Raw genomic sequence first — 72,089 nt, forward strand, 5'->3', positions numbered from 1 at the left:
TGGAAGAAACTCAGGAATATACAAAAAATCAGATGAAAGAAATCAAAAAATCAGTTCAAGATCTGAAAATGAAAATGGATTCAATGATAAACACACAGACTGAAGAAAAACGAGAATGTGAGACCTCAGAGAAGAAGGCGAGCAACACAGAGGTGAGCTTTTCTAACAGAATCCAAGAGATGGAAGAACGAATCTCAGGGCTAGAAGATACAATCACAGATATTGAATCAACCATTAAAGAAAATGCCAAATCTGGAAAACTCCTGACACAAAACATCCAAGAAATTAAGGACACCATGAAAAGAAGAAATTTGAGGATAATAGGCATTGAAGAAAGAGAAGACATCAGACTCCAGGGCCCAGAAACTATTCTCAACAAAATCATAGAAGAAAATTTCCCCAATCTAAAGAAAGAAATGCCTATAAACATACAAGAGGCCTACAGAACACCAAATAGAATTGACCAGAAAAGAAAAACTGCCTGCCACATAATAATCAAAACACAAAACATGCAGAACAAAGAAAAAATATTAAAAGCTGAAAGGGAAAAGGGCCAAATAACATTCAATGGTAAACCTATCAGAATTACACCCGACTTCTAAGCAGAGACCATAAAAGCCAGAAGGGCCTGGACAGAGATCCTGCAAACCCTAAGAGACCACAGATGCCAGGCCAGACTACTTTACCCAGCAAAATTATCAATAACCATTGATGGAGAAAACAAAATATTCCATGACAAAAACAAATTCAAACAGTACCTATCCACAAATCCAGCTTTACAGAAGGTACTAGAAGGAAAACTCCATCCCAAAGGGTCAAGCTACAACCAAAACTACCCAGGAAATAGATAACTATCCCATGGCAAAAACACAACTACACAAACGCTCGACTGGAAACAAGATCAAAATTAAGACTCTTAACAGTCACTGGTCATTAATATCTCTCAACATCAATGGCCTCAATTCTCCAATAAAAAGACACAGACTAACCGAATGGGTACATAAACAAGATCCAACATTCTTCTGCATCCAAGAAACACATCTCACCCATAATGAAAGGCATTACCTCAGGGTAAAAGGTTGGAAAAAAATATTCCAAGCAAATGGTCACAAGAAGCAAACAGGCATAGCCATTTTAGTATCGAACAAAATAGACTTTCAACCAAAATTAATCAAAAGGGATGAGGGAGGACACTTCATACTCATCAAAGGTAAAGTCAACCAAGATGACATCACAATTCTGAACATCTATGCTCCCAATACAAGGGCACCCACATTTGTAAAAGATCTCCTAAAAAAGCTTAAACCACACATCGATCCCCACACAATAATAGTGGGAGACTTCAACACCCCACTCTCACTGAAGGATAAGTCATTGAAACAGAAACTAAGCCGAGAAATAACATCATTAACCAATGCCATGGGTCAAATGGATCTAACAGATATCTATAGAACCTTTCGCCCAAACAAGAAAGAATACACCTTCTTCTCTGCACCCCATGGAACCTTCTCCAAAATTGATCACATCGTAGGTCACAAAGCAAGCCTCAATAGATACAAGAGGATTGAAATAATACCTTGTATCCTATCAGATCACCATGCTCTTAGGCTTCAATTCAACAACAACAGAAATAACAAAAAGCCTACACGTAGGTGGAAACTAAACAACTCTCAGCTAAATGACACCTGGGTCAGGGAAGAAATAAAGAAAGAAATCAAGGAGTTTCTGAAATTCAATGAAAATGAAGAAACAACATACCCAAATTTGTGGGATACATTGAAAGCAGTGCTAAGAGGAAAATTCATAGCACTAAGTGCCTTTAAAAAGAAATTGGAAACATCGCACATAAGCATCTTAACAACACAACTGGAAGCCCTAGAAAAAAAAGAAGCAGAAACACCCAAGAGGAATAGAAACCTGGAAATAATCAAACTCAGGGCTGAAATTAACAAATTAGAAACTAAGAAAACAGTCCAAAGAATCAACAAAACCAAAAGCTGGTTCTTTGAGAAAATCAACAAGATAGACAGACTGTTAGCCAAACTAACTAAAAGGCAGAGAGACAGTATTGAAATCAACAAAATCAGAAATGAAAAGGGAGACATAACAACAGACATTGAAGAAATTAAAAGAATCATAAGATCCTACTTTGAAGGCATATATGCCACAAAATTTGAAAATCTAAGGGAAAGGATGATTTTCTTGATCAATTTCACTTGCCAAAGTTGAATGAAGAACAGATAAACAAGCTAAATAGTCCCATTTCCCCTACAGAAATAGAAGCAATCATCGATGGTCTCCCAACCAAAAAAAGCCCAGGGCCAGATGGTTTCAGTGCAGAATTCTACCAGACCTTCAAGGGCGAGCTAATACCGATACTCTTCACGCTACTCCAAAAGATAGAAATGGATGGAAAATTACCAAATTCATTCTATGAGGCCATAGTCTCATTGATACCTAAACCTCACAAAGATTCAACAAAGAAAGAGAATTTCAGACCAATTTCTCTTATGAACATAGATGCAAAAATACTAAATAAAATACTTGCAAAACGAATACAGGAACACATCAAAGATATCATTCACCATGACCAAGTAGGCTTCATTCCAGGCATGCAGGAATGGTTTAATATACAGAAATTCATCAATGTAATCCACCATATAAACAAACTGAAAATAAAAAACCACATGATCATCTCCTTGGATGCAGAGAAGGCATTTGATAAAATTCAACACCCATTTATGTTTAAAGTTTTAGAGAGATCGGGGATACAAGGCACTTTCCTCAACATAATAAAGGCTATATACAGCAAGCCAATAGCCAAAATCAAAGTAAATGGTGAGATACTCAAGGAAATTCCTCTAAAATCAGGAACAAGGCAAGGCTGCCCACTCTCTCCATATCTCTTCAATATAGTACTCGAAGTTCTAGCCAGAGCAATAAGACAACAAAAGGAGATCAAGGGTATCCAAATGGGAAAGGAGGAAGTCAAATTATCCCTCTTTGCAGATGATATGATAGTGTACATAAGTGACCCTCAAAATTCCACCAGAGAACTCCTAAAGCTGATAAATACCTTCAGCAAATTGGCTGGATACAAAATTAACTCAAAAAAGTCTGTAGCCTTCCTATACACAAATGACAACCTTGCAGAGGAAGAAATTAGGAAAAGCACACCCTTCACATTAGCCACAAGCAATATAAAATATCTAGGAGTTACCCTAACTAAGCAAGTGAATGACTTGTATGAAAAAAATTTCAAAACTCTGAAGAAAGAGATTGAAGATGACCTGAGAAGATGGCATGATCTTCCTTGCTCATGGATTGGGAGAATTAACATAGTAAAAATGGCCATCCTACCAAAAGCAATCTACAGATTTAATGCAATCCCTATCAAAATACCTACACAATTTTTTAAAGACATTGAAAGTTCAATTCTGAACTTCATATGGAAAAACAAAAAACCCAGAATAGCTAAAACAATCTTGTACAATAAAAGGTGCTCCGGAGGAATCTCCATACCTGATCTCAAACTGTACTAGAAAGCAATAGTAATTAAAACAGCATGGTACTGGCACAGCAACAGGCTGGTTGATCAGTGGAATCGAATCGAAGACCCAGATATGAATCCACACACATATGGTCACTTGATTTTTGACAAAGAAGCCAAATCCATCCAATGGAAAAAGGATAGCATCTCCAACAAATGGTGCTGGTCTAACTGGAGGTCTATGTGTAAAAAAATGAAACTGGACCCATATTTGTCACCTTGCACAAAACTCAAATCCAAGTGGATTAAAGACCTCAACATAAAACCAGAGACACTAAGCCACTTAGAGGAAAAAGTGGGAAAGAGCCTGGAACATATTGGCACAGGAGACAACTTCCTGAACAGAACACCAACGGCCCAGGCCTTAATGTCAACCATTAATAAATGGGACCTCATGAGGCTGAGAAGCTTCTGTAAGGCTGGAGACACTGTCAAGAGAACAAAGCGACAGCCTACAGACTGGGAAAAAATCTTCACCAACCCTACATCTGACAAAGGTCTAATATCCAAAATATATAAAGAACTCAAGAAATTAAACACCACCAAACCAAATAACCCAATTGAGAAATGGGGCTTGGAACTAAACAGAGAATTCTCAACAGAGGAGTATTAAATGGCTGAGAAACACTTAAAGAAATGCTCAACCTCCTTAGTCATCAGGGAAATGCAAATCAAAACAACTCTGAGATTCCATCTTACACCCATCAGAACTGCTAAGATTAAAAACTCAAATGACACCACATGCTGGCGAGGATGTGGGGAGAGAGGAACACTCCTTCATTGCTGGTGGGAATGCAAACTAGTACAGCCACTTTGGAAATCTATCTGGTGCTATCTCAGAAAAATGGGAATAGGGCTTCCTCAAGACCCAGCTATTCCACTCCTTGGAATATACCCAGAAGATGCTCCAGCACACAACAAGAAAATTTGCTCAACCATGTTCATAGCAGCCTTATTCATAATAGCCAGAACATGGAAACAGCCTAAGTGTCCCTCAGTAGAAGAGTGGATAAAGAAACTGTGGTACATATACACTATGGAATACTACTCAGCTATTAAAAACAAGGAATTCCCAAAATTTGTGGCTAAATGGATTGAGCTAGAAATGATCATAATGAGTGAGTTAACCCAGAAGCAGAAAGAATCAAATGGTATATACTCACTTATATCTGCATACTAGCCCAAGGGGCATGTCCCATGAAAGCCTTCACTTAGCAGGAAACTGGGACAGAGGGGAAGGCATCCTATTGGGACTCTAAATGAGAGACGCATGGGAGAATAGCAAAACAAAAGGATACAGAGGGTCCTAGAAACCTACAAGTAGAACAATATGATAGGCTGATTTGGGCCCAGGGGTCCCGCTCAAACTAAGGCATCAGCCAAGGACAATACAGGAGGTAAACTTTAAACCCTTTCCCAGATCTAGCCAATGGTCAGAATATTCTCCACAGTTGAGTGGAGAGTGGGATATGACTTTCTCACGTACTCTGGTGCCTCACATTTGACCATGTCCCCTGGAGGGGGAGACCTGGTGGCACTCAGAGGAAGGACAGCAGGTAGCCAAGAAGAGACTTGATACCCTATGAGCATATACAGGGGGAGGTAATCCCCCTCAGGAACAGTCATAGTGGAGGGGAATAATGGGAAAATGGGGGAGGGGGAGGAATGGGAGGATACAAGGGATGGGATAAACATTGAGATGTAACAAGAATAAATTAATAATAATAAAAAAGAAATGAGAAAAATACATTAAATACACATATGAATGTCTCAGAATACCTAAAAATATTTTATATAACAGATGGGCTGGTGAGACTGATTATGGGTAAAGGTGCTTGCTGTCAACCCTGATGACCTAAGTTTGATGACATTAGTATTGAAAGAGATGATCACTGAGAGGAGAAAGGATGTAAAAGATCTCAGTCGTGTGTTTTTTTCCCAGGTAAAAGTCTCATTTTAAAGAAGGTTGGTTAAATGAAACATGTTGCTGACAAAAAATAAGTGTTGGTGTAAGTCTTAAAATGGCCACTCTCAGGCATGAATGCCAATGTCCAAAACACTAAATGCTAGTAGAAAATTATTCATGATTTTATTTTGTGTGTGTGTGTGTGTGTGTGTGTGTGTGTGTGTGTGTGTGTGTGTGTGTATGCCTGATTGCATGTCCATGTCACACATGTTTGCAGGAACAGGAGCCAGAAGAAGGAGCTCTATGTGGTTGTGAGCTGCCATGTGAGTGTTGGGAATTGACCCTGGGTCCTCTGAAGGAGCAGTAAGTGATCCTAACAGAGGAGCCATCACTCCAGCCCCAAAAGTCAAAATTCAGAAATGTTCCTATGTGCTTCCTCGCCTGTGTGCTCTTTCCTGTTACTCGCATGGCCATGTCTTTGGGTAAAGAAAGGTGAACGTAACCCGTATCTAACCCGAGGACACAGTTGATGAGCTGCACTGAGATCTGACTTCATCAAGCACCTCCTGCAAGTCCACTGACAGTCCCTCTCTACTGAGCACGTCTGTGGAGCTGTGCCCTTATGGTCACCCTGTTGTCCAATAGCAAATCACAATCCCTGGGAAATTCTCTGCTTCTATGACAGTAACAGCCTCACAACACTTTACAGAAACACCAAACTTATAGGCTGAACTGAGGGAAACAGGACAATGTGGCATTCTTGAGCTGCACTGAGGCTGAGGGTGACTAGCGGGCTCTGGAGGAGGGATGAGCAACCCTGGAAGTGCTGGATCTGAACTGGAGGTGTCCTTTACGTTTCTACCTACAGAGAGGCACATCGGACTTCATCCTTTGTGCTGCACAAGTGCCCAGGACATATTAGTACATATTTTACTCCAGTATCCTGTTTGTGGTATTTGGTGAGTTAGCACATTCTGATGTGGTTTGTGCCCCTCAGAGACAACACACAAATAAGAAGTGTGATCACATAGATAATTAAACCCACTAAGCTGCAATAAATACATCACCTTGAATAAAGATGTCACCAGCCACTCCAACTACATCTAACACGGAGGAACTGTGAGACAGTGAGTTCACTGCACAGTGATAACTGACTATGAGCAATTATCTCTTACAAATTATTCAGAGCCACTAAGTAGACACAAGACAAGTGTGTCTGTAAAGAGCATGGCAGGAGGCCCTACAAGTGAGGCATGAAGAAGCTTGTTTCAGTGGATGGACACTCTTGTGTCTGAGCAGATGTCATGTATTGGGCAGGTAGCCAGACTATCACCAGGAATCATCTGGGAGGTTCAGGATTTGGATCAGGAGGTGAGAAACTTCTGTGAGGATGTAATATAAATTCCCAGCCCCCCAGACAAGAGCTGGGCATGGCTGGATGTGCCTGACATGACATCCACACACGAGGTAGAAGCAGGAGGGTCAAGGGGCTTAGAGGTGCCAGTCTAGCTCTGGTTCAGTGATAGACCTTGTCTCACAGGGAATATCAAACATATCAAACAAAACTGAAAGAAAACAAAGCCTGTTTGCATTCAAGGATTGATCTCACACTGTTGCTTCTCGTGGTCTAGGCAGACACAGCAGAGGGTGGGCAGCATCTGTGATGTTAAGGAGAATTACTAGCTGCATCCTGTCATCCTCAGAAAGCAAACAGGTTGTAATCACAGCCTTGGGGAACCTTGTGTTGGGCTATGAGGAAGGAGCGCCTCATTTCAATTCCTTGTACCTTATCTGGATCCTTGGTCCTTGGACTCTCTGTCACCTCAGGAGGACTTCCCTGTTACATCCTCCCCTGACTGTGCTATGATGACTCTTGTAGCCTCCTGTGCCCAACAACAGTCATCGCCACATCACTGTGGAGTGTGGGCTCACGCCTGTTGGGAGCCAGCCCGGGGTCATTCAAGGCTAAAAGAGTCTACTGGCTATGGAAAGATACTGATGCCTGTTCCAAAGCTAACTTCCTCCTTTCAGCCTCTGCATAACTTCCTCCCTTCACCCCCTGCAGATGTTATTTAGCAGGTTAGCTCGGGACTTTCTGAGAGATAGATAGCTAAGATAAGATAGAAATTGCTCCGAGAAAAACCACAGGATGTTCCCCTGATGGTATTATCTGGAGACATTCTCGTGGCCCCCCCCCCCCACTGCTTAGTTCCTGCCTCCACCTCATATAAGCTTCTGTTTTTGATTCAATAAACGGACCTTGATAGGAACGAAACTTGGTCTCGCCTCTTTCTTTCTTGTCCCATCTCTCAGGTATGGCTCCCCTCGAGACCACGTAATTCCTGGTCCTGCTGGATGGGACACACGCCTAAGAAGGAGCATTGCTCTAGGGGACAGATAGCCTCTGGGATGGGCAGTGGATTGGATGAGACCACAGGGCCCCCTCTCCTATGTCCTTACCAGACAAAGCATCCCAACACCAAGAATGAGAAGCCAGCATGTTCCTTCGGCATCTGGAAACACAATAGACTGCTGCAATGGCGACTCCAAGGACTGTGGCTACTCCTATAGGCAGACCAATCTTCCAGGTGCTCCATGGACGCTGGGTGCTATTCACTGTAGGTGGACTCTGGATGGCTGAGGTAAGCTGGGTGGTATCTGCGATCTTTATTGTTGTTGATCCTTCAAAATAATGAGAAAAATATAGATAAAGCTAAAAAATACACCTCCATCAGCACCTTCTCACGTAAAGAGATGAATAAGATGTGTGTGTAAGATGTCCTTACAGAGTTGATTTCATTACCAAAGAAAGCAAATGTCTATTGAGCCATCAAACAATGTGACATATTTACTGTGTTTAGAAGTTTGTGGATGTTGGCACATTGGTGGTGTTTGGTTGTGTGAAAGAAAGATAGTGAAGACTTCAAAATAGTGCTTGAGCTGGTGGAAGGGCAGCTATAGCAGAGGAAGAAAAAGCTGGAAGCTGGCAGCGATGTATACAGACGAAGGGCTCATTAGCAGGCCATGGAGAGCCTGGGACACTGGTTAATAGCAACTGAGAAAGACTGAGAGGTGAGGTGGAAGAAAGAAAACCTTGTGGTCATCACTGGCTCCACAGACAGGAAGATAACCATGAAACCACTCCCTCAGTCTATCTAATTTTCTGGTACACTTATTGACATCCACATAGGGCAGTCATCAGACTTTTCAAGAGAACCGCCATGCCCTTCCCACCTGTGGACGTTTCCTTGTGGTGATCTACCTAACTACTTACTTGGCTTTTCTTTCAAGTGTGTTGGCAATATCCTGAGACACTTTCTGAAATCTCCATTGGAGAGTGTTGAGAGACCTTGTGTTAGGTCGCTGTTAGCCTCCCATTGCTTCATGGTACTCCTGGCATCAGGGTGACTCGGTCTCCAGGTCTTGTTACTTGGATAAAAGTAAATGGGAGGCCGCCCATCAATGGCGATGGCCCAGCAGGGATCAATGAGTTCTCTTTTATGATATCGAGAATGCATGGTGACATTTATTGTGTGATCTCCTGCAAATGGCACAGGGAACAGTCATCATCTACCCTTTACAGAGCCATCACCCCCTCAATGGCCAAGTCTGTCTCTGCACACTTAGTGACCAGTGTTCTTTCCTCCTTGGCTCAACATGTACTTCCAGGTTGGGTCAATATTCAGTTCTTTTATGAAGCTGCATCCACGGCCCCCTTCCTACATTTGCTCAGCTCTCCCTGGTTCTTATTGATAGCCCCTAGCTTTACATTCGGTCCCATACTTACCAGTGATCTTGGAAGACTCTTCTAAAATGCTTTTCATTCTGGGGGGCAAATCTCTGCATGCCTTGGCGGCATTTTCCTCCTTCATGAGTTGATGCAGAAGTGTGTCTTGACTTTCATTATCAAGCTGAAAGAGAGTGTATCCATTCACCGAGCACTTCCCAGCTGTCCTACGATGCTTGACACTGACGTTGCAACTGAGATCTGGACCTGTGAGAGAAATATGCTGGTGAGGTCCAATGTGGGAGCAGAGTCCATAGACTCATAGTTTTTTTAACACTCAGAATCCATCTGAAGGGCAAAAGGTCATTCATTCAAGAGGTCCACCAGGTCTGGATCCTTATGTTTGTGCCATTTTTGACTCTCTTATGTTGGTAGGACTCCTCAAGTACACATAGTGTCACCAGGTAGATTTGTCTCACAAGTTCTTTTATTGTCAGAAAGAATGAAAGAAATGGTTAAATAATGAAGGAAACTATCAAAATGAGAAATTTGATGAAACTGTATTTGAACAAGCCAGCTATGTCCCAGCCTCACCAAGCAGAAAACCTTGTCAGCTTTGTCCATGTGGTTCTGGCTTTAGAGTCAAGGATACAAGACAGGTTTCCTCTCTGGGCTATGTAAAGCTGCTGAGGCAAGGCGTATGTCAGGGGTATCTCTGCATGGAGGCTCAGAGATGCCCTTGTGTGAAGTTATGAAGGTGGAGCCTGGATTACATTGCATAGCAAGATTTTGGAGATGCCAGAGTCATGGGAAACCTGCCAAGGAGAGCTGATAACAGGGTGTGGGGCACAGAACCAGCCAAAGGGAGGGTAGTGTGTTGCAGTCAGCAGAGCTGACAGGGTTTAGGGAGCTGAAGAGCACTATGATGTCACACATGGGGATGCAGGGTTTTGAGCTGCTGGTTTTTGTAGGCTCAATTTTCTTAACAAATATATTTTATTACAAACTTATTAACTGAGTGTATGTCACTTATAACCCGACTAACCAAAACAATAAGAAAAGAGGATTAAAAAATACAATAACAAAACCATAAGGATATCAGTTCCGAGGAATGATTCTCCTGGTGTAATCAGCAGGATTTCTTCTGCTGGAACCTGGAGTAACCAGAACATGGAACCTCAGCAGTAGCCAGAGTCCTGAAGCCTTCCCTTAAGCTGTTCTCTCTAGGAGTGTCTCAAAGTGGAGCAATGAACAGCCAAAACTATGCCAAGTCTCCAAAGGCCCCGCCTCCAGTTTGGGGCTCATTTACATATCTCCTCCCAGAGTCTGTTCATGGATCTTTTCAGCTGGCAACAATCAAGCTCCCGCACAAGGCAGTTTGTCTTCTAGTGGATTAACATCACCTGTTCTCTCACAAGACCATTCCCCATTCCACACTTGGGATCATAACAAAAACAGGTTTATCTCTTCTTCAGGGTTTCATCTTGCTTTAGTGCACTGTTTCTTCACTGTGCTCCCTTCCCTCCCTTTCAGAATGGCAATGCATATTCTGTGCCACATAATGTTGGAAGTATATGATCTGCTTTTTTATTTTAATTTTACAGGAGGTTCCAGCTAAGAGGATGCCCTGAGTCTCAAAAGAGACTTTGAACTTTGGGCTCTCTAATGGGGTTGTGACTGTGACAGAATATGAGGATTTCTGAAATTGGACTGAATTCATTTTTGCATTTCTATAAGCCTGCTGGGGGCAGGGAGTGCACAGTGGTTGTTTGAATCAAAATGCCCCCCATAAGCTCAAATATTTGAATGCTTGATCATTAGGGCATGCCAGTACCTGAGAGGGATCAGGAGTATGGCCTATTTGGACTAGCTGTGGTCTTATTGGAGGGATTGCATCATCAGGGATGGACTTTGAGGTTTCCAAGAGCCCATTCCAAGGCCAGAGCCTCTTATTTCTTACTGGATTTGGATCCAGATGTAGAACTGTCAGCTAGCATGTCTGCCTGTGTACCACCCTGCCCCCCACCATGAGGATAATGGACTAAACCTCTAGAACCATCCTCACGCTTCACATAAATGTTTACTTTGAGAAGAGATGCCATGGTCATGGTGTCTCTTCACAGCAACAGAGCACTGACAAAGACAATTTCTTTCTCCCTTCAGTTGCTTTTGGCCTGAGTATTTTTATCACAGCAGCAGAATGAAACTAGAACAGCACAATGACAAGTCCCCAGATGTAATGCAGCATTCCTGTGGTGGCTTCCTGGAACCGCTCAGAGGATGGCCCACACTCCCAGACAAGGAAAACCTAGGATGGTCAAGTCTGGGAGTAGAAGAGTGGTGATGAGAAAGCCCAGAGAAGCTCATGTGCCAGAGTGGATGGAACAGCAAACAGTTCTGGGAAATGTGCAGTGTCCCAGGTGCCTTGTGGGATGCAGGAGCAGCCATGTTGGGAAGCATCCTGAGAATGGCCAAGGAGAAGGGCACCAGCAGTGTTGGGAGCTCAGAGGTGATGATGGCTCAAGGGGTGATGATGGCTCAAGGCTGGGGTGGTGCTAGGAGACTGTATTCCTGAATCCCAGCAAACATGGCACAGAAAACTCCCATCAGGACTGCCTGTCAGCAGGCAGTAGCATGAAGGACCATGGTCCACTGAAGACTAAGGAAGACACAGCCTGAGGCCTGACTGCTAAGGGGCCATGAGGAATAGAACACAGAGATCCTGAAGCAGATAGATGGTTGCCAACCTAGATGTGGCTGGACTTTAATAATTAAAGGCAAAACAGATGAACGGAGGTCTGAAAGCGGCCACCCCAAGGCTCCTGTGCCCATTGTGTAAAACTGATCCACTGGGGCTAGAGAGATGGCACAGCATTAAGAGTACCTGTTGCTCTTGCAGAAAATTCAGGTTCATTCCTAGCAACCACATATTAGCTCAAACTGCCTGTAACTCCAGCTTTAGGGGATCCTATGTCCTGTTTTAGTTTCCAAGGACACCAAGAATACACATGGACATAAGTCAGTCAAGATCTTATGCACATAAAATGAAAATATATCTAAAACAATTTAAAAGCAAACTGCCTCAAAGACAGACCCACAGACCAGGTCCCAACAAGGAGGGACCACTCATCTCCTCAGCAAGTGCAGTGGTTCTGTCTGTCTCCTCCATCCCTGCCCTGTCACTCAGGAGTGAACCCCCAGATGCTACTGTGTATGTCTGCTGTGGTGGTTTAAATGAGATGGTCCTCCATAGGCTCAGGTATTTGAGTAGTTGGTCCTAAGTTGGTGGCAGCTGTTTGGGTAAGTTTAGGAGGCATGACTTTGCTTAGGAAGTATGTCACTGGATGTGGCTTTGACCAAAACCCCTGGGCCAATTCCCATTTCTGCATCTCTACATCTTGTTTGAGGTTTAGGGTGTGGGCCCTGGGAGAGAGTGTCCTCACTTCCTGGCCTATCAGAAAGGGCTTCAGGCCTCAGGGAGACTCATGAGGTGAGCAAGCCACAGTCAGACAAGATATCCAGAAGTGAGGCATTGCTGCAGGGACACAGCAAGTCACTGTGTGCTGAGAGCTGCTTAGCAGGGAGACAAGGACATCTGTCTGACAGAGCATCTCCTGTTACTGGAAGCTTGTGGGAATCTTATCTCATCTAGAGGAAGTGACTGAGGTCTGTTCTCAAGTCAGCTGCCACTTCTCCCTCAGCAAGCACCTCAGACCTCAGGAGTGTCCCCTATGTTCTATGAGATTCAAGGAATCAATTGGACAAATGGATTGAGCATGAAGCTGTGAACCCAGGACCTTCTCCTGTCATATTTAGATGACCCAGAGTTCAGAGGCAGCATAGAACCCAGTGCTGCCTGGGAAACATGCAGCTGTCACAGGACTTTTGAAGGCACTCTGGGGGGATGGGCACAACACTAGCACATGGAATAAACTCTAATCTAGCTTAGAGCACAAACCTTCTGTCTCATTCATCAGCTTGTTGCCTTCTGCTGCTATCTCAGGAAATGCAGACTTGAGTGTTTGATGCAGAGAGAGAAAAGATGAAGCTTGCCAGCTTTATTTTTGAGGGGGGGGGGAGAAGAGTGTTGTCCATTTACAGAACCAAAACCCTACTCCTGCCTCATGGACACTATTATCTGATCCACCTACCCAGGAGGAAGACTACAGAGGCCTGGGAGCAAGGGCAGAAGCTTCCATAGGTCCCCACCCAGGTCCATTGCCAGGTTCCTCCATAGAGAACCAAGTGTTCCAGCCCCTGACTTAGCTCAGGTGTCTTCAGGAGAGCACAGATTGCCACCTGGTGGATGAGCAGCAAAAGGCATTTTGTAGATGATAAAGTGGGGAAGGAGGGGTGGGCTGGGTTGAAAAGTCATGGAAGCTGAGCCTGGTGACCCAAACCTGCAATCCCAGCACTTGTAGACCAAGGGAGAGAAGAGATTGTTTCACATTCTAGAGTGTGAAGCCTTACCTTAAAACAAAGCAGCAACCCAAGGAGTGAAGGGAGAGAGAGAGAGAGAGAGAGAGAGAGAGAGAGAGAGAGAGAGAGAGAGAGAGAGAGAAAAGAAGAAGAAGAAGAAGAAGAAGAAGAAGGAGGAGGAGGAGGAGGAGAAGGAGAGATAGGGAAAGGGGGAAGGGGGAGGAGGGAAGTGGGGAGGGAGGGAAGGGTGGCAGGGAGAGGGGGACGGGGAATGGAGGAGAGATGGGGAGAGAGGGGGAGGAGGAAGGGGGAACAAGGGAAAGTAGGAGAGGGAGGGGGAAGGGGGAGGAAGGGGGGAAAAAGGGAGGGGAAGGGAGGGGAAGGAGAGAGAGGGGGAGGTAGGATGGAGGGAGAGGGGTGGAGGGGAAGAAGGGAGGGGAAGGGAGGGGGATGGAGTGGGAAGGGGTGGGAGAAGGAGGAGGGAGGAAAGGAGGAATGGGGATAAGGAAGGAGGGAGGGGGAAGAAGGAGGGAGGGTGGCTGGGGAGGGAGGAAGGAGGAGAGGGGGAGAGGGGAAGAGGGAGATGGAAGGGGAGGAGAAAAAGAGTAAGGATGTGGGTGGTTGTAGCTGCCTTGTCCCAGGAAGCATCCATTGTGATCTGCTGGAGAGGTTCCATGAGAAGATCAGAAAGAAAGCTCAAGGGCAAAGCGGTCCCACGATGGTGGAGGGCTTACTAGGAATCCCAGGGACCGCAGTCTTCAGAGCACAGCATGCCAGGGGAGCTGTGAGAGGGGTCCTGGTGCCTGGGTTCTAGGCTCCTACAGACACCAGTGGTGCTGAGGGGACCAAGGTCACCAGGTCATCTCTTCTGCCCCATGAGCTTTTCACTCATTTAGCCTTGCCCCGTCCTTCCACCATAACAGTTCCCCTAACTCCTTCAATCCCCTGAAGTCTGGGTCTGGTAGAGCCGGGGACAGCCTGGCATCTGTCTCTGAGATGGTCCAGGGGAAGGGGAAGGCCAGGGGCTTCCTGCTAGCTTAGGACTGTGAACTTCCTGGCTTAGAGCCAAGTCATTCCTCCATGCCCCAACCCCTGCTCCCCCCCACCCCCCACCCCAGGAACTCACCAACCAGCGACTTGGTGGTCCCCAGACAGCTCAGCAGAACTAAAAGCCTCAGATACCAGGGGCCATGCTTGATGGTTGGTCCTTCTATCATGGTTCCTTCCTGAGACCTGGCTTCCTACAGGGCAAGAGATTCCGAGAATCAGAGAGAATCAGGGAGTCCTCAGTACTGCCCAGCAGAGGATCCAGCACACAGATTCTCGAAAGTTCTAAGGCTCCTGGGCTGTGAACTCAGGCACTTCCATACTCCAGCCATGCCAGTTCCTAATCCACCTTTTTGTACACGTCTCCTCCACAAATCCCTCCGGATCCTGGTGGCTCTGGTAGTCCTCCCTAGAGGACCAAGGTTCCTGACACCCTCAGGCTCACATGGCGCACAGAGGCGACAACTGTGAACTGAGTGGCCAAGACATTGTGGCTCAGGGCTCCCACACCACCTAGGTCCCTTCATCTCACTCACCAGCAGCTGCGCCTTCAAAGTCCTTTGGCAACAGAGTCAGGAAACACAGAGAATAAATCAGAGCAGTCAGCTGGATCCTCTGTAGATTGCCGCCAGAATCAGAGAAATTTATACCCGCCCAGTCCAGATCCCGCCCTGGTGCGGTGACATGTCCAGGCGCACAGCATGCTGGGCCTTGCTTCTAGGCCTTCTGTCCTGCCCTCATCAAAGTAGGTGCCCCTGAGTCATTTTTTGTTCTAGCAGGTTCTGCTGCCTCTCCTCGAGCGTCACACACACCCTTGGTCTCCCTCAGAGCTCCAGCCTGAGCTTTCTAGCTTCCCCTATCTCTTTTCTTCTCCACACAAGACTCATTTGCCCCTCCTGGTCCCTTTCCCCATCACCTCCTGGTGCTGCTCAAGTTCTCTGTTTTCCAGCTGCTTGCTGCCCTGGCCCTTCCCCACTGCTCCTAGCCACGCCCCCTTCCCACCCCCATTTCCTTTCTTGTATTTTCTACCCACTGAAGACAATGACTAGTGGCAACGGAAGGCTCCCTGTCACCGGAACCTAAGTCCCAGTAGAAAGTTTTGCAATCAAAATCTTCTTCCAATAGAAGCAGTTTCCGGAGCCTGAAGGGTGACTCAGTGGTTGAGAGAGAAATCATCTGCTCTTTTGGAGGACCCAGGTTGGATTCCCTGCTGTCACATAGCAGCTCTCCTCCTAAAGTTTTTGTCTGTTTGTTTTTGAGACAAGATTTCACTGTGTAGCGCTGGCTGTTCTGGAACTAGCTCCATAGACCAGGCTGGCTTCAAACTCAGATCTGCTGCCTCTGCCTCCATAGTGCTGGGATTAAAGGCCTGTGCCACCATGCCAGTCTGCTTGCTACCTTCTGTAACTGTGGTTCCAGGGGATCTGATGCAGGCTTCTGGCCTCCGTGGGCACTGCAAAACCATGGCACAGACACACAAACACACAGACAAAACACTCATACACATGGGATAAAAATGAATGAACTTTTTTCTTTCTGTCTTAGACCTCTGCAGAAGAAATGTCCAGATCCTTGATAGAAAGTGTGAATCATCTTTTAAAAGTGTTTTTGAAGCTGTATTGTATGTCTGTAAAGGGGTGTGTGTGTGTGTGTGTGTGTGTGTGTGTGTGTGTGTGTGGGCACTTACAGGACAGAGATTAACTTTGTGTGTGAATTGACATATAACTATATCCACCTTGCTTTAGGACACAGGGTCTTTCATAGTCTCAGCTCTCTGAGTTGGCTATTAAGTCTGACCAGAGCACCCCAGCCCTGCCCAGCTCTGAATCCTAAATATCCTTAAACTCACTCTGGAGCCATTTCCCAAGAAGTTTCTTTTCCCTTAGGAGTTTCCCTTTGGTGACTTTCAAAATCATTGGCCCACGTTTGCCCACTCCTCTCGCATTAGGCCCATGCATTTGTCCACCACTATTACACCATGACCTTGGGAGCAAATTGGTGAATATGCTGTTACTTTTTTGGGGGGGGGGAGGGTATGCTTTTGCAGGTGTATCGTGTGTTTGTGAAGGTACTGCTGTGTGTGGGAGGGTGTCAGGTGAGCGTATATATAGGACAGAGGTTAACTTCGGGTGAAGATTCACTGATGTCACCCAACTCGTCGGTTATTCCAAGTAAATAACGAGATGCTCAGTGCTGGCCTGTGTGGGATGGGACACAGTTAATGACACCAATTATTGAGTCTGAGAGACCCGCCCCCCCCCCCACTGCCACCTACGGAGTACACTTTCCTCACACAGTGACTTGGGAACTTCCTGCAGGGACCTAAGATCAGCTGTCTCTCCTAGGTGCTTAGGCTGAGATAGGGATGTCGTTCCTATGGGACACAGTGATTCACCTTCTCTGCCCTTTGAGATTCTTGCTCGAGTGCTCACAATTGTTTTCATGTACTTGCTTATGTACTATTTTGCCTGTGTGTCCAGCTGTTAGCTCACAACCATCCACAACACCATGGTGCACAGACATATGAGCAAAACACTCATTAACATACAGTAAAATACACAAATCTGAAAATTAAGAAACACTTAGACTCCTTGAAGGCTTTGACATTTCTGTATGAACTTGGGTTTTCCACTCTGTGGAGAATACTCTTAGGAATTTAATAGCGATTATCTCTAGTCTATAAGTCACTTTGATTAGTGTTTGTTCACAGGTAATCCAGTAGCCTGCCTCTAGGTTGCCTAGCAACCTGATGTCATCACTTACAGCTGCCAGGTGTGTGCCAGATGTGCTTCAGCTGCACACCAGATAGAAAAGGATGAACCTGCCACCTCTCTCTCTTGCATCCTGTCTGCCTCAGTTTCTCTCCTCCTCCCTGAGTCTGGGCACGCCATCCCCTCCCTCCATTTCTCTCTCTTTCCCACTGTCTCTCTGTCTCTGTCTCTCTCTACCCTCATGGCCCTAACTCCTCTCCCCTTCCCTTTCCTCAACAAATCTCTCCATATCAGATCAGTTGCATCTCTATATATTTTAAATGATAACAATTAGTATGAACATTATAACAATATTTCTTCCAAACAGTGAACACCAGATGTGTCTCCTTCAATTTCTTTGTTCTGTGGGCAGTTTTCCATACCCAGACCTTTTACTCCTTTGTCTCATTATTTGTAAGTATTTAATTCTTTTTGATGTTACTGAGAATGAAGCGGTTCTCTTAATTTAATTTTCAGAGCATATGTTGCGCTCTCTCTCTCTCTCTCTCTCTCTCTCTCTCTCTCTCTCTATATATATATATATATATATATATATATATATATATATATATATATATTTATGGTTTTTCTTTGCTGATTTTACAACTTTATACTTGATTTGATTTATTACCTCTAATTTCACTTTGCTAGACTCTAGATTCTTCAGTGTTTTCTAAGTATACTCTCATGCCATATGCAGGTAGAGACTCTTTAATCTCTTCATTTCCAGTCTAGAACCATATCATTTATTTTTCTTGGCCAATTACTCTAGCTAGGACTCTGTTGGGTTCTGGGTGGAAGCCAAGAAAACTCACTTCAGAGAAAGAAACTTAAAATGAAATCATTATTTTCTGAGCTCAGATAAGCAGCCAGTCTGGGATCTGAACCGCATCCTTAAGGGGAAGTTGCATTGCACATTTAAAAGGTGAAAATTGCAACAAGCTCATACAAGGGGCAGGTGGTGAGATAGGGTGGTCAGCTCTGACTTACTTATTTTGCTAACAAACAGTTCTAGCTGACCTTGAAAGTGGGGGCAACTGGGCTTATGGTTGGGGAATTTTGCTGATTAATTAGGCCATAGGATAGGTCTATTGATCATAAACATATCTAGTCTTGTGGTCAGCTTGACCTTTTCTAAGGAATTTTCCCAGAGTGGGTGGTCTTAGGAATGGAGTTAGGTTGTTTCTAACAAATGGAGTTTGACAGCTTTTTAACATGATCTCTTCATTCCCCCCTGTTCTTATGTTCCTGAATCAAATCTTTAATGGCATATCTCCTGTCCTTTATATAAGGGATAATATCTTTAACATCATGTTTGACTGTGTTAATAAGCTCTTAATTCGAATGAAGCATGAAATAAAGTTTATTGTGCAGTGAGCATAAAGCATAACCGTGGTGAGCAGGACTAAGGGCCCATTTTGGGTGTGTCAGTTGGCATTATAGCAACCCATTTGTCCCCTATGCCAGGGAATTCCTTTTGATGTAACATTTCAGCCTGTTAGGTGGGGAATCGGATGACATATTGTCTGAATTAGGACATTGTTGTCAGGGGCCCAGGAAGGCTGGGATGCTAATCAAAGCACAGGCAATGGGGCAATTATCTGTGACTGCAGGAGGAACTCAGGGCTTGGAGACTGGCCTAACTTGGATGAGTCATCTGCTGACTGGGGAAGTGGGGAATGGCATCCTGCAGAGCAGCACTTCAGCAAGCATGGGGGCACAAAAGATGGCAGAAGCAATCTGGCCTGACTTGCTGGTGATTAGGAGAAGCTTGCAGCTGCTGGGTGAGCTCCAGCAGTGAGGGTGGTGGTTTTGCAGCAACTGCCTACCCTGCAGTCAAGTCCAGGATTCCAGTGATGAATTCTTCAGCGAGAAGGGGAGCCTTTCATTCTTGAAGTGAGTTATCAGCCTGTCTAAGTAGATGATGCTCACTGGTTTATTTGATGTGAATCAGGGACACATAAAACCTTGGGCAGTGGGAGGGGCTTGAGGGGGTTCAAGCCTTTGACTTTTGGATCTAAGGTGCATCAATGCCCTATTTGCATGGGGAGGATAAGAGATGACAGTTTATGTGACTCATCACCTGTAGCCACCTTGAGGTTGTGTCACTTGCTACTGGGGTAGGCAAGGAAACAAGGAGAGAGATTTGTCTCACACCTTCTGTTCTCAGGATGAGATTTAAACTTCAACTTTTAAGATTTCTGGGGTTTGAACATGCTCCATCTCACAAGTTCCATGCCAGTTCCTCTGGAGCCACAGTCCTGGAGCCCCACAGGGGTAACAGTTAACAGTCTTGCCTTGAGTCTCAAAAGAAACTTTGAACTTTGGGTATTTATTTATTTATCATATATGAGTCTCTATCTGCATGTACACCTGTAAGCCAGAAAAAGGCATTAGATTACATTAGATGGTTGTGAGCCAGCATGTGGTTGCTGGGAATTGAATTCAGGATCTCTGGAAGAGCAATCAGTGCTCTTAACCTCTGAGCCATCTCTCTAGCCCAACTTTGGGCCTTTGAAAGAGCTTGAGACTGTGATAGTCAATATGGGCTTCTGAAGTTGGACTGAATGCATTTTTGCATTCTGATATGGCTACAAGCCTATGGGAGTCAGGGGGTGGAATGTGATGGTTTGAAAATGAGTGGCCCCCATAGGGAAGTTTTGACAACTTTTAAAAACTCAGTTATGTTATGTAAATATGTTTTTGCTTTAATTCCAAGTGTGAGGTATGGAGTTGCCTTGAGTTTGTCCACAGCTTGGAGAGGGGCATGGTCTTTGACAAGCTACAGTTACTTGAATTCTGAGGACTCGGAGAGGGTATAAATACTAGAGCCCAGGGAGAGGAGAAAAGGCTGTGACAGAGAGGAGGATATTTCAAGTACGCTTTGAGAAGATGGATGGAGAAAGAGGAAGGCTGCTGGTTACCTGGCCTGCTGGATATCCTGACAACTGAGATTGGTATTGTTCCAAAGAAGCTGATGAGCCTAACCAGCCAGAAGAAATAAAGAGGTCTATGACCTTTCTCCCCACTGACCTTCCTTCTCTCCTACCTAGTGTTGGGGGCTTGGCAGAAGGGCTGTAGAAGTATAAGAACCCCAAATAAATTAGTTCTGAAAGGCTCCTAGAGGGAGTCCTTGGAAGAGTTGGGCGAATGATTGAGTGAACAGGAAGGGTCAAGGACTCCTCAAGAAGACCTACAGAGTTAATTAACCTGGACCCATGGGGTCTCACAGAGACTGAACCACCAATCAAAGACCATGACTGGACTGGTGCTAGGCCTCTTGCACATATGTAGCAGATGTGCAGTGGTCTTCATGTGGATCCCCTAGCAACTGGAGCAGGGGCCATCTCTGACTCTTATGCCTCCCTTTGGATGCAGTTCCCCTTACTGGGTACCTTATTTGGCATCAGTGGGAAAGGATGACCCTAGTTTGATCTGAATATCTGTAAAGCAATCACATTATTATGAGATCTGCCTAAATCCAACATAACTCAAACACCAGCTGAATGCAAATGATAAAACCTATTGTAATCAAGCTGCTACTGATCAGTCAGGGCTGCAGAACAGACTAGGTAACTGAACTGCAACACCCAGCCAGAATATCACAGAGTATTTAAGCCTGAAAATCAGAAACACCTGCACCAATTTATGTTGTTTTTTTATCAGTCAGGATAAGAGTTGGTTCCTGGCATGGGAACGTGAACTTAGTTTAAGCGCACCAGCAAGATGGAGAAGTTGTCTTTGAGACAACTGTCTCCTCCCAACAGAAACTGTCCAGCTATTGGGAAGTCCCTAGCTCCCCTAGGACCTGGGACCTTGAATTTAGTCCCCCCCCCCACAAATGAATGGAGTTTGAAAACAAAATGGCAGAATTCAGAACTAATTTCTTTTGCTTTTTTTCCAACAACATGAAGAAAGTTTGAAAGCATCTGAATGGAAAGATGATATATTAAAGACACCAAATCAGTGAAGAGACAGCTTCCAGTAAGGAAAACAGAGGGTGGGCATTACAGCTTTGGGATATCCACCAGACAAGACTGTTCCCACATGGCTTTAAGCCAATAGAGAGTGTTTATTAGCTGGTGACTACCCTGGGTGCTTAGGATCCCAGTGTAGCATGGAGTTTTTCTCAGGGAAAGATTTTAAGCACCAAAAACCATGTTCTGGGTTGACATAATTCAGTTAAACATGGACAGTTAGACAGAAGCAAAGCCACAGAAGCCAAAAAGCAAGGCTAGTGCTTTTAGAGACTTTCCCAGCACTATGGACCTTGATGGATTAGGCCTTTGTTTTCATTTTGGCAGGTGGTCCTGCAGATGTGCTGAGTTTTACAGCCTGAGTGGCACTTCCATCATGGCATCATGGAGTCAGCTGTGCTAAGGTGTGGGGGCCCTGTTGTAGTTACCAGTGACTTCTACTAAACAACTAGTCCTCTGTTTCCTTTTCTTGTGATTAGTTGTTGCAGGTTTCCTATAGTGATGTCTCAGACACTTTAATAGTGCCAGTCTGCTTAACGCCACTAAGTTGTACAAATTAATTAGTGTGAAATAGTCAGTTTTGAAGCTCCCATACTTTACTAGCACACCATTAGAGCTTAAGACCCAGTGAGAGTCAGGCATGGTTGCACAGACCTTTATGTCTAATGCTGGAGGATCTCTGTGAATTCAAGTCCAGCCTGGTGTACATATTGAGTCCCTGCTAGGGCAGGTAGGGGGTCGGGTGAGAAGTGTTTTCAAGGGTGAACTATAGAATTCTCCAAAGTCTTTATCTCCAGTAGGTGGCGCTGCAGCCTGCAGCTAGAATGGGAATTGTGCAACCTAAGGCCAGTCCCTGGCCCAGGCAGCATTCAGTTCCACTCCTAAGTTTCTGCCCTGAGTCCCTTAGCTTCAGCCACACTACCATTGTCCCTCTCAAGCGGACCCCGCCCCTTCTGGGGTCCCCCTCCACTCCCCAGCCAGTCATTCTGCACTTCCCACCACCTCCCCTCTTCCTCCATTGGAACCCTAAACTCATTTGCTCCTGCAGATCCCCTCCCCACCCCCTGTCCTCCCCTTCCTGCTCCCTGTAGTCCTAATTCTGGCCCCAGTGGCCCAGCCCCCTTACATATCCCTCCCTAGTCATTCTCCCCTCCCTACACTAAACTTTTCAAAGTTTAGTGAACTTGCTAGATCTTTATACCTATTGACTAAGAACAAAGAGGGTACTACAACTGTTCAGTCATAAATAGAATAGGGGCATTGCCACAAAGCTTATGAAGAAAATTAATTACAAAAGAATACTCTGAAATTTTCAGATAAAAATCATATAATGTAGACCATCACACATTTGCATAAACCTGAACGTGTGTACAGCAATCACATGAAGAAAGTGTAAAAATATCTGAATAGGAAGATGGCTTTTTCCCATTTGTTCATTTGTTTAATTGTGTCACAGCCTGATCCCAGCCCCCTCCGTTCTCTCCCCTCAGTCCTATCCTCTCCCCCCTCCTTCTCAGAGAAAGGGAGGCCCCCAAAGAGTACCAACCTACCTTGGCACCTCAAGTCACAGTAGCACTAAGGGCTGAAAGGTGACATTTTAAAGACACCAAGTCAGCAATCAGGCAGCTGTAGTGAGGAAAATGGAGGATGGACACCCCTGTTCTGGGGCATTCACCAGAGCAGACTACGTGGTCATTTAAAAAGAATTCTTTAATTAATTTACATCCTGACCAAAGTTTCTCCTTCTTCCTTTCCTTTATCCCCCTCCCCTGCCACACATGGTGTTTAAGCCAATAGAAACTCTTTATTATCTGGTGACTACTCTGGGTCCTCAAGATCCCGGTGTAGCACGGGCCTTTTCTCAGGGAGAGGTTTTAGGCACAAAAAACATGTTCTGGGTTGACATAATTCAGTTAAACATAGACAGTTAGCCAGAAGCAGAGCTACAGAAGCCAAAAAGCAAGGTTAGTGCATATAGAGACTTTTCCAGCACTATGGACCTTGATGGATTCGGCCTTTATTTTCATTTTGGCAGGTGGTCCTACAGATGTGCTGAGTTTTACAGCCTGAGTGGCACTTCCATCATGGAGTCAGTTGTGCTAAGGTCTGGGGGCCCCTGTTATAATTACCAGTGACTTCTACTAAAAAACTAGTCCTCTGTAAGATTCTAGATGGCCTGAACTCAGCAGTGACATTATTAGCTAAGGAAATAGTGTTTCACTATTGGCTAAAGAAATAGTGTAGCTGAGGAAACGGAGTTCTACTAGCTAAGGAAATATAAGACTCCAGGTGGCCTGAACTCAGCCACCATGACAACAGAATAGTCAGCCCAGCAAGCAAGTTAAAAATTGCAGACTGATAATGAGAGGAAACAAAGTAACAGCAAACTGAGAGGAGCGAGTTAAAAATTCTCCACTAGTCTCCATCTTGACCCTGCCCCTGGAATTTACTGCTCTTGTCTCACCCTTCTTAGAATTTAGTATGTTAGACCCCTATTGTTAGCCTAGCACTCTTTAGCCATTGTCACTAGGCTCTGTTTCTGTAAAACATATTTAAACCCTGAGGTTTTGTGGGACGGGGTCTTCCATCTCCTCAGAGATTGGTGGACCCCGGCACATTGGCTTAATAAATTTCTTTGCGTTTGCATTGACTCTGGACTCTGTATCTCAATTGGGCTTCCAGGGATAGACTCAGATGACACATGAGTCTAGCACCTCGGTTTCCATTTCCTGTGATTGGCTGTAACTGGTTTCCTGTAGTGATGCCTCAGGCACTTTAATAGTGCCAGTCTGCTCAAGGCCACTAAGTTTAACAAGTTAATTTGGGTGAAATAGTAATTTTTAAAGCTCTAATACTTTACTAGCACACAATTAGAGCTTAAAATTCAATGACCAGACAGGCATAGTGGCACACACAGTTAAGCCTAAAGCAGGAGGATCACTGTGAGTGATCACTATGAGGGTGAGGGTGGCACTCATCTTTGATCCCAGCACTCAGGAGACAGAGGCAGGTCAATCTGTGAGTTTGAGGCCAGCTTCAGCTACAAAGTGAGACACTGCTTCAAAAAAAAAAAAAATTAAAAAGTGTTTTTCAACCATGAATTTTATACATTATACTCTGCTTTAGGAGCCTTATTTTATTATTGTTTTTTTATTTCTATATTTTCTATCATTCTCTCTCTCTCTCTCTCTCTCTCTCTCTCTCTCTCTCTCTCTGTGTGTGTGTGTGTGTGTGTGTGTATCATGTGTATGTGTGAGTGCTAGGGCATTTGTGCAAAAGTGCCCATGTGGGGGTCAGAGGGAACACTTGTGAATTCATTCTTTCTTCCAATACAGATTCCAGATGTGCAAAGAGAAGCTTCTCTGAGCCCAGTGGAGAGTAAGTGAGGGACAAGACCAGGTCTCCAGGAATTCATTCCTCTTCAGCATTCCTTGTCCATCTGTCCTTTATTCCTCTGCCAACAGTGTCCTTAGTGTCTGTCCATGCCAAGGGGCCACCTCAGAAAACATGCGAGAAGAAAGCAGGCGAAGATCAGTGGGACAGACGGGTTGGGCATGAATGCCATGGACTGAGGCTGGGTCACAGCTGCAGTAGTGGCCTGAAAGGCTGGAGTGGAAACACAAGTTGAGTCTTTGACCAGACCTTAAATCTGAGGAAATCTCACCTTAGATTCTGGCTCCTTGGGTAACTCAGGAGCACACAGATTTCCACCCACTTTGCTATGAACAACTATTTGTACGGGTCCTGAGGAGGAAGGGGGAGGGGATGCCCTGGTCCCCAAAAGAGTCATGGAGCTATGGTAGGGGAGGCAGGGTGATGATGGGACTTCCACTTTCCTGCTGGCAGAAGAGGAGCTGAGATGGGAGGGTCATGGCAGGGAAGAAGAAGGAGCTTGGTGAGATGAAAGGGGACAGTGATTCTAGAATGAGGAAAGGCCAGGAAATAGAAGGATGCCCAGACTGTGACAGCCAGAGAGAACCACAGGGAGCGACCAGTGTAAACACAGTTAATGAGATAGGAGAGGGGGAGAAAGGAGATGAATGATGGGGAAAATGGCCACTAATGTGAGACTCATGGTGATAAAATCTCCCCCCCCCACCACACACACAGACACACTTCATCTGGCTTTCTTACCCTCTTCCCAGTTACCTGTAGGCTCAGGCTTTCCTTTCCCATCCAAGATGAGTTTATCAAGCCAGGTCCTGCAGTCGCCCATTGAGGTCTTGATTAAAGAGTCAGTTACTTCCACGTTTTGAATCCTACTGAATCTAGAATCGGTACCAGTCCACTTTCTAACGTTTGAATCTAAGTGGGCCATTTGCTGTCCATTCAGGCCAATGTCCCAGGATGCACTGAAATGTCCATCTTTTGTATACCGGCAATACATCACGGCCTTCAGAGCAAAGGGATCTGTGCCCATTGGAAAGAGATTAGTCACTGGCCTTGATACATCATGTCTGCCTACCTGTCCCCATCCCTTCCCTTCCTCTGACCTTGCCCTACTCACCACATTTTGCTCTTGCAAATGGATGTCTTATATGGGATAACCACTGATTCTTTTTTTTTTTTTTTTTTCCTTCATGAAAACGTTGAATGTCCCTAACTTGTCACAAATCCTGTTCTTTCCTTCAGGGGATCATCTGATATGTTCTTTTAATCATTTTGTAGCAGTGGGGGAGGGGGGGTTGAACCCGGAGCCTCATGAATGCTAGGCAAGCATGTGACCACTGAGCTACATCCCCAGCCCTATGGGGCCATTTGAAACTTACCTTTTATTACCTCAGACTCCTGCATCATGTAAGCTTGATCTTTGAACAGGTCAAGTAGATCTCTCAGAGTGTCACCATACATTTCATAGATCTTTCTGATATTCATTCCCTTCCCCAGAGCATCGGTGGCATCATCTCGGACTTCATTCTTCCACTGTTCAGATCCTGACCTGCCAATAGTGAAGCTACAGCAAAGAGAGGCAGCCTCTGTGAAGGAAACACGTAATGAGGTTAGGGGAGAGAGAGAGCCATTCTTTTCTACTGGAAGGTGCAGGTCAAGGTGTGCCTAATCCTTGCTCTCTACCAGGACAATTCTTTCATCTGTTATCACATGTCCTTGCTAGGGGTAGGCCTTGTCAATTACAGCAGGAAAAGTTCAGGATCTTTTTTCTGGATCTATTCATTCTGTAAAATCTCCAGAAGCTGTCCATGTAGACTATGTGGAGGCAGGATGGCGTATGAGGATGCTGGGCCATAGTGTGTGAGGATGCTGAGCCATAGTGGAGCAGGGTTAGGCTGGAACACAGGTTTCATGGACAGAGACAGTTTTTATTGGTCGGTATGCTCAGATCATAGACTTGAAACTCTTGCTGGTTAGTGTTAACTGTCAGTTTCACACAGCCTAGAGTTACCTAAGAAGGAAGTCTCTATCGAGGGACTGTTTTGAGAGTTAATGGTATAAGAATGCCCAGCTTACTGTGGGCATTACCATCCCCTAGGCAGGTGGTCTCTGGCTGGATAAGAAATCTAGCTATGCCTGAGCTAGTGAGCCAGACAGCAAGTAGCATCCTCCATGGTTACTGCTAAGCCTCTCCTGCTATGAAGCAAGTTCCTTGGTCATAGGTAATAGTGTGTGGAACAGCAATTAGGCTGCCTCTGACTTCCTGTCCTGGCTCCCTGCAGTGGCAGACTATGACTTAGCAGTAGAAGTCTAATACATCAGTTTCCCCCTTCAGTTGCTTTTGGCCTGAATGTTTTATCCCAGCAACAGAATGAAACTAGAACAGCCAATGTCAGGTCCCCTGGACATAATGTAGTGTTCCAGGGTGGCTTCCTGGAACCGCTCAACGGATGACCCACACTACAAGATGCAGAAGCTCTAGGATGTTATGTCTGGTAGTAGAAGAGCGGTGGTGAGAAATATGAGAAATGCACATACCGAGGTGGAAGGAACAGCAAACGTTTCCGGGGGAGGGTGGAGAGTTCATGCAGGTCTGCCGGATGCTGGAACACTCCTGTGGAGGAGCAAGTTCAGCATGCCCAGAGAGAAGGGTGTCATCTTGTGAGATGCTCATGGATGATCCTAAATATAGAGAGATGTTTAGCCAAACCGGATGTGGCTGGATATAATAATTAAAGACAAAACAGATGACCAAGAAGCTGAAAGCTTCTGTCCCATGAAAGCCCCAGGCTCCTGTGCCCAGTATTTAAACTGAACCATTAGGGTGAGAGAGGTGGCACAGTGGATGCAGGCTCTTGTGGCTCTTGCAGAGGATCCAGGTTTGGCTCTCAGCAACCACACATTGTGGTTCATCATTACCTGTAACGTCCCTTCTAGGGGGTCTGACGCCCTTTTTTGGGCTCCAAAGTCATCAGGCACATATATGGTGCGCATATATATATGCAGTCAGTCATATGCATAAATAGATATCTAAAAAAACCTTTAAAAGTGAACTCCTCAAAGACAGACCCACAGACCAGGTCCCAACAAGGAGGGACCACTCATCTCCTCAGAAAGTGCAGTGGTTCTCTCTGTCTTCTCCATCTCTGCCCTGTCACTCAGGAGTGAACCCCCAGATGCTACTGTGGATATCTGCTGTGGTGGTTTAAATGTGACGGTCGTTCATAGGCTCAGGTGCCTGAATACTTGGTCCCTAGTTGGTCACAGCTGTTTGGATAGGTTAACGAGGTGTGACCTCCCTTGGGGAAGTACATCACTGAGGGTGTGGCTTTGAAAGCCATTCTCATTTCTTCATCTCTGGACCTTTGTTGAGGTTTAAGATGTGGGCTCTTAGCTGGGCATGGTATCACATGGCTGTAATCCCAACACTTAAGAGGCAGAGGCAGGCATATCTTTGTGAGCCTGAGACCAGCCTGTTTTACATAGTAAATACTAGGACAACTGGAACTATATAGTGAGAACTTGTCTCAAAACCAGACCAAACTAAACCAAACTAAATTCAAAATATGTGGACTTTCAAGTCGCTGCTCCAGCCACCATGCCTGCCTGCTGCCATGCTTCCCTGCGATAGAGAACATGCAGTGCATTTCAAAGTGGCTCCTGGCATGGCGTTGGGCCTGGGAGAGAGTGACCTCAGGTCCTGGCCTATCAGAAAGGGCTTCAGGCCTCAGGGAGACTCATGAGGTGAGCACTTTCCCTCTAGGTGGTTAGGTGGACAGGCCACGGTCAGACAAGACATCCAGAAGTGAGGCATTGCTGCAGGGTCATAGCAAGTCACTGTGTGCTGAGAGCTGCCTAGCAGGGAGAGACAAGAACTTCTGTCTGACAGAGCATCTCCTGTTCACCGGATGCTTGTGGAAATCTTATCTCATCTAGAGGAAGTGACTGAGGTTTGTTCTCAAGTCAGCTGCCACTTCTCCCTCTGCAAGCACCTCAGGCTTCAGGAGTGTCCCCTACGTTCCTTGGGACAGAAGAAATCCATGAACAGCAACGGAGAGAACAAGAGGCCTTGAACCCAGGACCTCCTCCTGTCATTTCCAGCTGACCCAGCAGTCACAGGCAGCATAGAAGTCACTGCTGCCTGTGTGTGTGTGTGTGTGTGTGTATGTGTATGTGTGTGGTGTGTGTTTGTGTGCATGTATGGCATGTGTGCATGTATGTGGTGTATGTGTGCATGTATAAGATGCATGTATGTATTGTGTGTGTGCATGTATGGCATTTATGATTGTTTATATATGGGGTATGTGCATACATGTGGTGTGTGAGTGTGTGTGCGCGTGTGACGTATATGTATAGGTTATAGAACGGCTAAAGAAGGGTTAAGGAACCCACTGCATAGAAGCCTCACTAAGACAGGGTTGGCTCAGATGCAATTAAGTTGGTTCAGTAACCCCTTGTTTCCCTAGCTCCTACCCCTTATTAGCCCTCTAATTATGTTTTATTTTGATGCTTTCCCCTTGCCTCGTACAGTTCCTCTGGTGACAGTTTCCCACCATTGCTAGAGTCACCACCAATCAGGCCATGGCACATTACCGGACCCTAGATACCTCTGATATAAAGGACAGATTTTTCAAAGCTCATGATGACATGTCCCCATTATAAAATAAAGCAGACGACGGCTGTTTGAGGTTGCAGTCCTTTCAGTCAGGATAGCCATTCTGAGCTCGGGTCAGGTGCAGGACTCCCTCTCCCCAGCAGGGCCTCTGGCTTTTTGCCTGACTCCATCTAGAGACTGTCTTTAGACACAGATGCCCCTTACCGCATTTGATATATGTCCCTTGACACAGCCCCTTGCTAGCTCTCCCCTCCTTGCACCTATAGGATAATTAAGTACTACGTTCACATTCATATGAGAGGAGCATGCTGCCAAATGCATATCAAACATCCTTAAAGTGCCTAGTTCCAACTGATTACATACGCCCATCCTGGGAGGCCCCCATTCACTCCTCAAGGGGTATATAGCATTTGTTCTCTTCAATTAAAGTTGAACTATCTCCCTGAAGTGGTTCCCAGAGTGGTCATTCTCTCTCTTGCTCATGGCCTTCCAAGCTCTGAGTCTCACCTTCTGCTCCTCCTACCTTTGTGGGCTGGTGGCCAACATCCTCCCAGGGAGGAGGAGACCCACACAGGACAGACTGTGTATTGGGACACAGTTATAGGATTACATGTCATGTGATGTTTATGAAAAGTGATTGCAGGTGCTGATTTAGGAAGATCTTCAAGATACATATGAGAGAGTAGCTGGACAATACCATCCTGATAGTTTTTTTTTTTTTTAAGTAAGCATTTTTATATAGACATCTAACTATTATTCAGGACAACACAATTTTCATAATCTGTTCCAAATTTTTACCCCTTTTAAGGAAAAGTAAATATACTTTAAAAAATACAGTGGTATTAATTAATCATAAAAAATCTTCTAATATTATTCTGTTACAAATGACAGATTGAGAATGTCAGTAGTGAAAATGACAGTGAAAGGAATTTAAGACAATTAAATTGTGACTATGAAAATTTACCTCATATCTTTTTTCAGTCTGTGTGGTTATGTGGAGAAATTGATACGCAGAGAGGCTCAGTTAAATTTAATCTCATTTCATACTAACAGGGTTTACTCTCAATTAAAATGTACAACAGGCATTTTTATATCCTGTCTCCCTGCTTTTCTAGACAACCAACAGTGCAAAGAGATTTCAGGTAGAGCTTTCTCAAGGGGTCAGTTTCCTCCATGGCATGTCTTCCCAAATTATTTTCCACCCTCCACTCCTCCACACACAAAATTAGGAAGTGGTATTTCAACACCTCTACTGTATTTAAAGGCTGGACTGGTCATCCCAGTGCAGTGTTAAAGGCCACACACGGACGTGAGCGGCAGGAGGGAAGGCCCACTGATGATCAGTTCACAGGCAGTTTCGAACCATTCCTTACTTTAGACTGCAAATATCTTTGTTTGTTGTTTCAGATTTTTGAGACAGGGTCTCTCTTTGTAGCCTTGGCTATCCTGGACTTGCTTTGTAGACCAGGCTGGCCTCAAACTCACAGTGATCCACCTGCCTCTGCCTCCCTAGTGCTGGGACTAAAAGCCAGCAGGACTGTTAATATCAGCAGTACTGGTTCTGTGGGAAGAGAAAGACTAGGTACAAGAGAAGAGGAATTCAGATCCCAGAGGCTACAAGTAGGTCAGTAGCAGACCATTGAACTCTGTGACACAACTCTACTTAACACAATCTTAAATCACCTTGGAGGAAAGTCTCAAAGGGGATTATTTCTATTGGGTTGGCCTGTGGCCATGTTTGTGGAAGACTGTCTTAGTGAAGCTACTGGATGTAAGAACACCCATCCCATCCTCCAGGCAGCACCATTCCCAAGTAGGGAATGCTGAACTCCATAAGACAAAACTGACCTAAGCAAGCAAGAGAGCAGCATGGGTACTTTTATCTCTCTCTCTCTCTGATCTTTGTGGGAAGCTGAAGCTATCGCCCTCGCTAAGATGGCGCCTGGCAACCTGCCAGGCAGGATGACTTGCAATTCTGCTCCTGGTAAACAAGTCCTTATTCGGGCCTTGTCAGGAACCAATTGGAGCTACCGACGTAAGGGCTGCTGATTGGTTGAGGCAGAGGATATAAAGGGGCACGGAGGTGTTGGGGGGAAGAAGCGAGCGAGCGGGAGAAGAAGAAGCTTGCTGAAAAGGTTCCTGAATAAACTGCCTGGAGGAGAACGTTCGGGTCGCGTCCTTATTTTCCGCTGGTCGGAAGGGTTGTGACAGATCTTGACTATAAATGTGATAATTTAAGTTCCTACTTGACTATCTTTAATAATGAAGTATAATCTGGAATGGTACGCCAAGTCAAGCCTTGAGCTCCAGGTTGGTTTTGGCTATAGCATTTTGTTATAACCACAGAAATGGAACCAGGCAGGAGTTTGGACAGAATGGACATTGGTCCATATGATTAGTAAGGTAAACACAGCAGCGTTGGCCAATCTGGCTGCAGTAGAGCATTCCTTCCAACCCCTGCGTGACTGTTTACATTGACAGCCAGCGGCTGTTTCCTCAGCTATTTCCAGTTCAACATGACAGACTGAAATCTGCCTCAAAACTGACAAACAAAAGGGGCAGCGTGTGGATATGGATGACAAGGCCCTGGGTCTTCTGATGTGCTGGTAAAGTTCAAAAGCAAAGAGCCCAGGGCATCCTGGAGGGATTGTAGGAGAGTGAGAAAGATAGTTTGTAGAGGGCACAAAGCCTGGGTACAGGAGACTGTGCTGGCTTCCTAGAGAGATAACACCGTGTGCCCATCACGCCACAGCACTCTGTGATTTCTATCTGCCACCTTGACCTCCCATTTCTTCTAGCCCTTGTCTCCCACTCTGCAGTAACTAATTTCTGTTACTCTTCCACTCCTCTACAAGTCCTGGAAGAGTGTGGCCTTGACACCCAGAAGTAGCCCAAAGGAGTGGTAGGTGGCCGAGGAAGGCAAGGAGTGTCCCACTGGGAGGACCGGCTCTCCTAGTCACTATGGCCTATGTCTGCCCCTCTCTGTCCCTCATTCCCCAGTCAGATTCCCAGGAGCTCACCTGTGGAGGCACGGACAGCCCAGCAGAATACCAAGACGACCAGGATGAGTAAGCAGTAACTGCGGCCCAGGCCATGCATCTGGTTCCACATTCCAAAAACCGAGGGGACAGCAGGCTTGCGGCTTTCAAGAGAGGAGAGGCAGCCTAAGTAATTAGTGCGTTGATCGCAGTTTCTCCAGAAACTTGGCTGTGAATTCGAGCTTTTCCACTTTGCCGTGCCCGCTGTCTCTGTCGTTAGCCCCATGTTTTCCTAGAACTCTTTGTGGAGTCTGTGTATCACTCCAGAGTCCCTGGGGCTTTGGTCCCTTTCTTGCCTACCTCGATGGTTCTTTTCTATGCAACTCCTGCAGCGCACAGAGGTTGCGACTGTGTCCCCAGGTCCTCCCAGGACCTCGGAAGTTCCTTCCCAGAACTTACCTGCCCTGGGGAACCTTCATTAGCAGAAGCAGGAGGAGAAGAATAAAGCTGGCCCCTCCCACTGAAGTCATTTGTAGCCTGAGACCAGAAAACACGTGGTGGCTGTGTCCCCTCCTATCCGGGCGGAGCAATGAATGGGAATTTTTTTGTGTTCTTCCTCAGGGTGCTCAGCTCCTTAGCGAAATGTCATAATTCACCTTCAGAAGAGAGACAAGTGATATCACCGAACCAGACTAATTACTTTAATCAGTTATGGTCCTCTAGGGACCTTTGCATAACCCTATCACTCCTATTCATTCCACTAGGGAAGAGTTACCTTTAGCTGAGTGGGAATTGAGTAGGGTAGGTTTTTTAATGCCACAATTGAAGCGAAATGCTTAAAGTTCTGAAAGCTCTATCTACAGTCCACATTCATTAAAAATAATCTTTGGGGCTGAGTCATGGCCATCGGAGGAGGCTGGGGTGAGTTTGGCAGCCAGAGGAAAAACCTGAGTGCCCAGAGGCCCATCCTGCTCTCAGCTGGCTCTCCTTTAGGGCTAATTCAACCTCCCACCCTGCTCTTGTTTTCCCAGGGTCCTGCCTGACTCACCAGCCTCATTAGCTTGGACTGGCAAGCCCTTGCCACTGGTGGACACACTGTTACTACTGTACCCGAGGTCCTCAGGAGTCCCTCACCCTTTAGGGAGCTCTGCCCCGGTTAAGCGAGATTCTTAACTTCAGCACAGAGAAGAATTTCAGAATGAGCAAGACTGGAGCAGAGTCTGGAGTTAGTTAAAAGAGATCTTGAAGAAGAAGGTCAAAAGAAAGAGGGCCTGGGAGGGAGTCAAGACCTGAGATAGGGCTGTGGTCTTTTTTTTTTTTTTTCCAATCAGTATCACTTTATTTCAAGTCAACATTTTACATTGAAACAAAGTGTAAGCAAATTGTTCATTCACATCTGAGAAATTAAATGGTTTCTATTTAGGTTTTGCAAAAGTTGTTTGTTGTTACAACGTTGAACTCATCTGCAACCACCTGGAAGTGTAAATGTATGTCCTAAGGGTGTTGACAGTGGAGAACATTATGGAAGTTTACACAACTCACGACCATAGTGCAAACTCATTCACGTTGAATAAGTAATTCATCTGTTTTGCAAAGGTAGTGAGAAATATTAACAATCATCAAAGAAATGCTCAGAATTAGCAAGGATCAGCTAAAAATGACCAGGATCCAAACAGGTTATTTTATATTTTTCTAATAAAGAAGTGACAACACTAAAAAACACATGGAAAACCAGTGTTTTAAACTTTGACTGTGGGCTTTAAAAAAATATTCTGTTAACTTGAGACTTTCAATAATTTCTAACTAAATATCATTTGACTGGCAATTCTGATTTAATTTACAGTGGTAATACTCCTGAAAGGAATACCTACATATCATGGTCTATCAAATATAATCTGCATTTTGCAAATCAATACAAAAGTTATCCATCGTTTCTACATCTTTTACATACTTTTTTCTTAAAAATTGCTAAGTGAATTTAGAATTCAAATTAAATTTGGAAACCTGATATAATAATGCTCTTCAAACTTCCTGTTCTTAAAAAAATTTTTTAAACACTGGAAGTAAATGATTATCAAAATGTGGCAGTAACTTAAGGCATTTAAGAAGGGAAACTAATTAGGTGCCATTTTCATTTCATTTCAAAAGCACATTTTGTCTGACTTTTTCACTGGCAGGAAACTAATACACAAACATTTTTCCATAAATATGACTATTGTAACTGGTAACACAGAAATACGTTGATGAGCATTGCTTAGATATTTAAAACAAGGGTAAGGCTTTCCTACTCACTTAAAAGAAAAAAATGATTTTGATTATATATTATAAATATGAGATTTGCTGGCCAGGGTTAAAAAGTCCAGCTAAAGAATTTCAATTCAACAACACTTGAGAATGAATATATATTTACATTTATACATGAATATATATATTCATTTTATATATAGTCAATTTATTTAATAGGCATTCCCCCACAAAAGTACTCACACTTAGTCACCAGTAATAAACATGTTCACAGATCATCCACCTGTCTTATATGCAGTTAGGCAATATCAAATGTTCTGTTATGGTCTTCATCTTCTTCAGAATCATCCTCTGAAGTTTTGCCATCTTCTGTTATGTGCCTGAAGAGTTCTTGCAAGGTTCATAAATCGGACATGAGTGCTTGATTCAATTGTATTTTCCATCATATCGGAAAAGCTTTGCTTACACAAGTTTAGTAAGACAACTAGGTAGAGACCAGAGCTGATAAGCTCCTACTCTGCTCATTTGCATGAGCTCTAGGTAGTTCATGAATATCAAAATCCTCCAGGTTAAGCTGCAGCTTCTCTTTACAAAGTTCACAGGTGGTTACAGCATGACTCCATCAGCAAATCAGATGATGACGCAGCTGCCATCTGACAAATTCTACATAAGTCCCCTTCTTCTTCCTCAGAGTCCCCTAAAAGGAGGCTTTCCTTGATTTTCTGCAGCTTTTCTGGGTCTCTTGAAGGTGCACTTTTAGTTTTATCACTTTTCCTATCAGCTGAATTCCAGGATAAAGGATACCTGTCTGCAGTAATCTTGACTTTGTTGGTCAGATTACTTCCAAGTGCTGGTGGGACTGCAAACCGGAGTAAGGAGTGAGAAAGAATCCCTGTGAATCCTATATTTCTTGCACCCTGAAGCCAATCTGGTGCAGAGCCACCTGCAGAAGCACTGTGGGATGCTCCGGGTGCTTGTGGTCTATTGGCGGCAGCCCCAACGGGGTCACTCTGAGCTTCAAGATGAGCTACTTCGTTTGATTGTCTTCTGAACACGTGAGGGCTAGGTGGTGCATCTGACGGAGACATTCTTGAAGACTCATCTCTTCCCTCTTGCCTCCTTCTAGGGAACAAAGGCGTGCATCTATTTCTAAGTGTGGAAGATGGCCACGTCCTGTATTTCTACCTTCTGATTTGTGGTTAAAATTTTCTGCCTCTGGCTCAGAGCTATGATTTTGGCGAAGAGATGACAAACCTCATCTTTGCCTAAGAAATCTAAATTCCTGAGAAGTTTCAGATGCCCTGCCATCATTCATTGACTTCAGAAGATGATGCTCCATTACTCTGCAAGACTGGGAAGTCAAGGCTCTTGGAGAAATATAAATTTCAGAATTCAATAATCTTGTATGCAAGGAATTCTGACTAGATCTTTGTGAGAAAAAAAAAAGTAGATGACATGCTAGAAGCTACCTGTGATAGCAGTCTCCTAGTTGCACACCTACCTTCACTGTCAGGAGATTCTTGAAACAGTCTCTGAGATGAACCAACCCTTTCTGAATTGCTTATAATCATGGTTTCATCTCCACTTGAAAGATATGAAAATGCAGTGTGAACTGTTGCAGTTGGTGGCTGGTAGATGATGAATTCAACTGTGAAGTGCTCACTGAGTTATCTTTTGGTCGTAAGGACCAGACAAACTCCATTTTGAAAAAGAAACTCCATTTTGTGTTTAACCTGGCCGAGGGCTGAACTCAGATTTCAGGAAAACCATAAACTAGTCCAAACAGAAAAATATTTCCTAGCAACACAATCAGCTCACTTGGAAAAGTCCAGATATATTCTCTGCTGGTCAAGCTGACCAGCAGGTAAGTCTGGTACATAGCAACAAATGATTAGGAGAAACCAGGCCAAAGTTCCTAAAGCCCCCATGACTGCTTTAACCAACCTTTTCTATAGGCCAACTTATAGGCCCTTATACCTATTACCCAACCACAAAATGGCCACGGCTTGTAACTCCCTGCTTGTAGCTTTTCTGCCCAAATGCCATCCAATCATATACCATAAAACCCATTTCTTTGTCTGAAACCTATAAAAACCCCTTTCAATTGAGATTTGGAGCCACTTCCCTGCATCTGCTGAGTCAGTGCATAGGAGGTGTGTCCCAGGTTTGAACCTGCAATAAAGGCTTCCTTGCAATTGCATTTGGACTCTGCTCTTGGGTGGTCTGTTTGGGGAGTCTCTCAAAATTTGGGCATAACAGGTATTCCTGTGAATAGGAAGAATGAACTCTTTCTTGACCATATGATAGAGTTGTGAAATCACCACTTGGGTGATTATAATCTATAAGATGGCTAATGGAGGATCTGTTCTCCTCTCCGAATCTCTCCTTTCTCTCGTTAAGTCTGTTCCAAATGAATCAAGTACCATTGATGAAGAACTGGGACCTTGACTATGCCTCTGAGAAGAATCAGATACTGTATTTAAACCACTTCCAATATTTCTCCCAGCTGAGGTAGATGTACAATTTGTATAAGAAAGTATAGGTCATTTTGAAACCTGATCCCGTTGCTGGTTTCCCTGAGTGATCTCAGGTTCACTATACCTTGTAGACTGAAATGGTGATGCAGATGCTGATGTAGACTGATTGTCAGAATCTGATCTAAAGGGAGGAGAGTCTCTAGAATGATAGGAATCATTTAAACTAGTTCCTCGGCTTCCAGACACCATCCTAGCATTAAAGAGCCAGAGGGCTGAACAGAAATTCTTCTTGGGATCCTGGAAGCTTTAGACTCCATTCTTAAGGTTTTTCAAATTAAATCAAGGATACATGGACATATCAAGCCATATCAGAAACACCAGGCATTTAGGTTAATCAAAAGCATCAGTCCAATAAATGAGGCAGTCCTGGAAGAGTCCAGCTGACAGCAAAGGGAGTGCTCACCGCAGTCGGTTATCAGCCTGTGGTTTCTCTTGGAATTGTTTTTAACATTCTAGTTACTGGTGGAGAGGGGAAGTTGAAACAGCCTGCAGCAGGGGAAATTTACAGAGACCTTAATGGAGGTTCTCGAGGAGGGGGGCTGGTTCCTTCATTCCCCTCTTCTTCTTGTAACTGTTCAACCTTGAAGCAGGTTTAGAGATTGTTTAACATGATCTGAGAGTCTCCTATAGCTTTATATTTTTGCCTTAGTACCATAATTTGTACCATATAATAAAAATAATTAAGCAGTTTAGAATGCAGGGACCGAAGGTTAGTAGACATTAGGATAGTCAACCAAGGAGAACGATTGAACCAACCTTCCATCATTAATGTGGTTTTGTATAGACCTAACATAAAGTCTATCATTTAAGGGGTACAAAGCATGACTTGGAGAAACAGAACTACAGGCCCATTTGTCCCTTATGCCAGAGTCTTTCTGTCTTTACGTAGCATTTCAGCCTATGAGGTGGGATAATGGACGCTGTAGTTTCTTCTATAGCTTCTTCAAGCTGACATTAGGATGTTGTTATCAGGGACCCAGGAAAGCTGAAAAGCTAGTTAAAGGCTAGGTAATGAGGCACTTATCAGAAGCATCTGTTTAGTCAATCTAGTTGAAGAGACAGGGAGCAGTCATATCTGCGGAGCTGGTTAACATCAGCTTCCAGCAGGTCCAGATCTCAGCAGCTTGTCGTCTACAGGTGATCTCTGGATGGAGTGTGTTAGCCAGGTAAAAAATGGGCTGAGACAAATATAAAGTTGGAACAGAATTAAAATTTTTTAGTAATTGGGGAAGGTGAAGAATCCCAAGACCAGGGAGAATCTCCATTTTCAGAAACAAGTAGGTGTACTTATCTGGCGTTCATTTGATCTGCGGTAGGTAGATCCAGTTCTTATGACTTTTTCATTCTCTTGAAGCTTATATGAATTTTAGCCTACAAAAAGAAGCATATTAATATTGCAATTGTAAAAGATAGCGTCAGTAGACTCATATCTTTGAGGCCCAGTAAAAGCATGAACAATTTTTTTTCTCAGTTTCAGTAGCCTTGTTTTTAGCATAGTGATAAATACCCTTAAGTCTATATTCAGAAGACAACCAAAGGAAAATTAAAATCTTGAGCTTGTAACTAATTAATAAGCAGTCAGTGCTTCCCCAAGCTGATCAGAACTTTAGTGATCTCATTTTTATATGCCTTAAGCCATTTTTGTAGCTCTATAACTTGTATTTGTGTACCTTAAAACTTTTCTTAACACCCTCTAACTTTTACCACTTGCACTTACCATTTAAATACTTTCTTAGACCCTTAAATAATTTCTTTCCATTACCAACTTTTAGATATTTTCTTCGACCTTCTAGTATTTATAAAACACTTTCTTAGTCCTTCTAATATTTTTAGATCCTCATAACTTAAACTTTCATATCCTCAGACCTTATATAAACTTTAAATTTGTTTTCCTTCTCCAGTTACTCATTAAGAGACACATGCAGTTGATTACTGGGAGCAGTCATTTAAATGAAGTATTAGTAAAAAGTTACATTAAAATGTGTTTACCTTTTAACATGAAGCCTGTTTGCCAGGCAAACTTGTCTGTCTTTTTAAATAAGAGAAGATACCTAATATCTGGTAGTTATAACTCGCTAATGAACTGACTAATGAACTAACAATGGATTTAATTGTACTCTACTTGTCAACCTACCATTAGCTTAGCCATTATTGTGATCAGAGACCTGATAAGAAAAAATTGTAACCTAGATGAATCTATATATCAATTAAAATGACAGAGATGACTAACCAGTTTTTGCCACCTAGACAGTTGTCTCACCCAGGCTCCTGTGGATTCCTTATATCGTGGGCAGAGGCGGTCCGGCCATCAGGCACAGAAGACAAGAGGCCGTCTCTGTAGAAAAAGGACACGAGAGATTGACCTCACCTTGTTTTCAGCAACGTGAGACCAATCACTATCCAGATCTCCAACTTGTTGTCCACAGGCCATGCACCAGGTGAAGCATTTGGCAGTTTCTCCTAGTGGTTAGAACACCACAATCCAGCATTGTAGTCCTCTGCCATGCCAAAAAATCTTCTCGGAGACCTTAGGAAGCCACTGCTAAGATGTGGGACTCTCTGTCCTAACTACTTTAAATATATTTAATGCCATATTCATCAGATCTCTGACAAGCTTGAGGGCCAGCATTTCTGAGATGAATCCTTGTCTGTCTGTCTTTAGCTGTCTGTTGTAAACTACATCCAACAAACATAAGACTGGATGTCTTGACTTATAATCTGCAGATAAGTGTCGCTTATGAGATAATCTATCTATTTTTTTTAGCATATCTGGATTGTTTACATTGACTGATTAATTTAGAAAACTGAACTAGCATGTAATGAAGCCATAAGTTGTGAGTACCCTAAACAGTTTGTCATAGTTGCTCTTAACTTTACATACCTGTTGCAGTTAAAGTACCAGTAAGGCTTAAGAATATTTTATTATTAGGCCTATAGTTATTATTACAGCAGTATTTTTTTTTAACCTGCTAGCAATCAATCCAGACACAGACACCTGTTATATTTTAAAATAGCCTTAGTTAATCTGGACAGGGCAGATATATTAATCCCCTAAACTACTTCCCATAGTGGGGCAGGTATGGAATTCCTGCCCCAATCTCATGCCATCTGCTCCTAATCATTTCTACCAAGTACCTCCAATCTATAACCCCATATGCTTGCTAATGTTCGTCATCTGGGTAAAAATCTCCACCCACGCTGGCCATATGCTTCTCCTTTATTTCTCAACTCTTTCATACAACTCGCAGCTCTTTGCTCATAGTCTGGCAATGATTCCCACTATCTGTCCCAATCCCCTGATGGGCGGAGTCTCTCAGAGGGTATTTATGTTGGGCTAATATCCACTTATAAGTGAATATATACCATTTTTGCCAGAACACACGTTTTCCTGTACTCCCAAATGCACCTGTTCTTTCTACTGGAGCAGCTTTGCCCTTAATGTAAGGAAATAGTAACAGCCGAACAATTCTATCCCCTGCATTAATTTGCATCTCCTGCTTTCCACATGCTATGATTTTGATTTCCTCCTTACAATCCCCATCTATAATACCAGGATGCACAATAAGACCTTGAGAAGTCACATACCATTTTTAAGAATTACATACAAAACCTAAAAAGAGTCGATATATAGTATGCTATAATCAAAATATAACCTTCCTTTACTGACAGTTGAACATCAATTTGTATCTCCCAGTTATATGTAATAATTCAGTTATTTAATTCTGTTTAATTTTGAAACAAACATAGGGGGCCAAATAAATCCTATCCTGGCAATCACGCATGACCATAAGCACAGTCAAAGATATTTTAAGAATACAACCATTTATGAGGCAACCGATAATCTACACTTCTTAATTATTCTTAACAGTTCATAGTAAAATAATGACCATTAAATTGGAGGTCCTTTACTTCAGTATCAAGATTTCTAAATATAGGAGCTGGAAATTTTTCTGACTCCCATGTGGCATATCTTTATAAATACAACAGTTTTCTTAAAAGAAAATTTATCAGTGTTACTAACATTTAACTTATAATTTACAGAAGTTTCCTTTAAGTCACTAGTACTCTGTATTGACTGTAATATAATTAATATAAATGATTCCTTTTATGTTTAAGAGTAAAGTCATAGAGTATAACCATAATTTTTAGAAATCAAAACCAGATTTTTCACAGTGTAAACAACTGAATATTTCTAAAGTTAATATATTTCAACTTAAAGGCATCTTTAGAATCACTCATTTTTAAAATCTGCAATATAGCAGTCTGTTAATTTGAATCAATTTTCATAACCTTAACATTTTACCAATAAAGAAATTTTGAACTAGGATTGAATCACATAACATCTGTGATACAAACACACATGCACTCATATATTTTAAACAAGAGTTTGAACTTAAATTTTAAGCATCACAATCAGTAAGCAAATTATAAATCCTTAGATAAAAGTTCACAGATATATGCTGGGGGTACAGTTTCAATACCTTTATTAAAGAAACATTGTTTAAAATTTTATATTTATAAGTCTAGTACTGTTGGAGATTTGTTTCCTAAGTTATCTCATTTTATTTGCTGTTTAGAATGGCGCCAGCCTTAAATTACAAGCTTAACTATTTGTTACAGATGCTAAAGATTTTTAACCATACCCAATAACCATTAATTTATAACCACGATATACAGAACACAATAGATTTATATATTTAAAATCAAACATATAGTGGCCACATGCATTAACATATTTTAAGATAGGCAGACAAACCATGCTTGGAAGGCTAGGCTCGTGACCAGACTGCAAGCTGGAAAAAGCCTTCACCAAAGGCCAAACAGCAGCCGCCCCAAAAACCCTGCAGTTCCAGTGTCATCTTGGTGCTTGTTCAGTGCACGTGGTAGGACATTTTAAAATACAAGGAGAGAGTAGGCATACCTTAGCAATCCTGTTTCCACACCTCTCCTAATGCTATGCACTCAAGCCAGAGAGCATAAGCAGTTAGGGAGCAGGGCACGCCGCTGTAGGCTGAGGGCTCAGGCCTTACCAACCAGCAAGAATCCTAAAGCCCCTTGTTCATGGTGGGGTCCCTAGAGGGCTTTCCATGCTTGGGACAGGCCTCTATACCATGCTTGAGACCTGGCCCATTTCTAGAACAGAGACAGTTACAAGAAAACAGAAACACAAACTGACTACACACAAAAACTTACTGGTAGGGCAAGAGAAAAGAACCAAAATTCAGAACAGCCACTGTCCTGAGATCCAGCGGGCTCTGTCATGTTCTGCCAGAAACCAATTCAAAGCAGCCTATCTCGTAACTGGGCTCTGCCTGAATCAGAAAACCAGACCTGGTCTGGAATTCCTACAAAAGATTCTTAGTCACAAGAGTCACACAGAGACAAAAAAGGAAACAGCACAAAACGAGTCCACACACAACAAAAAAAGAGACAGTAGGTAAAAAGATCACCACTGCCGGTGGTGAAGACCCCAGAGTGGTGACTGCCCGCAATCAACAGGCAGACAGCCGGCAACAATCACAGAAGCCAGTCGACCACTTAACTGGGAGATGTGGAATCTTTCCGCGTTCCCCTGCACCCTCTGTAGCATCCTCCAGATCCCTGACAGTCGTTGAATCCCGCGGACTACTGTGCACTTGGGACTCTAACCCAAGGAACACTCGAGACTAAGCCAAGCGGCTCCGGCTCCGTTGTTCGCGAACAAACTGAAAGTAAGACAGGAGGTGTTGGCCAACACAGACACGCAAAGACAGTGAAACACAAACACAGACAACTCCGGTACCTGACTGGTGAGCTCAAGCGTCCCCTCCGACCTTAGTCTTCCCCTCTCACAGGGGCTTCATTTCCCGGCTGGCCGATGCACCAAATGTTAGGAGAGTCTATTCCAGGAAGCCCCCAGATAAGAGATGGAAACCGGATAGATGCAAAAGCAAGAGGCTTCATTGTTCCAACACGTTGGGGTCATCCTGCACCATAAGGAAAGGCGACCCCGAACAGCAAAGTTGCACAGTTTTTATACTATACAAATATAGTGGGGCAGGTATCCCATGCCATCTGCTTCTAATACTTTCTATCAAGCTACTTCTCATCCATAATCCCAAATACTTTCTAATTATCATCATATGAGCCAAGTCTCCATCTATGCCAGCCATGTACTTTTCCTCCACCTAACCCATGGTGCACCCTTCTTCTTCCTCTCCTCCCCTCCGGTTTCCTCCCCTCTCAAGATTCTCTGTGTGTCTCCCCACGCCCTGGAAACTTAGCCATACCGATCCCATTTGCCCTGCCTAGGTGTGACAGCCTTTTATTGGCCAAATAGGTTAGGCTCTTAGGCAAGGTACTGGTGGGTCACAGAGACTGCAAGCAGTAATTAGCATCAAAATACATCAGACCAACCTCCAACACTCCATAATGAGAGGAAGGCAGGACAGGAGCTCAAAGCAGGAACCTGGAGGCAGGAACTAAAGTAGAGGCCATGGAAGAATACTGCTTCCTGGCTTGCGCTCCCTCCCCCCCCATGGCTTGCTTAGCCTGCTTTCTTACACCACACAGGACCGTCAGCCCAGGTCTGGCACTGCCCAAAATAGACTGGTTCCTCCCATACCAGTCATTAATCAAGAAAATGCTCCATAGATTGTCTCTAGACCAATCTGATGGGCACATTTTCTCAAGTGAAGTTCCTCTTCCCAGACAACTCCAGCTGTGTCAAGTTGACAAAAACTTAACATGGACGGGCAGCTAGCTTTACTGTGTCAAGACCATAAATAACAACTAATAAAAACTCCTACTCAAGAGGAGACTTAATTAGATATGAAATTATTTCCTTTTTAGAAAGACTCCTTTGTGTTCTTGCTGTGGGAGAATCTAGGTTTAGGCTTTAAAAAGAAACAGACTGAAGCTATAGTTCAGTAGCAGAGCACTTGTACAGCATGCACAGGTGTCTGGGTTCAATCCCTGGTTTCACAAACACAAACAAACAAATTGGGGCTGCAATCCAGAAAACTGGGGTGTAGTGATTTGAATAACATTGACCCCCGTGGCTCATAGATTTAAAGGCTTAGTCACCAGGGAGAGGCACTAGTTGAAATGATTAGGAGAAAGTGTGTCTGTTACTGGGGTGGACTCAGGTTTCGGAAGCCCAGGCCAGGCCCAGTGGCTCTCTCTTCCTGCTGCCTGTGGATTTGGATATAGACCGTCTCGGGTCTTTTTTCTAGGACCACGTGTATTTGTTCTGCCGTGCTTCCCACCATGGTGATAATGGACTAAACCTCTGAAGCTGTAAGCAAGGCCCAGTTAAGTGCTTTCCTTCATAAGAGCTGCTGAGGTCATGGTGTCTTTTCACAGCAACAGAGCAGTGACAAAGACATATGGTTATGTTTCGGTCTCAGTTCCTTGTTTTCCTCTCTGCTTGACTGCCAGTTATAGAGTGGGAGGAGAGTGTAACCACCCCCTCTTCAGAGTTGGCAGTGGGTGTGCCTTGTTGACTCTTTTTCTTTAATTCAGCTACCACGTATCTCTTCTTGTCCTATGTTTTATAAAACCAAAATTATTGGCATTATAAAATGCAGACAATATTTAAGGATATATTGTTGGAGGGAATATCATTAGAAACACAGGGCTCGGCCTGGTGGTCGACTTTTATAATCCTAGCCCTGGAAGGGATGTCTAGGGCAGAAGAATCCTGAGTTCGAAGCCAGCCTGGCCTACATAGTGAAGTACTGCCCTGTTTTGACAGTTAGAAATACTAAATGTCAGCTTGGCATGGTGGCACACATCCTTAATCCCAGCACTGGGGAGGCAGGGGCAGGTGGATCTCTGTGAATGCTGTAAAAACTCCTATTTCCAAGTTGTACTATTTTTAGGTATGCAGAAAGGAAACTGTGTTTCTGGTGATCCTGTTTTATATTTTAGGCAAAATGAATGTCAGGACCATATCAAGTTCCCCTGCATTCCTTATCCTTTCTGTATTTTTACAAATTTCATGGAGTCTGTGCATGTGATCCTAGATTGTAATTATGGTAGATTAATAAACCACTTACTCTCTTTCATGCATTGGACATACGTATTAATTTTATGATTTAAAAATAATTCATCTGAGGCTACAGTTGAGCGGGTGAGCACTTGTCTAGCATGCACAAGTGCCCGGGTTCAACCTCAGGCCCCACAAACACAAACAACCACCAAAGAAAGACAATGGTTTCGCAGAACAGCCCCCTTTAACAACTGCTCTCAGCTGAACTAGTCAGATGTTATGAGACATTTTTATGATTCTAGCAGAAGCTTAATGAATAATTTTAAATAGATTTGAATACTTAATATGCCTAATCTGTGTGAATTATAGTAACACTTTGCCTTTCGGGGGAAGCCGCTGATCTTGATGCTAAATATGCAGAATGACACCTTAGGAAGACATGCACAGAGTCAGGAGAATTGTGCCTTTAAAAGCACAAGTGAGCAGTGAAAATGCTTATTACCAGAGTCACCTCACGGAAAGGCTGGCTGTTTACTTGCCATGGGAGCATTTTTTCTGCTTGGAAATGGCATAACTGACTGTTCAACTCTAGCTGGGAGACGCCACGTGACCTAGCAACAGCAGAGGAAGAGAGCCAGGAGAGGTTTCTACTAGAAATAAGCTTATTTCAAATCTTTTTTTTTTTTTCTAAAACATTTTGGCGAGGATGTTCCTTCCTCCTAGCTAATAAATAAGTAACAATGACAAATAGTATACTTCTCTTGCCTTGTATGTACTGGATGGTCCTTTTACACACACTGGATTCCTATTTGAGAGCGTAGGAGCACAAGACAAAAAGCTAACAATGTACTTTTTAATGAAATTACTTTGCCTGAGTAACAGGCATGTGATAATTATTTAACTTGACCTATATCTAACGAAGTATTTTATTTTCCCTTCTTTTACGTTTTTGTGTACTATAAGGTATTTTTTTTTCTCACACACAATGGTAACTGTTTTAAAATTACTTTTTTTAGAAATGCCATTCTCATGATGGTCAAGATACTTCGTATTTCTTTGTGTTGGTGATTCTAATGCTCTTGCCTGTCTGATCCTAATCGCAAAGGATCTTGCCTGTCTGATCCTAATCACAAAGGATCTTGCCTTCTGTTCTGTTTTGGCTTGCAGAACATTTTTACCTCACACTGTTTGAGTTCCCTCTTTCTCATTTCTAACCCTAGTCCTCCCCTGATACCAGAGCACTGTCTGCAATGACAGTCACTATCCAGGGTTATACCTACTGTGAAAACACAGAGAACTAAAAATGGCCGCCTCATGTTCTAGTTTCATTTCTGTTATTCTGATAAAATATCCGGACAAAAAACAATTTAAGGGAGAAGGGGGTTTAATTCAGTTATGATCCATCCCAGGGAAGTCAAAATGGCAGGAGGTTAAAACAGCTAGTGACATCACCTCTACATACTCTGACTAGAGGATGCTGCTGCTCACACTGGTTTCCAACATCAATTAGGCGGCAAAACAACCCTCTTACAGACATTTCCACAGACTAACCTGATGTAGACCATTCCCCAACTGTCTTTTTAGGTATGGTGGTGAACACCTCTAATCCCAGTGCATAGGAGGCCGAGGTTGGGAGCTCTCTTGTGAGTTTAAGGCCAGCCTGATCTACATAGCAAATCCCAGGATAGCCAGGGCTGCATAGTGGGAAGAAGAAAAGAAAAATGACTCCCTTTCCCCGAATTCCAAATTGTGTCCAGTTGACCTCATTTTAGGAAATAAATACACTGGCAGTCCTACGCATTATCAGTGTATGACTCACTGTGTTTATGAGCTGAAAAGAAAGAGATAGTGATCAGTATCGGTGAAGTAAGACTTGGGGGTGGGATTGGCTAAACATAGACTGAGAAGAGAAGGGTAAAGACATACAATTAGATCATGTGAGAATTTTGGTCTCATCTCTAAAGAGTCTGAAATACAGAGAGATGGCAAACCAGGCCAGTGTCCATGTTTTTTGTTCTTGTTTGTTTGTTTTGTTTTTTAAAAGAGGAAAGTGAAAATGCAAAGGGTAAGAAGGGAGGACAAAAAATGACAGAGGATGAGAACAGAGCAGGGTCTGTCAATTAGGCATTGTGTATTAAAGGAGAAACAGACATGAAGGAGGAAGAGAGCTAGGTTAGCCTGATTACTGCATTCAGTCTCAGGTCTCTTGGAGTTCCTTGCCTGGCTTCTAGAAGTTTCTCTGGTGCCCAAGAATTCCTCTGCAGTGGACATGTAACTTCTCCCCCTAGGTCTTCTTTTGCAAGACTGGATAACAGCTGCTGGTCCAGTGCATGGATGTGGACCAGGCTTCATGGGAGGAGTCTTAGAGGCTTTCACATCTCTGGTTGTTCCTTAAGGATTCTGGTTGTAAATGCAGGTTCAGCCCCCAGGACAGGTCCTTCCCAGTATACAGAGACCCTCTTGGAGCCTGTGCAAAAGTCCCTTTGTAGACTCTGGTTCCAATCAGAAGATGGCCAACTCTCTGCATGCTGCATAGTCCCAATTCAAAGTTTCTTTCCCATAGCCCATCAATACGCAGGTGGCCAGTTTCGGTGTGTCATCTGTCCTATGACACCTGCCCTCAGTTTCCCAAGAGTGTGGCTTGCAGAGGATCTCTTGGGTTGCTTAGCTGATGATGCAGTGAGCTGGTTTGTAATGGCTGGCATGTGGCTTCTACTGAGCGAAAATATTAAACACACAACACCAAGGAGAGAGGGTTTCCCTAGCGTCAATCTCTCTCTTCGGGTGCTACTACTGTATTGGGTCCAGCACTTCTTTCAGGTCTTTTATTGAATGTAAAGTAAAGATTCTCAAAGCCTCTCTATTTCCTTCAGTCTATAGTAAGTGTTCCCTCTTAGTGTGGACAGGGTGATACTTCAGATGAGCCAGTCTCGTAGTTGTGAATTAGTTGTTTTTGTTTGTTTGTTTCTTTGGTTGTTGGTTGTTCAGTTTTTTCCTATCTTGTCAAGTTCCCTATTTCACTTTTTGTTTGTTTCTCTCAAGGCAAGATTTCTCTGTGCAGCCTTGGCTATGCTGGAACTCACTCAGTAGACCAAGCTGACCTTGAACTCATAAAGACCTGCTGGCCTCTTCTTCCTAAGTGCTTGCAAAAAAAGTCCTGTACCACCAGCATCCAGCCTGTTTTCTTATTAAAATAGAAAATCTCGGGCACCATTCTCTTCTCCTAGAAACTGTTTTTCAAATTTCCACAGATCATTTCCTGGGAGCTCTAACAGATGATACCTGGGTGTCTTCTGCCATCTTATAATTCCTCCCAACCACTTCTGCAGCAGTTACAGGAAACCACCGAGCAAGGGTAGGAAACCACTATAGTTAAGAAGTCACCACAGCCAGAAGACATAGTTGCTCTGGTCTGGACTCACACTGTGCCTCTGAGAATCTGCCCTTAATGGATACTGGGACCCTCAAAGCTGTGACCACATGCTGGTGTGGTTTCCAAGGTTCCTGAGAAACCACATGTCTCTATAACCATGCGTGCTATACAGGGCAACAGATGCCTGGCCTTGCTCCAATTCTGTTGCATTTGATTGGTGGAATCTGAATCTCATTCAGGAGTTTGATTGCAGAAGAGTCTGAGAAATGCAGTTTTATCTTCACTCCTCTTGTAAAATAGGAAGTGTAGGCTCGACCATTTCCAAACCTACTTTATCTGGGTTTCTTTAAATGCTTCTACCTCTCTTCCAACCCACCTGCCCTAGATAGGAGAGAAAGGAGGTTTATGAGAGCAGGAGAAGTAGACCTTGTTGAATTCAGTTCCTGGGAGTGATTGCCCTGGCATAGGTGCCAGGATTTCAGCAGAACAGCAATTCCAACAAAGTCGCTGCTGGAACCTGGAACAGTAGGCAGAGCCTGGAGCCTCGAAGCATTCTCTGGAGCAGTCTCTCTAGGAGTGTCTCGAAGTGGAGCAGTGAACAGCCAAACAACACCAAGACCCAAAAAACCCTAGCCTCTTGTTTTGGGCATATGAATATATATATCCTCTCCGAGTCTGTACTAGGATGTTTTTCAGCTGGCAAAAACCAAGCCCCCTCCCCCGGCCCCTACGAAGTGGTTCAACTTCTGCGTGGATAAATATCACTTGCTCTCTCACAAGTCTGTTCCCCATCTCATACGTGGGATCAAAACAAAAACATGTTTACATCTAATACCTGTCCCACACTTGGGATCGAATCAAACAAGACAAAACAAAACAAAACAAAAACTTCTGCGTGGATAAATATCACTTGCTCTCTCACAAGTCTGTTCCCCATCTCATACGTGGGATCAAAACAAAAACATGTTTACATCTAATACCTGTCCCACACTTGGGATCAAATCAAACAAGACAAAACAAAACAAAACAAAAACTTCTGCGTGGATAAATATCACTTGCTCTCTCACAAGTCTGTTCCCCATCTCATACGTGGGATCAAAACAAAAACATGTTTACATCTAATACCTGTCCCACACTTGGGATCAAATCAAACAAAACAAAACAATAAAACCCCCCCCCCCCCCCACACACACACACACACACACACAAAACCATGTTTATATTCACTACAAGGAAGAGGCAGCAGCAGCAAAAAAAAAAAAAAATAGTAACATGCATGCCATGTACCTGTTGTCTTGCCCTCCCCCCACATATATACCATTAAAATGGCATTAGTTATAGTCTCAAAAGTGTGTAAATAAAACTTTATAATATATACATATGTGGCCATATATGCGCATTTGTATATATGTGTGCATGATCGCTATGCAGGCAGTAAGATTAATAGTTATTTCAAACATGGGTTCTAGAATCAGGCTGTGGTCAATCTCCTTAGGATGAAAAAAGTCTAAGCATATAGCCCCAGTCACAACAACAGTAGGACATCAGCCTTCCATGAAAACCAAGTACAAATGGTTGTAAATTGAGTCTTCAGGACCCCGTATGAACATGCCTTATGAGACTGGTTGTGTGTGCTTTATTACCATCCTCTGGGGTTTCATTATGAAGCTTAAAGGGGTCACGGTAACAAAGCAGAACAATAACAAAGATAACAACTTTTATGGTTCAGCATGGATTTTTTTTTTAGTGTATCAATATTTATTAGGCAATACTTATAAATTAACCACAGCACACAGAAAAATATACCTTCTCAGTACATTTCAGAACTTTCTCCAAAGTTGACCCTATACTCAGTCACAAAAAGCCTCAACATATACAAGAAAATTTATATTTCAGACTATCATGGATTAAAGCTGGACTTCAATAACAACAGAAACAACAGAAAGCCTACAAACTCATGGAAACTGAACAACTTTCTACTCAATGACCACTGTGTCAGGGAAGAAATTAAAAAATTAAAGTCTTTATAGATTTCAATAAAAATGAAGGCACAACATACCCAAGTTATAGGATACAATGAAAGCATTGTTATGGGGGAAAGTTCATAGCACAAAGCTTCTATATAAAGTAATTGGAGAGATCTCATACTATCAACTTAAAAGCACACCTGGAAGCTCTAGAGAAAAAAGAAGATAACATACACAAGAGGAGTAGGTAACAGGAAATAATCAAACTCAGGGCTGACATAAATAAATTAGAAACAAAGAGAATAATACAAATAATCAAAGAAACCAAAAGATGGTTCTTTGATAAAACCAATAAGATAGAGAAATTAAGTAAAAAGCACGAGAGAGAGAGAGAGAGAGAAAGCAGGAGAGAGAGAGAGAGAGAGAGAGAGAGAGAGACGAGAGAGAGAGAGAGAGAGAGAGAGAGAGAGAGAGAGAGAGAGAGAGAATCCAAATTAACAAAATCAGAAATGAAAAAGAGGACATGACAACAGACACTGAGGCAATCCAAAGAATCAGTAAGTCTTACTTCAAAAGCCTGTACTCCACAAAATTGGAAAATCTAAAAGAAAAGTACATTTTAAAAATAGACATCACTTACCAAAGTTAAATCAAGATCAGTTAAACAATTCAAAGGGCTCTGTAACCCCTGAGGAAATAGAAGCAGTCATTAAAGTTATACCAACCAACCAATGAACCAACCAACTAAAAAAAAGCAGGGGCAGATGGTTTTAGTGTAGTATTCTACCAGACTTTCAAAGACAAGCTAATACCACTACTCAAAAATATTTTACAAAATATAAACATAAGGAACATTACCAAACTTATTCTATAAGACAACAGTCACCTTGATACCTAAACCACACAAGTACTCAACAAAGAAAGAGAATTTCAGACCAATTTACCTTATGAATATTGACACAAAAATGGTGAATAAAATACTTCAGCATGGATTCTTATGCTGTAGAAAGTATATGACTTTCCATTGTGTGAGATCAAGAAGAAAAAGGAAGAAGAAGAAGAAGAAGAAGAAGAAGAAGAAGAAGAAGAAGAAGAAGAAGAAGAAGAAGAAGAAGAAGAAGAAGAAATCTATGTTTATATTAGGCCAGTTTTGTAACCTTTCACAGTACTTAGGGGAAGATGTGCTTGTTGAAAAATGATCTGTGGAGCCACAGGCACAACCACATGGAACTACAGCTTTAAAGAAAAATTGTGCTCAAAGACATGTACATCAGGACAGTAGCAGCTATTGGTGACAGATGAAAGATGGATGGCTGACTGCTGAGCAATAGCTTAAACTAGTTGAAATTACTGTACTCAGCGGAACCATTTTTATTTTTAAATTTATTTTATTGAAAATAGATTTTTCTCATACAACATATTATGATTACAATTTCCCCTCCCCAACTCCTCCCAGATCCTCCCCCACTACCCAACTTATTCAAATTGACACCCTGTCTCTCTCTCCCTTTCATCACAAAACAAATGTAAAAAATAGTGATTAAAATAAAATAATGTAAAATAAAAACAAACAAAATAGAACAAAACAAACAGACAGAAAAAAGAAAGCAAAAAAAAAAAAAAACGTACAAGAAATACAGACAAATGCAGAGACACACATATGCACACACAAAGGAAACTCATAGAAACAAAGTCAGAAACCATAATACATATGCAAAAAATCTGTAAGGTAAAAACAACAACAATAAAAACCAGACAAAGCATTATGAGACAAAACAAAACGAAAGGAAAACAAGAAGCTTCCAACATTTCCAGTGAGCTCATTTTGTTTTGGCCATCTGCTGGGCATGGGGCCTGCCCTTTAGTGTGGTTCATGTACCCAGTAAGACTCCATTAGAGAGAGCTGATTTTTCCTCTTTGAAAAAGGAGCCTCTTTGATCTATAAATAGGACTCTTTGTGGAGATCTCTAGTAAGCTAATGTAAACTTAGAACTGCTAGCCCTAGAAGGCTGATGGTAAAGCTCTGAGTCTGCTAACTTATTTGAAAATCTACAGGGAAATAAGAAATAAGACAGTAATAGAAAATAAACCACTCTCACACACATACATTCATGCCCTGGCCTGCGGGGTTCGACTAAAACTCAGGAGGGAGGTCACCTATTGAGAATGAAAGACACAAAGAAAAAGAGCAAGTCTGATTGATCAAACTCTCAAACTTTATTAGTCAGGCAGCAGCTTTTATAAGTCAGAAGGCAGGGAAGCATATTGCTCTAGCAACGCAGCTGCAGGCTTTTCTCAAAACACAGGGAATTCCAGGCAGGGTCATAATGTCCTGCCACACAGGATATCTGGCACCCTCTTTGTCTAGTCTAACTGCTAAACCATAACAGGGTTGCTCCACCTCTATCTGTCTTTAGTCTAACTGTTGACCCACAACAGGGTCAGCTAGTTTCTGGTGAAAGGCAAGTTCTGGGAAAAACAGAGACTTAAAGGTACAGACTTGGACAAGATGGTTGAACACTGGCCATATGGCCTATCGTCCCCAACACAATTCAAGAGAAAAGGTGGATGAAGTTAGGCATCTTAACTTCAACTGAAGTTAAGCTTCCCAATTTCAACAGTTTATTGTTGGTTACCATACTTATACTTCTGAGAAAAGGGAGTTACCTCATAGTCAAAAAGGGCAATTAATCACAAAAAAGATGAATTCTAAAACACAACAGGTTACATGTTTTAAAGCTAAACATTTTTTTTTATCTATGTATCCATTACATAAGTTCACAGTGAGTACAGAGTGACAAAGGTTGACAAGGCCTAAAGGCTAACAGGGTCTAACACTTACAAGAAAATATGACTTTTCCATTAGGACTGATCTAACTATACATTATCCAGCTATCTTTTAGTTCATAATGAGTTCAGGACAATAATTTTATCTGTCTTTCATTCTAAGAAAGAGAGTAAATTTAAATGACAGCATATGATGTCACAAAGTGACAAGGTATAAGGAATTAGAACAGTTTGTATATTTAAACATTAACATTCATGCTTAATTTAGACATTTCTAGGTAGTCCCTTTATATCTTGGGTTTATGGATAGTTTAAACCAACTTGCCTATATTCATGGTGAATACCAAGATTCATGGTGCCATCTGGAGTGAAGGCTTATTTGAGGCCACAAATCTGCTTCAAGGCTATCCACTAGTGAGGCATCATCTGGAGGTCCACAAAGGTATTTATTGCAGTCATAAAGTCTCTAAATTGTTTTAGAATACCTAAAACAATTTAACTTTTAAAACTATTTGAATCAAATCAGGAATTCCATAATCAGGGATTCATTCATCTGAACAATAAACAGTACATCCTCAGCAAGATCCTGTAGGACGTTTGCTCAGTCAGAGCTGGTCAATACCCAGAAAATAACAGTTCACACCAATGCCAGGTGTTTTTTTTTTGTATTTGTTTTTGTTTGTTTGTTTGTTTGTTTGTTTTTGAGACAGGATTTCTTTGTGTAACCTTGGCTGTCCTGGACTTGCTTTGTAGACCAAGCTGGCCTTAGACTCACAGTGATCCACCTGCCTCTGCCTCCCTGAGTGCTGGGATTAATGGCATGTGCCACCATGCCTGGCTCTAATGCCAGATTTCAGAGAGATGCAGCAGTGCACATGCCTACTGAACTCCCCCAAATCAATGGCTCTTGACATTCTGTCAGAGGCTGGAAGCAGTTCTGAGGGTGCATCATGGTACAGACCTTGTAAAATACCTGATCACCTTCTAGAAAGCCCACATGTCTAATGAGCTCCTTTAACAGGATGGCTCTTGTTAGCCTGCTCCTAATGGAACACAAACAATCTAACAATCAGTACATTGTGCCTGGGGGTGGTGAGTCATGGTTCAATCCCAGCAGTTTGGGAGGTGAAGTTAGGAGGATCCGGAGTTGAAGGCCAGTATCCCTTATATAACAAGTACAAAGCTAAACCCGAGATACACGAAAGCCTGTCTCAAATGAACAAACAACAGATTAAAAAAAAAAATCAATGCTTTAAATAATTATCTCCTTGGTACTCATTGCCAGCCTTTGGTATGGTCTCATACCTTCCTCTTTGAGACCTATGTGCCATCTATGAGGTGTAAAGCTAGAGGTGTTAAGTAAGGTGTAAATGGAGATTTCATGTTGCACATCTGTTCACTCTGTGCTGAATGACAAGCATGCAGGAGACCATGGTGAGCCAGTGCATTGGCACAAAAAAAAAAAAATCAATTTTAGTTAAAAAAAATGTGTGTGGGGTAAATTAAATAATTCATGTTTGTATTAAAACTAATTTAGCTGTACTATGGAGTAAAATAGCTGCTTATATGAGAACTAAAAAATATCATCTTGTAGAGGACTTCTTTAGACCCTATTTCTTGCTTTTTAGGTTTTGTGGGTTTTTTTTTTGTTTGTTTGTCTTATCTTGTTTTTTAGAGTTAAAAAGGTGCTCAGTCGTGCACTCTGTCAATCTTGGCACACCGGAGAAACATTTAGAGACCCTGCACTTATTTGCCAGTCTCATTTGCTATCCAAAGACAAAGGCACACAGAGAAAACTTGATCTATAGCTGGTACGGGCTCGTGTGTCTTCTTCCGTTTAATTTTGCATGCTTCTTAACCAATTAGAAAATTCAGAAAAATCATGTTTTAGTGTCCCAGGGAAGACCTGGGATGGATGGTCTATGGCCCTAGCCTCTTCTCTATAACCAATCAACACGTGACCCAAGCAAGAGAGTTAGTCTTTGGCCCTCAACAATAGGGAAATGTGCTATATGTGTGTATGGTGTGATGGTGGTGGCAATGGTGTGTGTCTGTGTGTGTGTGCGTGCCATGGCAAGTGTGTGGAGGCCAAGAACAAGCCTGTAGGGGTCAGTTCACACCTCTCTTTACGTGGGTCCCAGGGATCGAACTCAGCTTGTGAGGCTTGTAGAGCTTTACCTGTTGAGCCATCTCATCAGCCCAGATAAATGTATTTGAAAAGAAAATAGGAGGATCTATGAAAAGCCACCACACTTGCCTCGCAGGCTGTTAGAAAGATCAAACACGGTAACAACTGTGAAAAGAATCTTGAAGTGGTGGGTAGGAAGGAGGGTAGAGTCCAAGACTGGAATCCAACAGTTGAAAGCACTTTGGTGACTGAAAGCCTGGCAACATGATGAACAAATCTAATTTCAAGCTTGAGGACTTTTCTGTTTTTTTTATCAACACAGCCTGTGGTTTGAGGTTTACCAAGCTGCTTGTCTTAGTTAGGGCTTCTGTGGCTGTGGGGACACCATGATCAAGCAACTTTTTTTTTTCATTGAAAAAATATTTTAAATTAATTTATTCATATTACATCTAATTGTTATCCCATCCCTTCTATCCTCCCATTCCTCCCTCCCTCCTGCTTTCAAGCTATTCCCCTCCCCTATGTCTGTGACTGAGGAGGACCAAGCAACTTTTATAAGGAAAATATTTAACTGGGGCTGGCTTACAGCTCAGTTTAGTTCATTATCATCATGGCAGGAAGCATGGTGGCACACAGGTAGACATGGTGCTGGAGAAAGAGCTAAGCATTCATTCTACACCCTGATCTGCAGGCAGCCAGAAGTGAACTGACTTGAGCTTCTGAGAGCTCAAAGCCTGCACCCACAGTGACACACTTCCTCTAACAAGGCCACACTTCCTCCAACAAGGCCATACCTGCTAATAGTGCTACTCCCTATGGGCAGATTGAGGCTATGGGGCCATACCTATTCAAACCACCACACTATTTGAATGGCTAAGCTTTGCTCTCCTCTCTGGCTGCTGGCTCCCTCCTTATTCTGACTACTGGATGTTAGAAGGGCATTCTCCTGGTTACCGGGGGGGGGGGGAATGGGAAAGAACAGGAGGGAATATTCCAAAATCCACCTAACACCATCAGGAAACTTGGGCCTGCCAGTGTTAGCAACCTGAGTGGGACATGAGTGTTAGATGCTGTACTAGCTAGCCATTTGCTCCCCAGTGTCATTAGGAAAGGCACTGGGATGACGTCAGGACGCCTTCTCCCTGTTAATGGCTGAGAAACTAAAGCTTTCTCTTGTTTAGTCTGTCTGCACAGTCTTCTCCAACCACCCACACTTATGACTCTTTTTTTTTTTGGTCACCATGCTGGTTAGTTTACGTCAACTTGATGTATTTATAGACTTATATAGGAAGATGGAATATCAATTAAGGAATTTTTCCTCTGAGCATGTCTATAGGCCATTTTCTTAATTGTTTATTGGTATGAGAGGGCCCAGCTTATTGTGGGTGATGCCACCCCTTGCTAGAGGGCCCAGGGTTGTATAAGGAAGCAAGCTGAGCAAGGCATGAAGAGCAAATCAGTTAGCAGCTTTCCCGCCTCTGTCCCTACCCCACATCTCTTGATGATGGACTGTGATCAACGTATAAGAACTGAATAATCCTTTCTCACCAAATTGTTTTGAGTCATAGGTGCACAGCAATAGGAAGCAAACTAGGACAGTCTCCTTTCCCAAGGGGTGTCCAGTTTAGAGACCACCCCCTGCCCCATTCCTGAGTGGTTCTGTGGGCTACATGGGATTGCTTTCCTAGCCTCCAGAGTCTGCATTGTTGATGAAAATACCCTTTGATGGACTGAAAATACCACGAGGGAAGGGGCCATGTGTTTTATCTCTTTGTGGTCAGAAATTAGGAATATCGTGGAATTTTTGAATAGCAGAATAAACAAATACGTGAGTGAAGAGGGCAACAACATTTAAAAATAGTAAGTGTTCAGGTGCCAGCTCACCTTGCCTTGTGATTCCCCACAGCTTCTTATCAAACCGTTAAGAGCCTTGGCCTCCTCCCAGCTAGGGGAGATGAAGGGGATTGAAAGGGGGGGGGCGGGTAATTTCTTCATACCCAGCTGGCTCTGGTCCAGTCAGTCCTGTTGAAGCCATAATTGAGCCTCACTCTTGGAAGCCTTGTGATGGACCAGTGTCCTGTGAAGACAATACAATTTGAGAAGGAACCAATGAGCTAAAGCCAGCTCATCTCTTGGTGATTTCTTTCACTCCTCCCACAGCTAACTGCACACAAGTGACCCCTGAGTGCCCTTTACAAAGTCAGCGCATACTCTGCAAGCTGTGCCAACCTCAGAAAAGATTTTGATGGGTCCTGAAGCATTCTTTTCTGGGGTAGCCTCCCCTTTGAAAAGCTCATAAACACTATCTCCTGGGCTTGGCTTTCAAGGTCAATTGGGATGGTTAGCTCCTCACTCACTACCACAGACCAGGAGAGAACAGTGCTTGACTGGCCTCTGAGACCTTAGCTGATGACAGCAGCCCAGGAAAGCACACTGTAGGCCAGTGGTTCTCAACCGTCCTAATGCTGTGACCCTGGAACACAATTAGTTCCTCATGTTGTAGTGACCCTCAGACATAAAATTATTTTTGTTGCCACTTCATAACTGCAAATCTTCTACGGCTATGAGTTATAATGTAAATATTTTTGGATGTAAGGTTTGCCAAAAGGGCTGCGACCCACAGCTTGGGAACCCTGTGCTAAGGTTACGTCACTATAATGCTTTGGAGGTATGGACTTCTTTTAAAACCAAGCTCAGAGTGTACTAGCGGTTAATGTAACTAACCTGTGCCATGGTTTCCCCTGTGCTAGGAGGAGAGGCTGACTCCCAACAGCTAAATGGGCTGGGTTGCAAGCTCACCTCTTGCAACTGGGAGATTATGAAGAGCTAGTTCAAAATAGCCTCAGCAAGGTTACCCATGGTACCTCTTGGATGTGCTTGGGAAACAACGTGTTGAGGTTTGAACTCCATATATGATCAGAATCCACTGTATCACAGGGCTGGCTGGGCTAGAGCGTGGGCTCAGTCATTTTACAGGCGCTTACAGGGCAGTGCTGTATGCCAGGCTCCATGGCCAGTAATTCTATTCATGATTCCTGCTCTTATATGTGATGGACATGAGTTGATCAACCCCACAACTCCAAATATCTGTGATTATTGCTTGTCATAGAGTGGTTAATGCTATGATGAGACTCTGTGAGCAAAAGCAAATTAGGGAGGGAAGGGTTTATTTGGTTTCTGTTTCCATGTCACTGTTCATAGTAGAAGGAAGTCAGGGCAGGAACTGATGCAGAGGCCATGGCAGGGTGCTGCTTAGTGGCCTTCCCAACATGCTTTTGTTTGTTTGTTTGTTTGTTTGTTTGTCTATAGAACCCAAGACCAGGTTTATAGAAACCAGCCCAGAGTGGCCCCCACATACAATGGCCTGAGCCTTCCCACACCAAACACCAGTTCAGAAAATGCCCTACAGGCTTTCCTAGAACCCTGTCTTAATTTCTCAATTTCTCAATTGAGAACCCCCTCCTCTCTAATTACTCCAGCCTGCATCAAATTGACATAAGACTAGCCAGCACACTGTTATAACCGACAAGGGCACTGCCAAGAGTGGAGGCAGCTGAAGATAACACTGCCTCCTCAGAGACTGCTCTGATGCTGATGGCAAGATTTAACCTCCCTGCATCACCTCCTACTACCCAGGAATTCCACAAGGGTGGTGCCACGTGGGTGGTGCCACGTGTGTTGTGTTCAGCAGTTACCCCACACCAACCACAGCAGATAAGAGATTCTAACCGCTCAGCGTGCATCTGTGGAACATCTGAAGACTTGTGGAAAGCCATCTCAAGTGAGTGCCTGCAAATGAGGCAGATTTGCCAGGAGAACAAGTGAATGAGTGGTTCTGCCAATCAAATGTGTGCCCTGTTGGACTCTAGAGTCTATTCGGGTAGGGGGTCATCGCGAGAGACCACTCGAGGACCACAGTGTTGATGTAAAAGCACAAGGTTTATTGCTGACGCGTGTCAGGGGGCCTCAGCACTCACTCGGAAGGGAGGTACCCTGAGTCACTGCTACAAGCTATTTTTAAAGGCTAAAACCGCAAAGGTTAAGAGGGGCTGCATGTCCTATGTTAGGATTGGCTCGGGTGGTCGCAAAGGGTGCTTGTCTAAATGTTATTGGCTATTGCAGGGGTCGTTGGTCTTGGGGGCTATTCTTGGCAGGGAGGGGTGTTGGGGAGTTTCCAGAGAATTTCCAGATGGTACTTTTCTGAAAATTGTTTACCTTAGTTGAAATTGTTTATCTCGGTTGGCCACCTTGATCTCAGAAACTGGAGCTGGCCTTTAATTCTTTCTGGGTCATTTTCCCAAGCTTGTCTGGGTCATGTTCCCAGGCTTAGGCTGGGAGAAAGAGCCTTACAATCCCCCCTTGAGTTTTTAACTGGCCTTAATCTTAAGGCATGTTTCCAGTTTTTATAATAGAATGTGGAAGCCGCGCCCCCCCCTCCCACATTTGGCCACTATGGCTCTTGTTTGGTGTGAGCCAGGGCAGACATAAGAAGACAGACGTCGCAACAAGCTCTTTTTTTTTTTTTTTCATAGTGTCACATCCCACCCCCCCCCAGGGGTCAAAACCTAACCTCTCTTCAGGAGACTTTTTGGTGGGAGACTCATTGAGGTTTGAGTGTCTCTCGATATTTTAATTAGCAGAAGTTTTTATAGCCAATTTATATAAGTCAGGGTATAGTGTAGGCCGCCAGGTTTAAAAGGGGCCATGGACAAAGTCTCTTATATGGGCTTTTTAATATGGGAGAGCACTTGCCAAATTAACTTCATGGGCTGGTGGGGATTTGAGGGAGTGTTATAGCCAAAACAGGGTACAAGGGTGAGAAGCAGAATTTTTATAGTCAATCCCGTAATCGGGTAAGCCTTATCTTGAGTGGATCTTGGGAACGATGGAGCTGCCATCGTGGTGTCTCTGAGGCGGAGTCAAGAGTCACTGGGGCAGCTTTGGCGTGAGAGGCGTGAACCCAGGCGGCTATTTTGTCGACCTTGAGAGCAGTGGGTGTGGTGAGCAGGACAGTGTAAGGCCCCTTCCAGCGAGGTTTGAGTCTTTGAGACCGGTATTGATGGATGTAGACAGAGTCACCAATGTGGAAGGGATGTCCCGCTGTCTGAGAGTGGCCAGGTTTGTAAAGTTTGGCCAGTGGGGCCCAAACTTGGGCCTGAACTGCCTGGAGTCTTTTAAGGTGGGCCTGCAAGTCAGTTTTGGAAGCAGAAGGTTGATAAGAATTAAGCATAGTAGACAAAGGGGGTGGTCCCCCATACAGGATTTTATAGGGGGTCAGGTTAAAGCATGAGGGAGTGTTTCTGGCTCTGAATAGAGCAAAAGGTAGGAGGAGTCTCTAATCTTTTAAGCCAGTCTCAATGGTCAATTTAGTCAAGGTCTCTTTTAGAGTCCGATTTTTTTTTTTTTTTTTTTTAACCTGTCCTGAACTTTGGGGTCTGTAGGCACAATGCAAACTTTAATTAGTCCCCAAGATCTTGGCCAGTCCCTGACTTACCTGGGAGATGAAGGCCGGCCCGTTATCTGACCCGATTACCTTGGGAAGTCTAAACCAAGGAAAGATGTCTTCCAGGATGGCCTTGGTCACTGTTTGTGCTGTTTTTTGCCGGGTGGGGAAAGATTTTATTTATCCTGAAAAAGTGTCTATAAAAACTAGTAAGTATCGATAACCTGCAGCTGGGGGCTTTACCTCATAAAATCTACTTTTCAGTAAGTTCCTGGTCTGTCTCCATGGACTCTGGTTCCTTCTGGGACTTGGTTTTTGCCAGCATTGACTTGTTGACAAGCCTGACAAGTAGTTACAGTTTTATGAACCAGGGCAGCAGCTCCAGGGATGATGAATTCTGTCTTATCCAGGATCTGTTGAAGCTTTTTTGATCTTAGGTGGGTCCAGGTATGTATTTGTTGGACCATGGCAGCCACATTGAGGGCAGGCAGAACAGTTTTACCATCTCTTGTCTAATTTTTGGAAACTGGGTTAAATATAGCTCCTAGGGCTTGGGCCTTGGCCTGGTCTTTGGGGGAGTAGTTATAAGCCTGAAGCTGAGGGGTTTTTTTTAGCCCCGATAGACAAGACCAGGAATCCTGACTTGGCTATTTGTTTTGTCACCTGATCCGCCTGCTGGTTGTCCATGGCGACAGGATTTTGGGGTTTTTTTTTTTTTTTGGTGTCCTGGACAGTGTATGATGGCCACTTGTTTTGGCAGAAATAGGGCTTTGAGGAGAGCTTTAATTTTAGGCTTATTTTTAATCTCTTTGTTTTCCAAGGTCAGAAGTCTTCTTTGTTTATAAATACTTTCATGGACATGAGCAGTGGCAAATGTATATCGGCTATCAGTGTAAATATTAGCTCTCTTGTCTTTGGAAAGTTTTAATGTCTTGGTTAGGGCAACAAGTTCTGCCCTTTGGGCCTAGGTCCCTTGAGGAAGGGCCTGTGCCCAGATGACTTTCTGTCCATCTATCACAGCTGCCCCAGCCTTTCTGGTACCTGAATCCAGGAAGCTGCTGTCATCAGTATATCAAGTATGATCAGCCTCTGGGATAGGACGATCTTGTAGGTCTTCTCGTGTACCATGTGTCTCTGCCATCACCTGGTGACAGTCATGCGGAGTCTCTTGTGCCTGGTCTGGGGCTGGCAACAAGGTAGCTGGGTTGAGAGTTGTTCTTGTCTGCAGAGTTGTGTCTTTTTATCTGAGGCCCATCTATATATTGTAAGAGTTATTTTGGGGTGCATGACACGGAAATCAGTCAAATCTTGGTGGAGCGCTTTATTAAAAAGAGTAGGTGAGTTTTTGAAACCTTGGGGAAGGCATGTCCAGGTAACTTGTCCCGAGAGCCCTAGCTCGGGGTCCTTCTATTTAAAGGCAAAGTATGGTTGGCTCTGAGGGGCCAAAGGCAGGCAAAAGAAAGCATCCTTTAAATCTAAGACAGTATACCAGGTAAAGTCTGGCCTCAAGGTACTTAGAAGATTATAAGGGTTAGGCACCGTGGGATGAATGTCTACCACCCTTCTGTTTACTTCTCAGAGGTCCTGCACTGGTCTATAGTCTTGTGTTCCTGGTTTCTTGACAGGCAAGAGCGGAGTATTTCAGGGAAAGTGTCAAGGTCTTAGGACCCCTAATTGTAGGAATCGATTAATATGTTGCTTGATGTCTATCTGGGCCTCTTGGCTCATAGGATATTGTTTTACAGAGACCGGTACAGCCGTGGGTCTGAGAGTCACAATAATAGGAGGCTGTGTATGGGCCAGTCCTATCCCTCCAGTCTCCACCCAAGCTTGGGGAAATTGCTGGATCCAGGGGCTGTCTTCAGGAAGGGGGTCATTGGGGCTAGTCTGAAATAGCTGGTATTTATCCTGCAATTTGTGAGTGAGGACCTGCATAGGTGCTCCCCTGGAGCCTAATACTGTTGTCCCTTTTTCTGAGAAATGAATTTGAACCCCCAACTTGGTTAACAGATCTCTCCCTAATAGGGGATAAGGGCACTCTGGAATTACTAGAAAGGCGTGAGTCACAGTACCTGTACCAAGGTTAACAGTCCGTTTGTTGGTTTATTGGTGTAGTTTGCCACCAGTTGTTTCTTGTACCCAGGATGTCTTTGAAGACATTGGTCCTGATGGCTGGGTTAGCACGGAATGTTGAGCGCCTGTATCTACCAGGAAAGTGGTGTGTTGCCCCCCCCCCCAACAGCAAGGGTTAGCCTGGGCTCAGGGGGGCGGGCTGCAGAGCCCTGACTTGTCTAGTCACCATCTTTACCCAAGGCCAGGACTGGGACAGGTTTTTTTCGATCTTTGGGACGCTTAGGGCAGTCTTTTAACCAGTGTCTACGTTCTTTGCAGTAAGCACATTGATCCTTATCTACATGGGGCCGCCTTCGTTTTTCCCCCTCTCTCTCTTGTTCTTTATATTTAGTAGGTTCTGTCACTACAGCGGCCAAGATCTTATTTAAATGTCTATCTTGCTTATGATCTCTGCGATCTTCCCGTTTCCCCTGTTCCCTTGCTAACCTAGCTTTTTTTCTGTATCTGGAGCTAACTGATCTATAAAAGACATGGCCACTGTTGTTTTATGTTCTGGAGCCTCTTTCCATAAAGGCAGCAGGGCTTTTTTTTTTTTTTTCTGAGTAATAGTTCTTACTTTGGCCAAGTTGGTGGGGCGCTTTCCAGCTCCCTTGAGACCTGCCAATAGAGTCTGGTGATAGATATGGAGACTCTCCCTACCTGTAGCCATCTCAAAACCTCAATCTGGGCATGTCAAGGGAAATCTTTCATCTATCTCATTAGGGAGCTGGGTGGGTGCCCTGTTTGGTCTGGGCACATTTTTTCTTGCTTTCAGGAGGACTCTCTGTTTTTTTTTTTTTTTCATGGTGAGGAAAGCCTGTAAAATCTGTTGGCAGTCATCCCATGTGGGTTGGTGAGTTAAGAGGATCAATAAGGGAAGTTAGGGCCTGGGGGTCTTTTAATTGTGTAAATCTGATGCGGAGAGTGGCCAGTAATGGATGTCACCGCTGATAGTACGAAGAGGAAACAATGAGGTTTCCTGGCCTGGATTTCTGTCCCGCCAGCTATGCAGGCGGGGAGGAGAAGGAGAGGGAAGGGAGGAGTCTGAGGAGGGTCGGGGGGAAGGTGTAAGAGAAGGAGCTGAAGGGGCTGGAGAGGGCGTGTGGGCAGATGAGGTGGGGAGAGAGGGGTTAGGGTCAGAGGGAGAACTCGAAGGCGAAGGTGGAGGAGGCAGGTCTAGTAGTAGGAGATCTTGTTGTTCGTTGTCAGGCAGCACGGGCTTTGGGCAAACTCCTGGGTGTTCTTCGGGTGTCTCGGGAGTCTCAGAAGCTGCAACTGGGAAGAGAGAAGTTGGCAGGGGGCCCAGGAGGAAAGGCTTGAGCCACTGTGGTGGGTTTCGGACCAGGGATTTCCATGTGATTATATATGGGACCTAATCTGGGTGGTCGTGGGACCCAGGTCTGCAAACAACATCTTTAACCTGCAGGATAATAGTAAGGTTAAATGTCTCATCTCTAGGCCGAGTCAGAGTCAGAGTCAGAGTCAAGGAGGTTGTCACAGTTTGTCCCATGTCAGTACGGTCGAGAGAGAAGAAGACAGAGAGAGAGAAGACAGAAACAAATAGACAAATAAAACCGAAACCTATCTGCCATACGACAAAATATCGGCGCCACAGAACAGGATTCAGATCATATGGCAGAACTTCTCTGCCGTTTAGATTCGGATTGAGGAGACCTGTCCTCCAGACAACCACCGGAGCGTCCTCCAGGGCGAAGGGGAGAAAGGTCTGGACATGTCTGCCCCCTTTCTCCTCCCAATACAGATTAGCGCGCTACAGAGGCAAACCGAAAGTGGCTCACCAACCAGAAAAGGGAACAAACAGAAAAGAGCCCACAAGAGCTCGCACAGACAGAAAGGGCAGCCCACAGGAGCTCGTGGCCACCCACAGAGCACAAACAAAAGGAGAGCCCGCAGGAGCCCAGGAAGCTCCCGCAGAGAGTACAAACAAAAGACAAAGTGAAAGTAACTCACGGTCTCAGAAGTCAGTCGAGTTGGCGGGCCTGGGTCATTGAAACCTTGCAACAAATGGGTTGGTGGTCTCATGGAGGCCCTCAAATCCTGGCAAGCCCCCACAATGTTGGACCCTAGAGTCCACTCGGGTAGGGGGTCATCGCGAGAGACCACTCGAGGACCACAGTGTTGATGCAAAAGCACAAGGTTTAATGCTGACGTGTCAGGGGGCCTCAGCACTCACTCGGGAGGGAGGCACCCCGAGTCACTGCTACAAGCTATTTTTAAAGGCTAAAACTGCAAAGGTTAGGAGGGGCTGCATGTCCTATGTTAGGATTGGCTCGAGTGGTTCCTAAGGGTGCTTGTCTAAATGTTATTGGCTATTGCAGGGGTCGTTGGTCTTGGGGGCTATTCTTGGCAGGGAGGGGTGTTGGGGAGTTTCCACCCCACCTAGCTGGCACAGGGAAATCCCTCACTTATGGAAGTGGTTCCAATAGCAGCTTGGGCTTAGGATAATGATGTGTATCTTAAGGGTTTTATTGTCTGAGATATACGTGACACCTCCTTCCCTTGGGAAACCCACCTTAGGTGGGAAGCAGGGAGTGGCAGACAGGGTGAGACAGCAGAATCTGCCTTGCCTTTATTCCTTTATTTGGACAGGAAAGGGCCTGCCTTTACTACCATCTGCTGTAGTGTGAACACGGCTCCATATATACTGGAGACTGTTCCCAGTGCAGCCTGTTGCGGGTAGGGTACTTAGAGGCATTCACAACATCAGCCCGGAGCCCTCATGAGTGGATCCACACTGATCGGAAAAGGCTTGAGGCTGTGAGTTCAAGCTCTCCCTAGCATTCATGTTAGCTTCCTGTCCACTACCATACTGACCGTTTTGAAGTTGGATTTCTTACCCTATAGAACTATAAGAAATAAATCTCCCCTTTAAATAAATTACTCATTTTCTAGGGCTGCTGGGATGGCGCAATGGGTAAAGGTGTGTGTCACCAAGACTGGCGACTTCAGTTTCATCCCCAGGTGGGAAAAGAGAATCTTCAACTCCAGCAAGTTGTCCTTTGACCTTTGACACTCAGGTAGGGAGCATGACCCCCTCCCCAAATACATACATCATCACATGATAAGTAAATAAATAAAAAAATAATTCTGGCTGTCATAGTACATATCGTTAATTCCAGCACTTGGGTGGCAAGTGCAGGAAGATCTCTGTGAGTTCCAGGACAACCAGGGCTATATAGTGAGATTTTGTCTCAGAGGGGATTTTTTTTTTTCAAACCTATCTTCACATATTCTCTTATAGAGGTGTGAAATGGACTAAGTTACCACTGTGGAAGAGTGCCATTCCTTTGGGGAGCATCCTTTGTTTTACTGTCCTCCTTTCTAATTGGGATGATTTTATTATCGACATAGTGTTAACTGCTTGTAGGCTAAACCAGGAATCTCAGTCCACCACTTAGTTCAAATCAACACAATATCACCGAATGATACAATTATCCGCTGTCAACTTGACTATGCTTGGATTTCATGAAGACCCAAGTGGCTAGGTATGCCTGTGAGGGAATTTTCTTAATCAAGTCACCTGAAATGGGAAGACTCACCTTCAACGTGGGTCTTCTGATCTAGAAAGATCCACCTCTAATATGGCCTCACCTTCTGGTTGTGGCCCATGTAAAGGACCTAGAAGAAGGCAGCATTTGCTCTTTTGGCCATTTCTTACCACCCTCGCTAGCAAGGCCATCCATTCACTGGATTCAGGGTCTGATTCTTTGGGATCAGGGTGTAGACTGAAGGCCAGCTGAGACATCCAGCCTCATGGACTGAACAACTACTGGATTCTTGGACTTTCTGTTGGCAGACAGCCATTGCTGGATTAGCTGGACTACAGCCCTTAAGCCACATGAATCAACCTCCTCTCAGCCTGCTCTTCTAGAGAACCCTAACTAATACACTGAGATCTGTGATGTTGAGGGTACAGTATATGAGATGTTTCAGAGAGCGCAGGATGTGTGAGCTGAGGCGTCTTGGAGCTGGAGCATTCGTAACAGAAACCACAAGGGTGCCTGGAAACGCTCTTACTGATATGAATCACATCCTGACTCAGAGGAGGGAAACCTGTAGTGGGAGGGAGTCAGCTGAGATAGGGTAGGGGTACCTTTGGGCATTGGGGAGCACTCCTGGGAGAATGCTGTGCTTGCTGGAAGGGTCACTATTCACATAGTGTGGGAAGGCCAGGGCAGATGAAGTTGGAAAGTATATGGTCTGCTTTTCCATTTTAGAGGGGTTGTAGTTAAAATATTTCCATGAGTCCCGGAAGAAACTTTGGACTGATAATAGACTTTGGGGACTATTGAAGTTGGACTAAATGCATTTTGCATTATGATATAGATACAAGCCTATAGGAGTCAGGGAGTAGAATGTGATGATTTGAACAAAAGGGGCCCCCATAGCCCAGAGGAAGTGGCAGTATTAGGAGGTGCAGCCTTGTTGGAGGAAGTGTGTCAAGGTGGGGGCAGGTTTTGAACTTTCAGATGCTCTGTTTCTAGGAGGAGTGTGGCAGACTTTTAGGAAACCTTCATTGTCAGCTCGATTCATAATTCACAATTTCCTTGGAATTTTATTGTTAAAGGCCTACACCAACTGGTTCGTGCAAGAGATGCCTGTTGGGGAGGCAGCAGCTGGAGGAGGAGGAGGCTCCATGGGTACAGAACTTGACACACAGCTGTCGTAAAACTGCCTCTTGATTCCCAAATGGGAGAGCAAGTTAGGGGAGGAGAGAGCCTATAATCCTACTGTGTTTCATAGGAATGAGGGCAGAGTGGGAAGAGGAGAGCCTCCGATTCTAGGGACCAAGTGCTTGGCACTCTGGATGCATGAGTTTGTGGTCACCTTGTGTTATACTCACAGGAAGAGCTAGCTAGGTCCTCGGTTCCCATCTGCAGGATCCTCTCTGATGGCAAGACGCTTCTGAAGATGTCTTGCTAATGAACTTTGTAATGGAACCTGATCTATCTATCTATCTATCTATCTATCTATCTATCTATCTATCTATCTATCATCTATCTCTTATAAGCATAGCATTAAGAAGTCAGCATGTTGGACAATGCAGAGCTATCAGTCTGATTGGGTTGACAGAAAGGGTTAAAGAAAAACAACAGTTGCCTTGCCCCACCCCCCACCCCCCCCCAAAAAAAAAAGAAAAGAAAAAAGAAAAAAAGAAAAAAGAAAAAAACCAAAAGTTTTTCTTGCTTGGCAACAAACAAACTAGAGTAAAATCTGCTTTGACTCGTTCTGGCAAACCTTACTTTTTGGAAATAAAACTTGAAAACTTGTATTATGGGAGCTCCACTTGTCCTTTTGTGGTGCCTTTTATGGGTTTTATCCCACTTCTAGCGAGTTTGGTGATAGTCAAGTTGTTGTTGTTGTTTGGTTGGTTTTGTTTTGATATTTTTGAGACAAGGTTTCACTGTGTAGCTCTGGCTGTCCTCGAACTCACTATGTAGACCCAGTTGGCCTCCAACTCTCAGAGATCTGCCTGCTTCTGCCTCTCAAAAAGTCTGTTAGGAATCCAGAACTCCCACAATTGGTACGGAACTGTGACATGATCACCCAAAGTTGAGTTAGTCATGCGACTTTGGGCTCCTGGCTCTAGGGTAGGTGATCAACCCACGAAAGGCCCAAAGTTCCAGTGGTGTCTTTCCCAGATACTGGGTTTGAGTAGTCATTTGGTTAGTCAAGGAAAGATAGCTTTGGAGGACGCAACCCTTCAATCAATAACCTTAAAAAATCCAGATGTGATAGGGCATGCCTGTAATCCCAGCACTAAGGTGGCAGAGGCACGAAGACCAGGAAAATTGTTCTGGGTTGCATAGTAATTGGGGTCCAGCTTGAGACTCTGTCTCAAAAAACCAAAAAGTAAAATTAAAACAAAATACAATAGTCCCCAAAGCAATTCATTACTGAATACTTTGCAATAGTGTCTATTACATTGGGTAGCACATGTGAAAAAGTTCTTGTGGCCTAGCCTTAAACAAGTACTAGGGAAATGTTCATTTCTTCTCATACAAACTCTTCCTATGGCTTTTACAACATTTTCATCTGAATTGGCTCAAGCAAGTTCCACAATGATTCTGAGATGTGTTATGCGTAATCTACTTTACAAAGTGCCTCAGAGTAGAAATGGAATCTGGAATCTTGAAAGAACTTTCCTAGGCTGTGCTGTCTGGCAGAGGAGGAATAGGGTGACTCAGAGCCCAAGTCTTCTGGCTCCAGCCTTGCATCCATCCCTTCTTCCCTCACTTGTGTCTCACCCCAGTACTCTAGCTGGGCTGGTACCTGGGACCGACGTTCTTGCCGTAGCTCCTTATCAGAAAGGGCTTCTCTCTGCCATCATGTCCGAGGCAGCACCATTTTTTTTCTGGCTCTAATTAATGATGCATTCATATCCCAAGTCTGGAGGATGAATAGCTACATTCAAGTTTCTAATTTACATTGATTTTCTTTGGAGGTGACCCAGTTCTGGGTTTCTATTTCAGTCAACCCACACACTTTACAGTGAACCTGTTAAAAATGATGTGGAAAGTAGACCCATAGCCCTAGAAGCCCCCCCTGGGGTCATTTCAGGTGTCTGGAGCCCCCTCACCTCATCTAGTCAGGGAACAAGGAGCCTCATGAACAATATCAGTGCTGCCATACTGCGTCTCCTTTTAATGTTCATTTAGGCTTCAAAAGTATCAGGCAAAGCTTACTTATTGTTGAGGTTGTCAAGAGACAAAATTACTTTAACTGAGCATCTCAGAGCGGTCAGGGGTGGTAGTGGTGGTGGTGGTGGTGGTGGTAGAAGCATTAGGTTGTTGTATCTTTACACTCTGATTTAAGGCAGGTATTTCCATGGGGCAACTGGTTGGGAATGTAATATATATATATATACACACACATATACATATATATGTATGTATTTGTATTTTATTTAATTAACATATAAATATACATCTTTATTAGTTAATATATTTTATTTAATTGACATATAATATAAAATTTTTATATTTAGTTTATATATACACATATAAGTATGCATGCACGATTTTGCCAACTGTGACTGTGGTGGCCCTGAACAAGAAAGGTTTTCTGTTTAAGCTGCAGGAACTTTCCTGACTACGGATGATGGTTTGCTCTGTGGCAAATTTTCCTACAGCTCCTTTTAATGCACTTGGGACGACTGTCTCAAAGTGGCCCGCAGCTTGCCTGATTCCTTGCTCTTAACCCTAAAACCTGTATCTCTTTGACACTGTTTTAAAATCTTCCGCCACCGTACCCACCATTTCTACCAGAGATCCATACCACATAGGGACTGCCTCAGCTTCCTCAACCAAAACTGCACCCCCTGCGTGGGTTCATAATGTGACTGCTGTTGTCCACCAGGATTTTCCACCACCATTGTAGTGACCTTCACCAAAATTTCCTCCTGTACTGTACCCAGCATCTCCTTCTTTACGACTAAATCCATATTGATTTCCATATTCTGGTCACCACTGTGTTGAGATGAGTAAAAATATAGCCCACACAGGCCCATGGGATGTAGTATTGTTAGGAGGTATGGCCTTGTTGGGGGAGGAAGTGTGTCATCATCAGGGCGGGGCTTTGAAGTCTCAGCTGCTCAAGTTAGGCCTAGTGTGGCCTTCACTTCTTCTGCCTGCAGTAGATGTAGAACTCTCAGCTCCTTCTCCCACACCATGTCTGCCTGTGTGCCACCATAATTTCTTAACTGATATTGATCAAAGGAGTTGGGAATCTTGAGAGGACTTTGACAGCAGACATGGAGATGCATAGTTTGGAGTTTGCCCAGGTGGTTTTCGGTCCCGCTTTGGTCTAGTATTTCTTCATGATGTTCTCTTTTCTTCCTTTAGGAAGGGTAATGTATATCCCATGCCATTATACATTGGAAGTATATGGTCTGCTTTTACATTTTACAGTTGTTATAGTTAAGATATTTCCATGAGTCCCAGAAGAAACTTTGGACTGATAATAGACTATGGGGACTATAGAAGTTGGACTAAATGCGTTTTGCATTATGATATAGATACAAGCCTATAGGAGTCAGGGAGTGGAATGTGATGATTTGAACAAAAGTGGCCCCCATAGCCCAGAGGAAGTGGCAGTATTAGGAGGTGCAGCCTTGTTGGAGGAAGTGTGTCACGGTGGGGGCAGGTTTTGAACTCTCAGATGCTCAAGAAATTGTAACTAAAACCACCACCATGACCTCCGCTATAAGCCTAACCAGGGTCACCACCATAGTTGCCACCATCATCTCCAAAGCCATTATATCCTCCATCAGTGCCCCCATAACCACCTCTGCTGCCTCCACCTCTACCACCATAGCCTCCTCTACCACCTCTAAAGTTTTCTTCACAATCGATAAGGTCCGCAGATCCATCTCCACAGCCCCTCTCTGATCCAGCAGACTGTATCTCCTATTTAGAAAGGGCCTTTTCCACTACATAATTATGGTATGGTTTTTCTAAACAGCAATCTTATCAACTGTGTCGTGATGATCAAAAGTTTGTTCTTCACTCCGCCTGTCTTCCACAACATCTGTGGTTTCAATATCACGATATTTTTCAAAGTATTCTCTCTAATTATGTTCTTTTGTATCTTCTTTAATATGATAAGCATTTTATTCACTGCTAAATGAGCAGCAGGCTTTATAGACTCCCCTCCAGAAATGACTCTCCTTAGTTCCACCACATGCTGATCAGTCTTCTGTGGTCCAGCATCCATCTTTCAACACAAGAGTAAGTTACAATGCCGAAGCCCCGGAACACTTGTTTCGGGGTGTCTGTCATTACTACATAGCTTGTAAGTGTGCCCCATTTCTCAGCATGTTCTTTTAAGCTATCACCTGTAGTTTCAAGACCCAGACCACCAACAAACAGCTTTCCCAAGGTCTCTTGTTCCTTTGGATCATGGCCCTCCATTTTGAGACTAGACTGACCTCTTCCAATTTGGAGTTCAATAAGCATCTAAGTTTTGTTTTTAATTATGACTGGGATCATATGTACAGAGGCTAAACACTTGGAAAAGGAAGTTTATAGTGCAGAAGCTATCGGTTAAGGCAAGGCTGTTGGATCTCAAGGCCTGTTTGGCCTTTATTACAATAAAGAAGCCACTTTGCCTCTTTTGTTTGTTGTTTGTTTTGAGGCAGGGTCTTT

The 72,089-nt window shown here is 43.8% G+C and overlaps 1 protein-coding gene and 1 pseudogene across 1 annotated transcript; both read right to left on the reverse strand.

Annotated features, from left to right (window-relative positions):
* Positions 1–7,842: 7,842 nt before the first annotated feature.
* LOC127205162 (histocompatibility antigen 60b-like) lies at positions 7,843–14,819 on the reverse strand. The gene is made up of 4 exons (XM_051164350.1): positions 14,729–14,819; positions 9,244–9,450; positions 8,731–8,997; positions 7,843–8,138 (listed from the first exon to the last, which is right to left on the reverse strand). Exons 1-4 carry the CDS (start codon positions 14,817–14,819, stop codon positions 7,843–7,845), a joined length of 861 nt encoding a protein of 286 aa, XP_051020307.1.
* Positions 14,820–34,901: 20,082 nt separating this feature from the next.
* LOC127205369 (E3 ubiquitin-protein ligase MARCHF7-like) lies at positions 34,902–37,171 on the reverse strand (annotated as a pseudogene).
* Between the last annotated feature and the right edge of the window lie 34,918 nt (positions 37,172–72,089).

Source organism: Acomys russatus, chromosome 21 (genome assembly GCF_903995435.1).
Source record: "Acomys russatus chromosome 21, mAcoRus1.1, whole genome shotgun sequence".
NCBI classification, from domain to species: Eukaryota; Metazoa; Chordata; class Mammalia; order Rodentia; family Muridae; genus Acomys; species Acomys russatus.

Coding starts and splice junctions, on each gene's coding strand:
- LOC127205162 (XM_051164350.1), bottom strand. CDS start 14,819: ATGATAGAAGGACCAACCATCAAGCATGGCCCCTGGTATCTGAGGCTT. Junction 8,998..9,243: donor AGAGTCTTCCAAGATCACTG/GTAAGTATGGGA, acceptor TGCCATTTGCAG/GAGATCACACAATAAATGTC. Junction 8,139..8,730: donor ACACTTGAAAGAAAAGCCAA/GTAAGTAGTTAG, acceptor ATTATTTTGAAG/GATCAACAACAATAAAGATC.